The 72089-nt window shown below is 41.6% G+C and overlaps 3 protein-coding genes and 1 non-coding gene across 4 annotated transcripts in view; 3 read left to right on the forward strand and 1 right to left on the reverse strand.

Moving 5' to 3' along the window:
- Window positions 1-590: 590 nt before the first annotated feature.
- On the reverse strand, window positions 591-4478 carry LOC146614452 (uncharacterized). Its single transcript, XM_085376601.1, has 3 exons — window positions 4461-4478; window positions 1621-2217; window positions 591-1274 (listed from the first exon to the last, which is right to left on the reverse strand). Exons 1-3 carry the CDS (start codon window positions 4476-4478, stop codon window positions 591-593), a joined length of 1299 nt encoding a protein of 432 aa, XP_085232727.1.
- An 18043-nt stretch (window positions 4479-22521) lies between these two features.
- Window positions 22522-22610, forward strand: trnat-agu (transfer RNA threonine (anticodon AGU)). Its single transcript is given in 2 exon segments — window positions 22522-22559; window positions 22575-22610. It is a non-coding gene; the product is annotated as a tRNA-Thr (tRNA).
- A 6447-nt stretch (window positions 22611-29057) lies between these two features.
- ttll12 (tubulin tyrosine ligase-like family, member 12) lies at window positions 29058-48501 on the forward strand. The gene is made up of 14 exons (XM_085375455.1): window positions 29058-29210; window positions 29389-29564; window positions 30980-31178; window positions 31452-31611; window positions 31774-31907; window positions 33473-33549; window positions 36099-36215; window positions 37313-37501; window positions 38537-38648; window positions 45167-45318; window positions 45795-45876; window positions 45968-46036; window positions 46338-46476; window positions 48047-48501. Exons 1-14 carry the CDS (start codon window positions 29070-29072, stop codon window positions 48196-48198), a joined length of 1899 nt encoding a protein of 632 aa, XP_085231581.1. The 5' UTR covers window positions 29058-29069; the 3' UTR covers window positions 48199-48501.
- Window positions 48502-59756: 11255 nt separating this feature from the next.
- LOC146614455 (uncharacterized) overlaps window positions 59757-72089 on the forward strand; it is a 13337-nt gene continuing 1004 nt past the window's right edge. Inside the window, exons 1-4 of the mRNA XM_085375975.1 lie at window positions 59757-59806; window positions 67016-68060; window positions 68535-71600; window positions 71721-71781. Of these exons, the coding sequence (XP_085232101.1) occupies window positions 67529-68060; window positions 68535-71600; window positions 71721-71781 (3659 nt within the window). The 5' untranslated portion in view covers window positions 59757-59806; window positions 67016-67528. The remainder of the gene's footprint in view (window positions 59807-67015; window positions 68061-68534; window positions 71601-71720; window positions 71782-72089) is intronic.

The raw sequence follows: 72089 nt of genomic DNA on the forward strand, positions 1-72089 counted from the left end.
TGTAGGAGAGCAGAGTGGAAGTGGGAGAAAGACAATTTGCAGGTTTCTTTTGAAATATTAAAAGAATGTTGGAAATTAGATCAGAATACAGTGAAAATGAGAGAAACAGATGTTTTTCTCAGATCATTGTGTTAAATTGTCATAATCCCCGTGTTCTTTAAGACTATCAGCTCTACTCTAAACAACCCTGAAAGCCTCTGCTGACACATGTCATCAGTTCCTTTCTTTCTTTGTGAACAAGGTCGAGTCTGTCAGGTCAGCAATAGTTCTTCCTACAAATGACCCATCAGTGTTTATTCCATGACTGTAAACATGTTTCCATTTGTCACTTCAGTCTTTACTCTGAAATACAGGAAATGACATCATGGCTCAAAATCTTTGTCGTTCAAACAATTCTTTATTTAACAGTTTTTTAACTTTATTTAAGAACTTTATTTAATAAAATACATTCAATAAAAACAGAAAGAACAGGAAACTGATTTTTCATCCAACCACTGAAAAAAAAGGTAACCACTGAACACAAACACTGCAGAAGAACAATTTATAAAGATTAACATGGAACTACAGGAACATTTTGATTCATTGCCTCATTAGAACGTTAAGGAGAGCCCATCTCTGTGGAGCCTGATCTCCAGGGTTTTAAGTTGGACTCTGACGCCAGAAGAGGATGTTTCTCTCTCTTCAGATTCGCTGTCGTCCTGTGATGGGAACGATTTCAGCGCTGCGTGATCGCGCTGATGTTTGCACAGAGCAGATAATGAAGTGAATGTTTTGGCACATTGGTAACAGTGAAACAGTTTATTAGTAACGTGGAATCGTTTGTGTGCAGAGTATGAACTGAGATTACTGAAGCTCTTGTCACACTGCTCACAGCTGTAGTTTCCTTCCATGTGTGCACGTTCATGCTTGCTACGACTACCTGAACATGAGAAGCTTTTCTCACAGTGTCTGCACTTGTATGGTTTCTCTCCTGTGTGGACTCGTTTGTGTGTTTTAAGGTTACTTGCCGTGTTGAAGGATGACCCACACTGATCACAGAGGTGCTTTTTGACCCCACTGTGAATCAGTTCATGTCGTTTTAAGTCACCTGATGTGGGGAAGCTTCTCCCACATTCTTTGCAGTATTTCAGTTTGTCTCCAGTGTGTCTACGTTGATGTATTTTTAGGCCAGCTTGCTCACTGAAAGTTTTTCCACAGATGTCACAACGAAAGTCTTTCCCACCACCACAGTGATGACAGGGTTGAGAAGTGGATCCATCTGTGTCGCTCTGCTTCTAAACAAAGACACAAAGACAGTGTAAGTTAGTCCTTCAACATTTGTATCCTGAACGTCGCCTGAAATAAAGAGCATCTCTGCAGACGTCCAATTTTACTGCTTCGATTAACACACTCAGTGTACTGGGCTACAATAACTACAATACTACCACCATAATACTACAGTAATACTTCTTTAATATTACAGTAACATCTGACTTACACTTAAATGAAATGAAAATCTGAATAATGGCTCAGAGCTACTCTTGGGTGCAGTAGAAGTGCTAACATGCTAACACAATTTAATGAGCAGACTTGTTCCAAACCGTCAGACTAAACTTACAAGATAAAAACAAAAATACATACCTCACAGTAACTGCACTTGTAGAGTCTCTTTCTGGTGTGGATCTGCTGGTGTCGTCTCAGGTGCTGTGGAGTTTTAAAAGTCTTCTCACACAGGTCACATTGATAAGGTCTCTCCTCAGTGTGGGTAAACATGTGGCGTTGTAACTGTGCGTCTATTGTAAAGTATTTGCCACACTGATCACACCAGTACACATCTTCTCCGGAGTGAATGCGTAGGTGTGTATTTCGGCTCCATAGCCGGCTGAAGGTTTTTCCACAGATGTCACAGCTGTATGCCTTATTTCCAGAATGGGTAACTAGATGCCTCTGTAAGCTGCTACTTCGAGTAAAAGCTCTGCCGCACTGATCACAGCTGTAAGCTTTAACTCCACTGTGGACGACTTGGTGTGTTTTTAGGGCAGTCTTCCAGGAAAACGACTTTCCACACAAGTCACAGCTGAACGGTCTCTCTCCAGTGTGGATTAACTGATGTTGTTTTAGTTTAGACTTCCCAGTAAAACCCTTCCCACACTCGTCACAGGTGTTTTTTTTCTCTCTCTTTCTTCTGTGAGGTTTGTCGGCCTCCTGAGAGCGCTGACTTCTCAGTCCATGTTGGTCCTGCAGTGACAGAGATACAAACAGAGGCAGTGAGTGAAATGCAGTCATTAAACAAACTGAGGCTTCAAACTCCCTCCATTAACACTAGTTTTAAACCTGAAGGGGGAGTGTGGCACCAAACACCTTAAAGGTCTCTTATCCCCACCTACTGGTAGTAGTAACACATTACATCCAACCTGGTGTTAAAGATAATTAATCATTGTTCAAACAAGCTAAAATCATGCCCATCTCTCCTACTTGTGCACAAATATTAATGCTAACACTCAGAATAGTAATAAATGTTTACCAGGTCTGCACTTTTTTATATTTCCTGTTGCTGTTTCCTATTATATATTTCTATAATTGTCTAATTTATTCAGTAATAATAAATCAAATGTAACAGTTACTAGCTTGACTCAGTGAAGGATGATGTCAGAGTCTGAGTTTTTTTTTTTTACTTTTACTCGCTACATATAAAAAAAATCAGTATTTTCTACTCCTTATATTTTCAAAACAGGCTGTTACTTTTGGTTTAATTCTTTTGAGGGGAGTTATTTCATCACTGCGGGCATCAAAGATCTAATCGATTTGAGCCTAAACAATAACATATGAAATCCAATCCCGATCATGTACTAACGATAAAAGATTAAAGAGGCAAAACTGTGTGCCATAGTCAGGGGTTAAAATGGGCCAGCGTTTGTGTTTTTTGGCACAGAATCTGAACGACTGCAGGTAGGGCTGTGCGATATGACCAAAATCTCATCTCCCGATATAAGACATCTATCGTCCGATAACGATATAAATCACAAAAATGTAACCTTTTCTGTAAATTCTGTGAATCTCGGGCAGCTTGACTTGCGTGAAGTGTTTCCAGCTGCGCGTCGTGTAGCTGGAGTCGAGTGTTTTAACCGATACATGAAACGATACATTTTTAGACATAAGTTGTAACGGACGCCGTTTTCTTTGTGAGTATTTATTACACGGCGTGCTGCGGGGAAAAGCCTGTTCTAACGTTTGAGTCTAAGGTTTATTTTTTAGCACCTGGCGTCTTTTTTACTTCTCATCCGTAAACATTCTGCATCTTTCACGTGATTCAGTTTATTTTGAAAAGTCTCAACAAGATCTTGAGCTTTATTGTGAAAGGTTTATGTGGAACATAAACAAGCGGACACGCGATGGTTTTACCGTCGTTGTTGCTAACGACAATGCATAAAAACAGGCGCTTGTCCGTCCGTAGTGTGGTTATATTAAATATAAGAGAAAGAGAGAACTTTAAGAACTTAATATAGCCACTACAGTGACCATCAAAACCATGAACAAATATTGCCGTAAACAGTTTATTTTGTGACACCACGAAACAAACGATAGTGTAAAATGAAACGATAGACGTTTTTATATCATCATCCGATATATATCGTTATATCGAACAGCCCTACCTGCAGGTGCTAATAAGTCGCGGTCGCGTTATTTCAACATCTAGCTAGCAATACAGAAGACAAGCGAGAATAAATGGAGTAATATTTTTTATGTGGCAGGTAATTTCAAATGCAGCGATTCTATCAGCCCAACAAACATCAGCAAACACACAAACTGTTTGTGTGCAGTTTGTCTCACAATGTGATTTAAAGACTGCAGTAAAATCCTCTGCAGGTTAGTGCAGGATAAGCAGGTAAGTTTACTGTACTGTGATGGATTTAAAGTAATGAACAGTGTGTGACTGGTGCACAGAGACTGTGGTGCTCATGTCAGAGTTAGGTTACATCAAGTGTAGCAGAGATTAACTTGAACTTAAGCTCATGATGCTGACATTCATTCACTGAGCTCCACCCACATACCAACAGTTTAGTGTCTAATATAAAGACAGTGTACTGTCAGTGCAGAGAATGGAAATCAGCCAGGACAACTCATGAAACATCTGCTGACATCTGGATGAATTCACAGAGACCAACAGGTCAGCTGATCACAGCCTGTACATTAAAAAAATCTACTGGAGCTTTCAATAGAAATTATTGTGAGCTGTGATTCTTTTCCCCACACTGAGCCACTACAGCTGATTTTAGGGTTGAATCCTGCTGAATCCCACTTTAACCTCTTCCCTGCTCGTTTTGATGTTTAGAGGCACACGTCACCGTCTAAGATGTATGCATTGTATACATCTTTTTTACATTACATTAATACAGCACAGGGTTCAGTTAGTTTAGCATAAAACATATATCAGTACTTTAGCTTTTAATGGAGTATTTCTTAACACTAGTATCTGTCACCTTCTTTGTCGAACTCATTGTTTTCTCTGCAGTGGCTGAGCTGAGTCCAAGTAGCTGAAATGTTCCTCTGCTGCTCTGTCAGACTCTTCTCCTCCTGCTGATCAGCTGGGACACAAAACAGAACTTTGTTAGGCTCCACACTGCACTGAAGACTCAAAGTGTCTCATATGTTCATCTGAGAGTACAAACAACAAATTTTAGCTTCCCTGGGTGGGCAACTTGTTTTAAACAAAGACAAAAGGTTTGAGCACTGATACCAAATTCAGCAGTATGGCACACCAGTACCAGGAGAGCAATTCCTCTTTAAAAAAAGGCCCTGGCCAAGAACGAAAACAGAACAATCGATGGAGCTGCATAAACGAGTACACATACGTGTGCCGTGAGAACTGATCAGGTGTGCCGTGGAAGATTATCCTATCTGAGTGGGTGTAGAAATCTGAGCCATGATCTGAGTAACCCTCATCACTCAGTCACACTCCGATTCTCTACTTGTATCAAGTCCATTGCACTACTTTCAAGAATTCTGCAACCTGTTCTCTAATGTGTGCCTTCCTCCTCTTTGTATATACTCCTCTTATATGTTATTTATTCTTACTGTCTTACTATTTATATTGTTTTCCATGCACAGTTGGTGTGGAGCCCCCACAATTTAGCTGGAAATGTACAAAGACAATAAAAGACTATTCTATTCTATATATCTTTGTTCCTCCATTTCAGTTTTGTTTGGAGCTTTAAAAGATCTGCAGTACATTTAAATGTGATAAAATTAGAACACAGATCCCCTCTTAGGGTTCGAGGTTGTATTTGTTTTAAAAATGCATCTCTGGTATCTCTGGCCTATCATTATTATTTTGCTAACAGTTAATCAGGCTCATTTACTGAATACTGATCAGAATTTATCAAATCATCTTTGAAATGATTTTAATAACAGGCCTCTCAGAGTGAGGCCAGTTTTTACAGTCACATGCCCTGTGGGCCAAACAACTTTGCTCTGATAAGACAAAGGCAGCTGTGTTTTAGCCTGGAATACATTTATTTTTACATTTCTCATAAATGGATTTCATTATAGCACTTTTACCGCCATCATGTTGGGTCTTTTGGAGCCTGAAGTGATGGATGAAGGGTGGCGCTAGCTAGCTAGCTTGGATAGCACGTTCATAAACTGTGCAGGTGCCACAGAGATGCTAAGTAGCGCTTAGTAACAGACTAATAAAATAACATAAACTCTGATTACAGTGAGCTCATTTAAAAGCTTTCTTCTAATAAAATTATTTTCTTCTCTGTGTTTCATAACCTTTTTCTGATATCTTTCTGTGAATTAGTTTAAAGCAGCTTGAGTCAATTTAGTCAGATTTTTTTTCAACTGGTTTACAAAACCTGAGAACAGAGAACAGAAAGACTCATTCAGGAGCTAATCTCTACATTAACTAGACTCGGTGCTTACCTTTAAATCAGTCTTGACAATAAACTGAGAGAAAAACGCCATAAAGCGGGAACTCGGCTTCTTCTTCGGCTTTTGGATTTGTTTGGCGGTTAAAGCTTTAAGGCGCATTACCGCCACCTGCTGGACTGGACTTTTCCTAAACATCAACAGTTGGCCACAAATTTGTTGGAGTTTCTGTTAATGAAAAAGATGGAATTCAAGGATCTTGTGATTCGGTTTCTTTGTTTTCACCATTTACTCTACAATTTTCTGCCAGTGTATAGCAAACCCCACAGCTCAAATCAATGAAGAATTTAGTATTTTTAAAATATTGCTTAAGCTGGAACCAGCAGCTATGTAGGCCCAAGTTTTAATCCAAACATGTGATAGAAGTTTACCACCAGGAGAAGCAGACTGTAAATAAAAGACTGTGCTACTGAAAACCGCTACTTTGGATTGTAAATATGTTTCCATTTGTCACTTCTGTATTTGTATATGGCTCAAACTATTTGTTATGAAAGCAAAACAAACAAACTGATGTTGTATAAATTCATTCAGGATTATTTACTTCGAGTCCAGAAATCATAGCTGTCTCATCAGATCCAATTGTGACATTAGCTATAATTTCCGCGGAGGGTACTTGGTTCTATATCAGCGGTCTCCAACCTTTTTTGCGCCACAGGCCGGTTTATGCCCGACAATATTTTCATGGACCGGCCTTTAAGGTGTCGTGGATAAATACAACAAAATAAAACTAGTACCGGTACCGAAAAAAAGAAGATTTATTCATAACACACGTGAAAAGACCCAGGACCCAGTTAACGATAAAAACAATAACAAAATAACGCTGAAAACCGATAAAAACCCAGAAAACCATACATTTCACACCTGAGCCTCAACTTTTGCGGCCCGGTACCAAATGACAGGACTGGTACCGGTCCAAGGCCCAGGGGTTGGGGAGCGCTGTTCTATATGACAGCACAGCTTTTAGGTTGAATTCAAGCGCTTAGGTACAGCCTGATAATTACAGGCCTGCAAACTGTTTGCTGATGAACTTTGGAGGTAAAAGTACAGACAGCTTCAGAAGACACAGGACACGAGATGGGTTCAACATTTCTTTTGAGTTCCACGTAACAATCCCTAACTCTGTAATTAAAGAATGTGTCATTTAATCTTGGATGGCTAAAATGGGCTGGCTGCCGTTCAGGATTTAGCACAAGTCAGCTTTTGATCAGAAAGTTTTCTGGTTTGATCCCTGGCTGCTCCAGTCTGCAAGCCAAATATCCTTGGACAAGATCGTAATCCCAAATTGCTTTCTGATGCATCCATTGGAGTGTGAATGCTTTATAGAGTTTGTGAAACAGTTGTACGTCTGGTCAGATTGTTTTGTATTTGTTTGTGGATTGAAGCACATGCCTGAGAGCACATCAATCACTGCACATATTTGTTAAATCTTAGTTTATATTTGTGGATCATACTGTATTCATTTGTAACACTTTTGAGACAGATTTCTCTCCATATAAATGACCGATGTTCCCTGAATGCCTCACATACAGCTCCAGGACACAGCTCCAGGACACTGAGCACTTGGTCAGTTGGGGCCATCTTCCCAATGTATTCTTGGATGTTCGTTGTCTCATCCTGGACTGTGGTGCTGACACTCACCAGTCCCCGGCCCCCTTCCTTCCGCTTAGCGTACAGCCTCAGGGTGCTGGACTTGGGGTGAAACCCTCCATGCATGGTAAGGAGCTTTCTTGTCTTTATGTCAGTGGCTTCTATCTCCTCCTTTGCCCAGCCTATTACCCCAGCAGGGTACCTGATCACGGGCAAGGCGTAGGTGTTGATGGCCCGGATCTTGTTCTTACCATTCAGCTGATTCCTCAGGACTTGCCTGACCCTCTGCAGGTACTTGGTGGTTGCAGCTTTTCTAGCGGCCTCTTCATGGTTCCCATTCGCCTGTGGGATCCCCAGGTACTTGTAACTGTCCTCTATGTCTGCAATGTTGCCTTCTGGTAGTTTAATCCCCTCAGTTCTGACTACCTTCCCTCTCTTTGTTACCATTCGACTACACTTCTCCAGTCCGAACGACATTCCAATGTCATTGCTGTATAGCCTGGTAGTGTGGATCAGTGAATCGATGTCTCGTTCACTCTTGGCATACAGCTTGATGTCGTCCATGTACAGGAGGTGGCTGACAACTGCTCCGTTCCGTAGTCGGTATCCGTAGCCAGTCTTGTTAATGATCTCACTGAGGGGGTTCAGGCCTATGCAGAACAGCAGTGGGGACAGAGCATCTCCTTGGTAGATCCGCACTTGATGGTGACTTGTGCTATGGGCTTGGAGTTGGCCTCTAGTGTTGTCCGCCACATCCCCATTGAGTTCCTGATGAAGGCTCTTAGGGTCCTGTTGATCTTGTACAATTCAAAGCATTCCAGTATCCAGCTGTGGGGCATTGAGTCATAGGCCTTCTTGTAATCAATCCAGGCAGTGCACAGGTTGGTCAGTCTGGTCTTGCAGTCTCGGCTGACTGTTCTGTCTACCAGTAGCTGGTGTTTTGCGCCTCTGGTATTCTTGCCCATCCCTTTCTGTGCCCCGCTCATGTATTGACCCATGTGCCTGTTCATCTTAGCCGATATGATGCCTGACAGGAGCTTCCATGTAGTACTGAGGCAGCTTATTGGTCGGTAGTTGGAGGGGACCGGTCCCTTCTTGGGGTCCTTGGGGATCAGGACCGTCCGGCCTTCAGTTAGCCATTCCGGGTGTCTCTCGTTAACTAGCAGCTGGTTCATTTGTGCTGCCAGACGCTCGTGGAGTGCAGTCAGCTTCTTTAGCCAGTAGGCGTGAACCATGTCGGGCCCTGGTGCTGTCCAACTCTTCATACTGGAGACCCTTTCTTGGATATCTGCCACTGTGATGGTTACTGGACCCTGTTCAGGGAGGTCGCTGTGGTCTGCCCTCAGATCCACTAGCCACTGAGCATTGCCGTTATGGGTTGTGTCCTTCACCCGTATGCTCTTCCAGTATTGCTCCGTCTCCAGCTTTGGTGGTGCTGTTCTCTTATTGTTCCCTTGCCACTGAGAGTACACCTTTGCTGGTTCTGTGGAGAACAGCTGGTTTATTCTCCTGCCTTCTATCTCTCTGGTGTACCTCCTCAAACAGCTGGCCAAGGCTGTGAGTCTTTGCTTGGCAGTTTCCAAGGCCTCAGGTATGGACAGCTTGCTGTATTTCTTATGCACCTTCTTTGCCGCACCTTTCTGCAACTCCGATAGTTGGCTAACCTCCCTCCGTGCTACTTTGATCTTGCCCTCTAGCCTCCTTCTCCATGGAGGGTACTGCCCCTTGTGGCTGTTCAACTTGTAGCCAAGCATCTCACTGATCACTGCTGCCGTATTGTAGATCAGCTTGTTAGTGTCGGTAATCGTGGTTGTAGGTATTGTCTGTAGTGCTGCATTAACATCATCTAGCAGACCTTCTGAGGGTACTTCACTTAATCTTGGTAACCGGCTACGGGGGGTCCAGGTTTCAAGCTTGGCCATGATCCTATTTTTCAGGTCAGTTCCTCTTGCACTCAACGATCCTTCTCCTATCGCACTTGGGGCTATGTACCTAATCTCGGGTGGGGGTGATGATATCTCCCCCCTGACCTGGTGTCCTGACTCCTCCTTGCCGTAGCATTTATGTTGTACCTCGTCAATCTCTAGCTGTGAGAGCAGTCCCTTCTTCCGAATGTTGGAACACTGAGCTACTAGTTGTTTCGCCGTCATTGTGGATGTTGGGTATCGAAGAATCCATAGGTCCCTCATCCTATTCATGTAGCCCCTTCCGCCAGGGTTACTTGCATAGTAGCATTCCAACAACGCCCTGTTTTCATCTCTTGCCCACCGATGCCTTCTTGTTCCAGTAGCCCACTTGTCGTCAGGGTGCCCTGGTTCCTCAACACCTGACGCGGACCTTGTTGGGAGGGACAGCCTGATATGTCATGTTTTTTCTTCTTCAGTTCTTATTTAATCACATGCTTTTTGATTTATTTGAATCAGATAATAAATGAGGTTACTGTGGGTGTTGGAGAGGAGAAGGCCCCACTGAAAAAGTAAGATCTTTGCTCTGTGTCACATTTTTACTATGATGAAAATTATTTTTATGTGTACATTTATAAATACACACATAAACATGCATGCACAGTTGTTAGAGTGAATTGTTAAATGTTGTCATTTTTATGCTTACCATCTCTACATTGTTTTAACACTGTGATGAAAGGAATGTCCCCCTCCCCAGCCTCTCGAGGTTCTTGGGGGGGGGGGGGGCTGTAGTCTTTTATTGCAGATACATCCTATCTGGAAGATCTGTTTCTTGTGATGTTGCTTCCTGCGTTTACGACCCTTTGGTCAGCAGGAGGTCACACACACACACACATTCTTAATTACCTACTTACTTGGGGCGACCGTGGCGCTGGGGGTTGGGAAGCGCATCTGTAACTGGAAGGTCGCCGGTTTGATTCCTGGGCTCTCTGTCCTGGTCGTTGTGTCCTTGGGCAAGACACTTTACCCTACCGCCTGCTGGTGTTGGCCAGATGGCGCAATATGGCAGCCTCGCTTCTGTCAGTCTGCCCCAGGGCAGCTGTGGCTACAACTGTAGCTGCCTCCACCAGTGTGTGAATGTGAGAGTGAATGAATAGTGGCATTGTAAAGCGCTTTGGGTGCCTTGAAAAGCGCTATATAAATCCAATCCATTATTATTATACAGAAGTTCACACATATACATACAATGCCTTGTCTTAGAACCATGTGGGCGTTGCTTTGCTGTGATGTGTTTTGTGTGAACTGTTTCTCAATAAAAGGCAGCAGGAGGAGGCCATCGTCGGGGTCATTGTTAGACACAAACGAGGCCTCTCTTGCAAGTAAACGATCGATCGCTGTTGTCTTGTTTTTCTTTCACGGGAATAAATCCTGGATACAGCGGGGTCTGAGTTTAGACCCAACAACAGTTTTCTCATTTGAAAGTAAATATTTGTCTGAATATTTGAGCTGAATCAGTTTTTACTGTTATCAAATCCGCTTCTTTTAAATTCTTTCACCGACTCAGTGTGGTCAAAGCTCACAAAATCATCTTTATTCTACATTCCCAGAAAAGGAGAGCTGCAGACGCTAGCAAGCATCCACAGGTCTGAAGCATCACAAGCCAAAACGAGCATAACATAATCAGTCATACGTCACACATAGTTTCAATCAAAACAACTCTGCAGTGCACTCTGCCTAGTTTCACTTTTCTGTCTGCACCGCTTCCTGTTCTCTGCACAAAGTGTGCAGAGTTTCCTGTCAGTACTCTGTGACCTTTTACACACTTTATAACTCAAAGTGGCGTTTTCCTACACTGGCCCCTATAAAACAATATAAATAGAAAATAAGCACTAAGAATATATATTTATTTCGTAACAGTCCCCCCCCCCTTTTCATCTTTCCTAAGAAAGACGGCATAATTCCTGATTTATCCCATTAAGTTTATTTGCATGTGAGAATAATAGCTAAAGTATAACAAAAGAAATCCTGCTAAACAAAATGAAACCTTTCAGTTGCCCAACCATATATGTCATCCATCCCCTCAATGGGTTGTGTATTTTCAATGTTCCCTTATTATTGTGGCGTAATTACTTGTATCCACAACAAATAAATCTAACAAATAAGTCAAGCTCTAACACAGCACCTCGCGTCTACGCCGGGCTGTGAGCTGTCCTACCTTACTTCCTACACCCCCTTTTTACCCAGAATCACAGTTTAAACCCACTTCTGACTTTCCTCACTGCTCAAATCCAAACAGATATAATTAGCTTTTCCTAGTAAAAGGTCCTAGATTACTTTGGTCAATCTGTGGAAACAGTCTCTATAGAGTTAACCCGTTTCCTCTTTAAAAATTACTCCTGGTTTCTAAGCACACAACTTACAGTGCTCTTCATTGTCCCTTTGCCCCCTTTAACGGGTAGACCATATCCGGCCTTACCACTGTGTTTGGGCAATTGACACAACATACAAATCATACAAACCATTACTAAAGCTACTCTTCCCATTACTCTTCATTACTTTGTGTTCACACTATAACCTCTGTCTAACAAGCTTTTGACCTTCTTTACAATTGAAACAGCTAATTTTCTGGAACGGGCGATTCTCTGCGCTCTATGCTTCTTTTGGGGGCCCCTTTCTTGGCCAGATCCGTTCGGTCTGGTGCTTCCTGGATTCTCGACAACCCCTTCATGGTTTTGCTGTGGTTCTGGAATTTGCTCCTTCTTCTGTAAAGGACAGAAAATGAAAACACCTCTCTGCGACACCTCAATCTAATATGTTCATCTATTGTTCTTTTAGTTATTCAAAGTTAGTTCAGACTATCATGTTCAGAGCTCTATTATTTATATATGATTAGTCTCAATATTATTTATGTGTGTAAGCGACACTGTTGACAGCCTTTAACACACTTAAAGAGCCGTTCTCACCGTCTTCACTCCAGGCGTTTCCTGTTGCTCATTCTCTTCACCCTTATCTCTGGAACATCATGAGCACGTCCTGTACCAAGACTGTTGCTATGCAGGTACAAAATGCACTTTCAAGCAAAACGTGTCTTACCTCTGACCTAGAAATGAATCTACGTGTTATCTGTGTCTGTAAGCGTGTTTGCATCGACCTTTGCTGCGCTCTAAGTCGTTTTCCTTGTGACCTTTTATACACTTTATAACTCAAAGTGGCGTTTTCCTACACTGGCCCCTATAAAACAATATAAATAGAAAATAAGCACTAAGAATATATATTTATTTCATAACACTGTGTGAGTTGTAGATTTCTTCCCTTTGTGGAGTCCACAGCTTCATGTAGTCGGTTCAGATGACTTTCTTTTTTTTTTTGCCTGTCCCATTTGATTCTTTAGCCGTCAGAATTGTTGTCTGAAGACCAACAAGGAGACCCAATGGATTTACTTTGCCAAATGAATCATCACGGCCTTGCCGTATTGACAGACATCCAGAGGCCCCAGAGTGCGAGAGCCCAAGGAGGACCACAGGAGGGGCATCCATGCCACCCTCCTGGGAAGAGCTGAGGAGAGCCCCAGATGAGGGGTCACCCAGTAGCCACGGAGCAGAAGCCAGAAGGGGCTGCAGTGATGTGCCCGCCGGCTCTGCCGGCAGCCAGCTGTACCAGAGTGAACTGAGCCACAGGCCCAGAGGCCGGAGGCCCGAGGGCCCCCCGCACCCCGGAAGAGGCCTGACCGAGCAACAGGCACCAGGCCCCGCAAAGTAGTCACCGGGAGTGAGCTGGTACATACCTGAGCGCCCAGCCCCGGACACCAAGAACAACCAACGCACCGACCCCTGAGGGCATCAGTTACCGACAGGGAGTGTGGTGAGGGGAGATAGGCCTTGGAAGTCCTGGGAGTCCCCAGAGAGGTGGAGTCTAAGACCCGACCTGACATATAGACACAGACAAACAGGCACACACAGACACAAACATGCATTCCCACCCTCATGCACACATATACAAATACTCAGCACTCACCCAACGTAGGGATAGACCTACATGGACACTGTACACACAATCACACTCCCCAAACACACTCTATACCCCAGGTCCAGGTACCCTCACCCCTGGAGGGGGAAACGGCACCTAGACCCAGGAGATGTTACCCTTTCCCCCGGGGTGGAGGCAAGCAGACCGCCCCAGGCTCCGCAGCAGCAGGGAGGCCCCGCATCCCAGATCCCAATCGGATGGCCAACACCTCCTTCCAGCCCCCCCGCCCCGATGGCCAGCAGAGAACAGGGATCTGTGAAGACCCCAAACCTCCCTCCTCTCGCTCATGTGTAGTGTTGCTGCGTGTTGTTCTAAGGTGCATTTAAAACACGGGAGAGCATGGTGCTGCTGCTAGAGAGCAGCATGTGTTAGCGCGGCCCCTCTCGAGAACCCTCAATGTCTACATGGATTTAAAATTGAGAGGTGGGCACCGGCGCCAGAGGTTCAGATGACTTTCTTAAGGCACTGAGTGCAGTTTGAGTGCATTACAGCAGACTGATCTTCTCTGTTATCGTTGTGTTTCCAGTGCGAGTCCACGAAAGGATCTCATGGATCAACATGTGGTCCTCGGGACTCCAGCCACCTCTGCTGCACCAGTCTCACCTCCAGCTGAGACTCAGAGGAACAAAGCAAAGAAAGCTTCCTGGTGGCACAGATGGCTTTTTTGTAAGGTGAGTTTAACACTGCAGAAATAAATAAATAACAGTTTTATTATTACTATTATCATTATTATTGTTATAAATATATTTGTTTATCTTTATTATTAGTAGAAGTAATGTTGTTGTTTATGTTGATATGGTTATATTTTTATTATTATTATTATTACTGGTATTTTTGACCTTATTATTATTATAAGTTTGTTGTTATTGTCATTATTATTAGTAGTAGTACTAGTTATATTATATTATTATTTAAAATGTTATTGTTATTACTATTATTGTTGTTATTAAATTTTTTACATAGGTCACTCCATCGTATGGAAAGGTCAAAGTCTTGATGCTTTTCTGATTGTTTTAGAGGTTCAGGTGAATAAACATTACAAACATGTTTTTGTTCTTTTAATCTTCCCGGTGACAGAGTTAGGATTTAGTTTAAGGAACGTCTGATTGCAGATTCCTGTTAGAAAGTAAGTGTATTGCATTTCTGCAGTGGTTACAGTGGTGACACTTATTAGACTCTGTAGGCTGTGCACCAGTTTTTCAGGGTCCTTTTAGGTGCAATTGTTGCAACCACTGTAAATGTGACACCATCACAGAAAAAGTTGATTAAATCAGTTGAAGAAAGTGAACTCTAATATGATGGCTGCACACCAGCTGGACCATTATAATCACATCACATCACATGAGTAACTTTTTCAGCTCCACATTTTTGCCATTTCTAAAAAAAACTATGCAAACTCATTACCTCCAAAAAATTGAGTAACGTTTACTGAAGACGACTGTTAGGACAACTTATTCATTGCAAGTATGCAGTACTAAGAATAACTTGATGTTTCTGACTGTGCATTACGAATTATTGACCGACTGACACTGACACTACTAAATTCAAAAACAATTTGTGGTAACCTGATTATGATTTAAAAAGAATGATTAAACTAAACTGCTGCCATCTGCTGGCAACTATGACACGTTTACAATCTCACGACCACTTTGTGCTTTGATCCTTTGATCTTAAAAAACCCTTAAATAGGGGTGAGACGCAATGACTTTTAGTCCGTTATTTGCAGCATTTATGTTCGCAGCATTCAAACGTTTGCCAGAGAAATCTTTTAAAACATTTGGATCCTTTTCAGAGTGACAGTTTACAGATTCAAACATGTCTCAGAGAAAACCCACAAAAAGAGAAAAAGTAAAGCCCAGCTCTCCTCTTTGTGACCAGGGCCCTATTTCAGGAAGCCGGTTTAGAAAACTCAGAGTGAAAAACGATACTCAGGGTTGAGTAACCCCGAACTGTCCAACTCGGAATATTCGGTTTCAGAAAGGCTGATAACAATTAGTTCAATCAACGCGGAGTTGCTTTAACCCCAAATTAAGCGCGCGCACGAGGATACATAAAGCCCTGATTAGTGGAGCACAGATTAAGCGAGTCACCATGGAGACGGAGGGAAAGAAGGCGCGGTCAATGTATTTTACAGCGCTTGAGGCCGAAATTCTGATGGCAGCATATGCCGATAACATGCAAATCTTGCGGAAAAAAAGTAACACAGCCTCAGCTGCAAAAGAAAGGGAGCATGCATGGCAAAACATAGCCGACAGAGTCAATGCGTGAGTGTTAATTTAAACATTGATCTAGGGATTTCCACCCATTTAACACGTTATTTTATCATATGTTATTTTATTTGTTATTTTATACATTTTATTTTGTGATGTGACGTGAGCGCAGGTGCAACCCAACAGGCCCCAAACGTTCCTGGCAGCAAGTAAAAATGAAATATAAAAATATAGTCCAAACAGGTAAGGTGTAATTGTATTATGAGCCATAGTGCTTGGTCTGTTTGTCCGATGTAAATCAATTGCAGTTAGAGGCTACATTAATTTCCCCTCTGTAAGCACTTATTGAAATTATCTGAGCACATTACAAGTACATATTTGCTCTGTATGCTCAAATGTGACCTGTTATAGCCAACAGAAAAAAAGCGGAGGCCCGAAAAACAGGTGGGGGTCCTCCACCACCACCACTCACAGAGGCTGAGCACTTGGCTTCCACATTTGTGATAATGTTGGCAGCATCACATATGATCTTCACAGTGCAGAGAACACAAATTAGCATCCATTACTATAATGAAATAATCTGTTAGTTTGAAATGCTACAGGGAACTATGTACCTGCACATTAATGCTGTGGAAAGACTTCCTGTTCACATAGTCTCCTTCATTTACTGAAGGAGCAATGATTGGAATGTGAGTGCCATCTTCAAATCAAATCAAATCAAATCACTTTTTATTGTCACATCACATGTGCAGGCACACTGGCACAGCACATGCGAGTGAAATTCTTGTGTGCGAGCCCCAATCACGCCTGGGAACCGTGAGAATAAATGTAAAATTTAAGTAGTAGTTCAAATATCACCACATCATGAATTACGTTTTGGTCACCCTGCTACCTGCAATTTTGTGGAATCCCTCTTTGATAAATCTTGTGGGTCTATGACCGGGGAACACCACAAACGAGTACAGGAGACGTTTCAGTGCAACTGTAACATTCCTGACTGCCCGACAGACGGTAGCCTTGGAAACGTGCTCAGCGTCACCAATATTATACAGAAAGCTCCCGTTTGCAAAAAACCGAAGTGCAATACAAATAATATGTACAGAACTGAGAGGATGTCCGCGATGTGTCGCATGAGCAATATTAGGCCTGAGGATGTTATTCAAATAAATTATAGATTGTGCTGAAAAACGGTAACGTTCACACAGGAAATCATCAGGAAATGATAAAATGTCCAAACGCGCTCTAATCACTCTCTCTCGGCGGAGAGCTCTGCGGAGAATTTGGGCTTCAACATCTACTGGCTCTTCAAGGAAGGAGCACGCCATGTCTGACACTTCCTGCAGTCAGGTTTCCGACAAAGAGGCGGAGAACGTCAGGGTTAGTTGAAGTAAACCTGCTAGGGGGCAGGTTAGCTTCACGGAGTGTGTCGTCATAGTAACTCACTCAGAATGAATCTAAACTCGCTTTGTGAAACCGAAAACCCAGAGTTTTCGTTAACTCAGGGTATACTTACTCAGAGTTTGCACTAAACCGGCTTCCTGAAATAGGGCCCAGGAAGACAAAATTCAACTTCCTGATCAAAACAAATCATTCAGCCAGCTTCTAGAAAAGGAAGGTATTCTGAAGGTGAAAGAAATGGAACTCCTAGACATGCAGGGAAGAAACTTTGAGCTCCAAGCAAAGCTTGATAAAGCACTCGAAAAACCAGTGCTGAAGGACAAAAAGAATCAGGAGCTGCAAGTAAAGCTTGATGAAGCTCTGCAACAAAATGAAGAAATCCTTGAAGAGAAAGAACACCTGAAAATAAACCAGAGAGACACGCAGTGCCAACTCCAAGACATGGAGGAGAAATACAGAGCGCTGCAGGTAAAGCTCGATGAAAGACCGCACACAAAGGAAGAGTTTCTTCAAGAAAAAAGGCTACAGGAGATAAAAAAGAACGAAATGGATTTCAAGCTTCAGGACATGGAGAAACACAACAAAGGCTTGCAAATCAAGCTTAATGAAGCTCTGCAAAAAAATAAAGAACTCCTCCAAGAAAAACATCAACAGGACATAAAGCAGCGCAACAAGGCATGGAGGAAAAATGCAAAGCGCTTCAGGTAAAGCTTGATAAAACACTGAACAAAAGTAAGGAGTTGCTTCAAGAACAAAAGCAACAAGAAATTAAACAGAAACAAATGGACTCCAAGCTTGAAGACGTGGAGGAAAAATACACAGCGCTGAAAATAAAGCTTGATAAAGCACTGCAAAGAAATAAAGACTTCCTTCAAGAGAAAGAACGGCAAGACATGAAACAGAAAGATCTGGATTGCAAGCTTCAGAACATCGAGAAACACAACGAAGGCTTGCAGGTAAAGCTTGATGAAGCTCTGCAACAAAATAAAGAAATCCTTGAAGAGAAGGAAAAACTGGACATTAACCAGAGAGACATGCAGTGCCAACTCCAAGGTGTGCAGGAAAAATACGGAGCGCTGCAGGTAAAGCTTGATGAAACACTGCACAAATATCAAGAGCTGCTTCAAGACCAAGAACAACAGGAAATAAAGCAGAAAGAAGACAAACAAATTCTCCAGGACTTTGAGAGGAAAAACCAAAACCTGCAAGAACTTTATAACAAATTGAACTACAAAACAACTCAACTGGAAGAGGAAAAGGAAAAACTGCAAAACCAATGCTCAGAGATGCAGAGTGAGCTCAATGACATGCTGAGAAAAAACACAGAACTTGAGGAACTTTCAGTCAACTTGAAGTGCAAAAACACTAAGATGCAGGTGCTAAAGCAACAACTAGAGAAAACAAACGAAGACCTGCAGTGTACACTTCAGGAAATCGAGAGCAGAAGTCAGCAGTTAGAAGACACGCATGACAAATTACAACAGAGTTATACAGAGCTGCACGAGGCAAAGCTAATGCAGGAGGCAACATCTAAAGAAATGAAAGAAAGGCTCGAAGACAAACAAGCCAAATTAGAAGAAGTGGAGAAAACATGCAAGAAACTTGAGAAGGAGAACTCAGAAACAATCGATCAGTTGAGAACCCTCATCCTAGAGAAAAAAGTGCTCGTGGAAAAGCTCATGGGAAAGAGGAAAAAACGCTTACACTTCTTCTGGAGGAAGGACACTCCTGCTTTTTCTACTTTTTCCACTTTTTCTACTGCTAATGTCACCTCGTCTTCCTCCACCTCTGTTCCATCTTAATTTTCACCTCTCCTTTCCCTTTCTCTCCTGACACCTCTCCCTCCCCTGTCTCCCTTTAACTCCTAATACCTGCCCCATCTCCCTCCCCCCCCCTCTCTCTCTTTTCACCCTCACCCCCCAACCAGTCCTGACAGTTGACTGCCCCCTCTAGAGCCTGGTTCTGTCATAGGTTTCTTCCTTTAAAGGGAGTTTTTCCTATCCACTGCCGCACCTAGTGCTTGCACATGAGGAGTTTCCTCCCATGTAAACAGATGTGTGCCATGATAAAACCTTTCTCCACACACTAGAAATAAGAAACTAATTTCAACCCTCTGTTACATCTTATTCACTTATTTTATAATCCAGTCATTTTTCCAAATCTAGTATCAACTAATTTGCCTATCAGCTCATAATGCGCTAAGTTGACAGGTCAACAGAAATGCACGTTCAAAATATTATCACAAAAGAGAATTTCCTTCATACAGTAAATGACTTGTGTTGCATCAATCAAACAGAAAACATGTCACAATGTATTGTATTACCAACTAAATCTATTGTCTGATTATTGCTTGGTCATACCAGACTCTCTGTGTCTTTATTTTATCCTTCTCTGTTTTCACAAACGTTTCACCTGTTGTCCTGCAAGCTGGAGATTCAGCATTTGATAACAAAACTCTGTTAAGTTTTTTCCTGCTTTAGAAGAAAGAAAGAAAGTGTACTTTATTGGTCCCCGTGGGGAAAATCCCTCTCTGCATTTAACCCATTCACTCAGTGAAGCAGTGGGCAGCCACTGGGCGCCCGGGGAGCAGTGTGTAGGGACGGTACCTTGCTCAGGGGTACCGAACCCCCAACCTTCCGATCATGGGGCCACCACTCTACCTACTGAGCTATCCCTGCCCTAACACCAATGAGAGATATAGGTGCATGTATAGTGTGTGCTATAGTGTAAGCTGTTCTTCAGTGCATGTATGTGTGTTAGTACGCTTGCATGCAGGGCCTGTGGGCCTCTCTCACCCAAAAGGGCATTTTCTTAACAGCTGCCTTTCTCTTGCATAATATTATGTTAAGAAAGGCAAATGTGCTTGTAGCAGTTGTGAGATTATTGTGCTGTTATATATTACATTATACCTGTAATCAAAATGAGTGAATCATGATACTGCTGTAGGCCACATCATACTTCTTGTGTAATCAGTATGTAGTTTTAGTTTGCATCATACTTCTGAGTTAAAAGAGTGTGAAAATCATGAGATTTATTGGATAGGTTTGTATTATCCTATACTGCTGACTTACTGTGAGTGAGTTACACTGTTTCATGACATTTCATACTGCCGAGTTATGAAGAGAATATTGTGTTCAGAGAGTCAGGGCCTTTTTTATTTATTTATTTTTCCTGATAGTAGAGACAACAGAGCACATTGCACGGGAGCTTCACTCCCACCTTTGTTAGAAGCAGAAAAAACAGCGAGCCAAGGTCATAACTCAGGCTCTTCTCTAATGGTCAGAGTGTGACCCCATAAAGACTTCCCTAAACCTGCTGGCCTGGAAGTCCAGCAGTTCATCTAAACAAAAGGCACTTAGCCTAAAACTGACATAGCTACGTTTATCCTACCATAAAACAATAAAACAAGGTACGACCTCTCCCATGCTCCCAGGGTGTGGGTGTGAATGCCAGAGCACTCTGGAATGCACACAAAGCCTTTGCAGACTGCTAAAGATCACACATCCTATCACTACACACTCGATTATATACCTCTAAGCATATATGGTTAAATATTTCCCAATACAAATAATAAAATCTAAACCCATCAGAGTCCTCATACCAAGCAGAAACTGCTCGAAGTGGGATTCAAACCTACACCTCTAGGGGAGACTGCGACCTGAACACAGCACCTTAGACCACTCAGCCATCCTGAAACAGATCTAACAGAACTGATTTTCTGATAAATCCAGTTTAAACTCCTTCCCTTCACATAAAAAGTCTTGAATGAACCTTTGGTCCAACTGTTCCTCACACCTGACTGGTAACAAGATGGCGCTGGTGTGTGTGGTTGCTCATCTGTCACGCCCAAGTTTGTTTCTGTTTCTATTATTTCTGACCTGTGTCATTCACCAAACAAAGTCTCTGCTCAGGTGTAATCGCCAGACATGATGATCACCTTTTATTGAAAAGGTCGGCACCGCCAGGCCTCTTATCACAGCTCCCGACCCCTCTGTCTCTGTCCCTTGCACTGCTGATTTTACTCAGTCTGAGCTTGTGATTCTCTCCATTTCAGAGGATGCGGGGTGTCATATTAACCCCGCAGGTTCCCCCAGGATCCTTTCCCTCCACAATTTTTAAAAGAAGGTTTTCCTAGTATAGGGCAGTCTGTCCTTGACATTATTAACAGCAGTCTGTCCTGTGGTGCGGTTCCTGCAATTTTCAAACATGCAGTAGTGCAGCCACTGCTTAAGAAACCTGGCCTTGATCACACAGTTTTAGCTAATTATAGACCGATTTCCAAGCTGCATTTTCTTTCCAAGTGTTAGAGAAAATTGTTTTGTGTCAACTGAAATATTTTATAGATGTAATGGCATCCTTGAGGTTTTTCAATCAGGATTTAAAACCCTTTATAGCACAGAATCTGCATTCTTAAAGGTTTTTATTCTGGTAACCACGTTGTTCTGGTCTTGCTTGACCTGACTGCTGCCTTTGACACAGTAGACGACAAAATTCTAATATCTCGATTACGGTAGATGATCTAGTGGGTATTGGTGGCACTGCACTTAATTGGTTTAGTCTTATTTGGTAAATAGAACTTTCTCTGTCAGCTTCTCGGTTCCAAATCATCGTCTGCTTCTCTGTCATGTGGCGTCCCACAGGTGTCAAGTTTACGGCCACTGCTCTTTTTACTGTATATATTGCCTTAGGGTTTCATCCTTAAAAGGCATGGGATCTCTTTTCATTGTTCCACTGATGACTGTTAAAGCAGAAGGATGGCATCTCCATAAAACCTCGCTTGGTATCTCTAGATGACATTAAAGCTTGGTTGGCTTTAAACTTCTTAAATTCTAATGATAAGAAAACAGAGGTGTTGGTGTTTTGAACTAGTGGTCCTTGCTGATTTGGGACTCCTGGATGTTCTTACTGACCTTGGTTTTCAGTTGGACAGTGATTTTAAACTGGACAGCCAAGTTAGAGCCTGTGGTGAAGTCCAGTTTTTATCATTTAAGGAGACTGACAAGAGTGAAATCTTTTCTTTCTCTGCAGCACTTTGAAGGGTTTTACTTTTATTTCCTCGGTTAGTTATTATTACTCTCTTGCTCTCTAAACTAAACTGAAATACATAAACTCACAATAGAACATAAGTGAAACTAAACTAAATTAAAAACAAATGAAGAAAATGAAAATGCAAAACTAGAGTAACTCTGCAGGATTCCCACCCAGAAGCTGACTAGTGTGAGTGGGCATCAAGGGGCAATGGAGGAGGCTGACTGTAGATGAGCCTGGAGTTTAGAGTGTCGTGGAGAGTTAGCAAAACAAAAACACCGTCGCACTTTTAACCCCTGACTTTGACAGACATCGTCTCTTTTGATGCGACAACCTCTGGTGATTAATATAAAAAAAACAAGATTACCTTTCATGTGTTTCTGTGTAAGCTCAAATTGGTTTGATGTGTGGAGGTTTTCTCAGTGTTCATCAGTCACTCATCTGTGTGGCGTGTATGTGGTGCTGTGGCTTAGTTGGTTAAAGTGCCTGTCTAGTAAGTGTTAAACTAGAAAACAGGAGATCCTGGGTTCAACTCCCAGCAGTGCCTAAAAGATATAAGCTTTGTCTGTTCTCAGTCATCCACAGCCTGTTAGTCTACAGAGATCGGAAAGATGAGTGCCTGGATTCCTTTAAGTGCAATGTTAAAATAAGATCTTTAAAAAGCACAAAATGATTTAATATGAAGGCAATATGAGCAGCGAGGGACTGGCTGTTAGTTCAGCGAGAGAGTTATTTGTAAAGAAAACTATTTTCATTACCAGTCAAAACTAATGTGCACACTTATGTCTGCATTTTTGTTTTGTTAAATATGAACAAAAGAACAGAAAGTATAGACCCACGTTCGGCGCGAGCACATCACGATAAGCACTGGGTAACAGACGTCGCCGAAAACGTCACAGCACTTTTTCAAATATGCGATGTCTTGATAAACCAAATAGATATTTGAAGTTCATACGGCTACTTTCTGAAAATATGTTAAAAGTTTATTTTGTGACGCAGAAAGATAAATTAGAGTAATATGAAAACTTAGTAGCGGCTGCCATTGTTGGAAACTGTTGCACTGAAATGTGAGATTTTAAAAAGGAGCTGTTTCCTGTGACTTGGTTTTTGGGGATGATCCTCAGTTTGAGTTTCTTATGTTCAAATCCCAGATGAGCCCATTTGTTGTTTAAGACTTTGCCGCCTCCCTGTTGATTTCTGTAATTTGTTACTATCAGGATGTCCTAAAAACTCCACGGAAAGCGTTTAGCTTCAGAGCAAAACTGGCAGGAAACAGAAAGACAGCATTTTTCTCCTATATTGACTTTTCTCCACTGGATTCCTGTTAAATCTAGAATTTAATATAAAATACTATTTTTACTTTTAGCTTCTACTTTTTTACATCACACTGTGCACAATCTCTGTGGAATTAATCCTAGAATAAAAACTAGAATCAAACACAGAAACCGATGACTTTCTGAGCTTTCAAAACAATCTTTCATACACTCTTCTTCATTTTTTTACTCTGATGTGTGACTTTGGGAAAATGACACAATTAACTGTTTGGCTTGTTGGTCTAGTTTCAATGGGAGAAATGTCCCTGTCTCCCTTGAAGGGAGTCTTCCCTTGGAAGAACTCGCCTCACGGGTGGAGAGTGCTCTTTAAAAGGAGCTGAGCAACAAAACCAGTGATACTTCTGAGGCTGTTTCCAGCTCTGTGTCAGAGCAGAAACAGGTTTTTGCTGTCCCATCACTGCCACTCTGCACGATCCCAGCACTGCTCCAGAGAAACCTAAAGGTGGTGTTCACAGAGAGACAGTTAAATATTCTTGTCCACCCGTTTCATTTGAAGCATTACCATGAGCCAAGAGAGATTAAATATTTGGAAGAGATGACAGGACTGACCTACAAACGGGTGAGTGTTTTTCAGCTTACTGAACATAAGAAATTGAATTTGTGTTCAATCTTGTCTCCAGTGAACTGATTAGATGTTTTCTATTTTCTTCCATCTTTGGGTAAAAACCTGGTTTCAAAACAGAAGGAGAAAGTTTAGGAGGAGGTCACATCCTCAGCATCTCAATCAGGGTGTCCCATTTCATGTAAGTATCTCCTATTATTAAACTTTGATTCAGACATCTGGGTAATTCATTCATTAATTTCATTTGAAATGTGTTGAATTTGAAACAAGAACTTTGTATTGTACTTTTACTGACTGTGCTGTCTGTGATTCAGTTTCAGGGAGAGGGACAGCCCCCACTCAAGCAGCAGTACACCCAGCACCTGGAGATCAATTTAATCAGAAGTGGTGCAAATTATCAGGCTGTGGGCAATTTTGCGGTTGGACCTCAATGGATCTTCCCCACCTCACCCCAGTTGTTTGGCTGGTCGATGCTACCAGGCAACGGCAATTATGAATTCAACCCTGTTGCCGATATGAACAACAACAACTCAGGTTTTCACAACACAACTTTTGAAGGAGCAAGTGGAGAGCCTTGCCAGCAGCTACTGATCCTTTAATTACAAATATTGTAATGTATATCAGATTTTTTGTATTAAGTTTGAATCTTCTTGTCTTCATGTAGCTCAACACAACAGAGTCTCAGATTTGATCTCTTCCAGTAAATAAAAGGAACGGGGTGAATTTTCGGCCCTTTATTTTTAACTGTTGGATTTAAAATAAATAGATGAACTAAAAAAATTAAAATAAATAAAATTCTTCGAGCTGACACTTCCTGTACTGTGGCATAAAGAGGAAGTGTGATGGCTCACCTGGTAGTGGTGTGCCACACTGCAAAACCTGAAATATAAATGAGTTTGTCTGAACAGCACTTTGTGCAGGGGTCTGGGTTTGTCTGAGAGGTTTCCCTCCTCCTCACTAAGTTTGTTTTGCTGCTCTTTCCGGGAAAAAACTTCTCTTTGTCATCTCTTGTTCTTTATAAACTGGTGGTGTTGCCACAGTAGAGTGTCTCTCAGTTTGTGCGCTCATCTAAAGGTAAGCACCGAGCTAACGTTACTGTGAGTTCAGTTCATGTTGAGTTTAGCTCCTGAATGAGGTCTTCTGCTGCTCTGCTCGGTGTCTGTTCACAGTTTATTGTGAACACGTTGAGAGAAGAGTGAGAGAGTGTTTGGAGAAAAACACCAACTAATCATTAGCTCAGCATGCTGGGAGAAGTTGAGCGTTTGCTGGCTGAAAGTTGGTGCAGAAAAGTATTTTCAGCAGCCCTGCAGCTGCTTTTCTGCAGCCTCATTTCTATTTGAAGTGATAACAGGAAATGGATCAGAAGGATCTGCTGCAGTATCAGGGTCACAATAAACTTTATTGTCCAGCTGCTGTGGATGAACACAAGCGTGGAATTCAATTGTTAATTAATGAATTGATTATATTCAAATCTCTGATTTGCAATGAGGATAAGGACATAACAGAATGTGGGGAGTGTAGACCAATGTGAAATTGAAGACTGAAAACTATTGTGCTGATGAAAAGAAGCATTACAGTTGGTTAGTTTGGGGTGTGAAACTGGAGCTTTGTGGTTTCAGTTGGTATCTAAACAAATGAAAGAAAAAATCAAAGTTATACAATCTAAAAAAAAGGAGAATTAATCTAATGTCTTCCTAGAGTTGTTATAGCACCACACAGACTCATCTGGGATTCGGACCAGGGACCGCTCACACATGAAGCAAGAAACATTCCCTAGGAACAACAAGTAAGCCTGCAGTGTGAGAGCGAAGTGCTCTAATAGGGTGATATGGTACTACAAGGTCATTAAGATAAGATGGGGCCTGATTATTTAAGACCTTGTATGTGAGGAGCAGGATTTTGAATTCTGGATTTAACAGGAAGCCAAACAGGAGAAATCTGCTCTCTCTTTCTAGTCCCTGTCAGGACTCTTGCTGCAGCATTTTGGATCAGCTGAAGGCTTTTCAGGGAGTTTTTAGGACATCCTGATAATAATGAATTACAGTCGTCCAGCCTGGAAGTAATAAATGCATGAACTAGTTTTTCAGCGTCACTCTGAGACAGGATGTTTCTAACTTTAGAGATGTTGCACAAATGGAAGAAAGCAGTCTTACATATTTGTTTAATATGTGCATGGAAGTCAAAAATGACTCCAAGGTTCCTCACAGTGTTACTGGAGGCCAAGGTAATGCCATCCAGACTAAGAATCTGGTTAGATACCATGTTTCTAAGATTTTCAGGGCCGAGTATAAATAACCTCAGTTTTATCTGAATTAAGAAGCAGAAAGTTAGCGGCCATCCAGGTCTTTATGTCTTTAAGACATTCCTGTAGTTTAACTAATTGGTGTGTGCTTGATGTTTGTTGTGTATTTGCTGCTATGACAACTAATCTTTCCTCTGGGAATAATAAAGTCTCTGTGATGCGCTCTTATATATATATTTATATGGCTATTTATTCCATGTCAAAAAAATGGACTTCAACATACCTGCCTGGCAATGTATTTTCATTCAACTGTGCACTGTTGGATCATAAACAGAATAACGGTAAGTGCCTCAATAAATATCTCGACGTGGGACTGACATCAGTAAATCGAGTCTAACCTGCAGATGTTCGGTGTAACAGAGACAGACACAGAGCAGGTTTGAAGCTGAAGACTTTATTCAGAAAAAACAGGGCAGAACATTTTTTATATTTTGTTTTAAGTAGAATTTAAATGCTGTTTGGGAAAAAAAATCATTTAAAAGTGTGAAGGAAGTTTGTCTCCAGGGATGATGGTTTGTTTTTAACTCCTCTAACCTTTACTGCTACTGCTCCTCCTGCAGCCTCCACCTCTGTTTTTACTGCTGCTCCTCCCCCTGCTTCCTCATGTACTTCCTCCTCTGCTCCTTCTCTTGCTACTATGTTTGCTTCTCTTCCTGCTGCTCCTGCCTCCACCTTTGTGTTTTTTACTGTTTCTGCTGCTGCTCTCACTCTGACTCCTGTACATGTTCCGCTTGCTGCTGCTGCCTCCACCCATGTTTTTTCTGTTGGGCCTGCTCCCACTGCTGCTCCTGTTTCCCCATCTTCTTTCTACTCTGCTGCTCTCACTCTGTCTCCTTTCCCGTCTATGGTTTCCTGCCTGTTATTATTATTAATACAAAACTCAGAATAGCTGCCATCTGTATAGCAGCTGTGACACTAACTCAGAATTACTCGTTTTATCACAGCGAGGCTGAGGCTGCCCATTGACCACGCGAGCTCGAGAAGTGACTCTGTCAACTCCCTCTGTCTATGGTTGTGTGTGTGCTGACATCAACTTCAGACTGAGTTTCAGAATTTGATTTGTCATAAACTTTTGTAAACACAAAGGCACTGTCTGCCCATTTGTGAATGTACATGTCAGTCTGTTTAAGGATGTTATTGCTATCATATATGTCTGTACACGTGCTACACGGGGAGAGATAAGAGTAGAGGAGCAGGAAGTTTCCAGCGCTGTTTTGGCTCAATTGTTCTAGTTTTTGAAGAACTTGATATTCTGCGTGTTTAGGTTTTAAAACCCTGGCTATAACCAGGTTGTTGCCTACATAAACTTTACTGTTCTCAGAGTTTCTTTCCTCAATGACTGTCCTCACTTTTTCTTCATAGCTTCTTTCTCTGAGGATTTCATGAAGTGTGTTGGTGTCGCGCTGCAGCGGGATGTTTGCAGCTAGACAAAAGTGTCCATCTATCCTGTACCTGACAACAAAGAGAGAAGAACACAGAAGTTTTAATGTGACACAGAAATTCTGTATTTGCCAAATGAGAAACAAACATCTCAGATCATTTCAGACACGCTACAGGTACTCTGATACCTCTGTGTCTGTCACATATATGTGTCCACAACTTCAGTGATTAGGTCTGCTGTCGAGGTCCCCTCATGACAGCCAGCCAGCAGATACTAGTTGTGTTTGTCTAGGTTAGTTAGGGTTAGCTATCCAAAAGTTTGATTAAACTTAAACTGAACCAAATTCGATATAAAGCATCTGTACCAGCCTGAGCTTCTGCCACTTAGCGCTGCTGATAAAAACAGAAGCTACAGACAGATGTATAACAGCCGGGCCTTAGGGCAAAACAAACAGTCAGTGTGTTTGTGTTAATGGGCACGAACTGTGATTTTTGTCCGTGTCAGTAAGCATTTAAGATAAGATAAGATAAGATAGAACTTTATTAATCCCTCGGGTGGGTTCCTCTGGGAAATTCGACTTCCAAAAAAAGCACAGCACCGACCGAAGTTACAGTTACAGAACTGTTATATATATATACACACACACACACACACACACACACACACACACATATATAAATACAGAGACAAATATAAATAAAATATACAAAGGGGATAAATAGAATAAATAGGAATAAAAAATAAAAATACAAGTGAATTGCACATTTCAAGTATTGAGTCTATTGCACTGTTGACTATTTACAAAAAGTATTGCACAAGGTATTGTACAGTGAGGTGCAGAGGCACTACAGCTTAGTTGTTCCCCCCTCCTTTGTCCTCCTGTACCATTTACAGTCATGGTACTAAGGACATATAACACCTCCCTAAGGTTTTACATATCGGGATGTAAATGAAGTCATCTGGTCCTCAGCAGGTCTTATTCAAATATAGCCTCAGATAATCATGACATTTTACACAGTCACTATCATAGAACAGCAGCTAAGCCAACATGCAGAGACAGTCTGAAAAGCGAAATGACAGAAACAACCAGGGGCTGGACTCCGTCTTTCACACTCTGCTTCTGCATTTTGTTAAATAAATAATGACTAACATGACACACCAACATGTATTATGTTGTTGTCCATCTCAGGTTGTATTTACTTAATTTAAAGACCATATTTATTTTTGTTCTGACATGTGAGACTTTGCGTTTTAACCCAGTTACTTTTTTCTAAAAGTGACCTAATGGGTTTTTAATTTGTGAAGTATGTTTTAGTTCAGATAGTCGAAAAACTCTCCCACAATGCATAGCTGTGTAGCTGTTAAACTCCTCCTTCTTCCGGGTTTACTAACGCCGTCTCCACGTGAGATACACTTCCAGTGCAGTAATGTCAACAAACCCCACGGTTCCGAATGGCGCGGAGGACGAGGAGTTCCGAGTGTTCGTGGCTCTCCACAGCACAGCGCTCCAGGCTTCAGCTATCCCTCCGGTCTACTGGAGGAGCCTGCACCACAAGATCACCAGCGAGGTGTGCTCTGACATCACGAAGCACTGAAACACATGTTCAGTCCTAATAACTGTTTGTTTACTGTTGCAGAAAAAGCTGCTGCTGACATTTCATACACGCTGAGATGCAGCACCTTGGCGTGCACACATTAAAAGACATTCTCCCAGCAGGCCCCTTCATGCCATGTCTGTTTCCGTAGATTTATGATGCCGGGGAAGTTTTCGGAATAATGCCGTTCCAACAAGAAGATGAAGATGAGGGGGAGGGAGATGAAGAAAACGGAGAGGAGAAGAAGAAGGACAATCCTGGAGATGAGATCAGATGTAAAGTGGTTGTAACCCGGGAGAGTGGTCTGCAAGCCTCGGAGCCGACCAGGTGAGGGCGCCAAACGATAACTCTTCTTCCACTGATTGCATGTTTGTCTTTGTGCTCCTTGGAGAGGAAAGGAATGCTACGACCTTAACATTTAAGTGTTTAAATGTCTTATTTATGTCACTATATACGACTGCAGACTGCACGTCAAAGGTGCGGGCTGCACTTTAGTTGTATTTATATAATGTGTTTAAATACAGGCCTTTTATATTAAAAGTTAAAGACCCTCCAATAGTACAGAGAAAACCTGAGAAACCCTTTGGGAATAGCGGGAAGGAAAAACTCCTTTTTAACCGGAAGAAGCCTCCAGCAGGACCCGGCTCAAGGAGGGGCGGGGCCATCTGCTGCGACCAATTGGTCTGATGGGAGGGGACAATTGAGCAAGAGGACCAGACAATAATAACGAATGATTAACTAATGATGTGGTGTATAAACAAAAACAGTATTTTTTTTTTTATTTGATTTCAAACTAAAACTTTTTTACATTTTGTTTCACTTTTTAGCTCAGTTTTTGTTAACTATAATAGCCGTGCCCGTGATAAGGACATAGCTATGATGATCTCCAGCCTCCAACTAACAAATCAACAAAGTAAAAGATAAATTATTTAACAGAAAATTGCTTTTCCTCTCCTCTTGGATGTTACATCATACTTTTTCATATTTGATATTTTGAGATGCTTTGATTCTGCTCCTCCAAAGCTGTGCCAAAGTCCAGGTATCTGGTATATTTATATGAGCTGAGTACTGTTTTGCTTCATATTTCCAAACTGTTAATCCTTGAACAGGCAGTTAGAGGAAGTGGATGGGGTGATGTTCAGAATAGCTGAAATTAATCAGTTGTCTTACCTCATGGTGAACAAGAATAACTGGATAGTTGTTTGTTGTGTTATTGCTGTGAACATTGAAATCCTGACCCTGTCCTTTACTGTTTTGTATTTATATAAACAAAATGACACAGAAAACCTTAAATTCATTAACATTATAACAAAATAGTGAGAAGAGAACATCGTTAACAACTGGAATTCTTAAGAAAACCATGGAAATCCCTTTAACCCTTGGTTGTAACTACATTTCATTTTCCGAGCTAAAATGAACTATTGCTTTAGTGACAAGGTTAAAGGTTCATCCAGTAATATTTCATAGACTACAAATGATTAATAAAAGTGCCCTGCAGGTCAGGGTGTCAGCTTGAAGGAATCCAGGGGGAGAGCAGCTGCAGCTTAGTCATATTACACCGCCACAGAAATATTTAACTGCATCGTTTCTGGGCAAATTTCCTGCTGCTACTTTCCATCAGCACTTTCTTTATGTGAATAAAGAGATTTTTAAGATTTTATTAATCGTCAGCATTTTAAAGATCTTTAAAGGTAATTTTCCAAACGAACATCTAGCGTGAGATTGTCTCCATATTCCTGCAGCGTTTTCCTGGTGGATCACGCGTGGACGTACCGCGTGGATCATGCCCGGCAGCAGCTGGAACAGATCCCAGGCCTGTTGCCCAGAATGGCGGCCCTTATGGGGCTGGACTTCCATGGTGAGGTCCCCGACCCTGACACGGTGGAGCTGGTGATGGAGCGCATGTGGAAGTACAACCAGACTTATCAGCTCTCTCAGGGGGTGTGTGAGAAAACACTGCTCTTATCACTTAGATATGTACTACACATGATTCTCCTAATACTGTATATTAGATGATTGTGGAGCTACTATAGGAACCATGATGTGAAACTTATTTCAGTATAAAGCAGCTAATGTGTAACACAAACCTGCTGAACGCTTGTCCTTACGAGGGCTGCGCACACTTTGAACAAAAGGGAGTTTGTGATAATAATGACCTGAAAGCCAGAACCTGACCCTCCTCTGCCTCACTTCCTCCCGTGTTTTCCTGTGCAGTCCCCAGAGGACAAGGTTCCCGTGTGGTACGTCATGGATGAGTTTGGCTCTCAGGTGCGGCACTCTGATCAACCGACCTGCAGCATGGCTCCTTTCTTCTACGTGCAGGGCCAGTTAGCCTACACCGTGCTCTGGCCTCTGCAGGACCTGCACGAAGGAGGTGAAAGCGCACACAGCATACACGGAGCGATCACCATGTCACAATTCAGAAAATGAATACATCTGGTTGTCTTTGGATACAAGATACCTGAAATAGAGTTTCCCTGTTAAAACATGCAACATGATTGGATGACATAATGTTTTATTACATTATTATCCACAGATGAAGTTACCCGTGACTATACATATGGAGAGCCAGACCCTCTGGTGCGGCAGTGCCGCCTGTTACCATGGATACCTAGTGATCTAGAAGAGGTCAGCAGCGTCACAGCTGAGCCCCCGGACTCATTCTTTGAGGTGAGGAGTACCACATAAATTTATCAGCCTCAAGAATTCTATTAAACTTTATTCTCATCTCAAACTCAGATTCAGTCTTTTGGATTCTTGATAAAAAAAAAAAAGTCAAACAGTTCACAAAGTAGTAAATAATGTTAAATAAGTTTCACTAATAGGAGATTTAAATACGACAAAGTATTTTCATTCGGTACCTAAGGCACAGTCCAGTCACCCCTTCCTCATTTCCTAAATTATGATCCAACTGTGATTAACCACGTGTTTTTGAAAGGTGAGTTCAGTTTGATTAAATACACCCAGGCCTGATTACTGGCAGACCTGTTGAATTAAGAAGACACTTAAGTTGAACCAGAACATCTTCCTAACAGTAAAATATGGTGGTGGTAGTGTGATGGTCTGTGTGGCTGCCTGAGAACCTGCAGCACTTGCTGTGGTAAATGGAACCATGAATTCTGCCGTCTACCAAAACACCCTGAGGGAGAATATCCGGCCAGCTCTTTGTGACCTCGATGCACACTTGAGTTCTACAACAGGACAACAACCCAAAATACACCAGCAAGTCCACCTCTGAGTGGCTGAAGAAAAACAACATATAGACTTTAGAGGCGCGGTCAAAGTCCTGACCTGAATCCGACGGGCGAACAGCATAGTGAAGGACACTCTCCACCCCTCACATGCACCGTTCTCCCTCCTCCCATCTGGCAGAAGTTTTCGCAGCATCAAAACTGTAACGACCAGACACTGCAAGAGCTTTTCCCCCAAGCAGTCAGAGCCCTCAACTCACTACCACCAGACTGAAAAACACAAACACCTTACAGTACTCACCAAAAGACTCAAACACAACACAAACTTCCACAAATGCACTACAAACCGGACCTGGGAACAATCTGCTTATTTGCACACTCAGTCACATAGTTACTGAACACATCTCAAATATATTTGCACATTTTGTCTCTTGCACGTCTTCGTCCGTTCTCGTCTAAAATATCCTGACTCATAACTTCAACCTTGTATTCAGTACCTGCTGCACAATCCACTCCATATTGTCTCTGTCCTGTCTGTGTTTATTACATAGATAAAGTTAGTAATAGTACCTTTTTATCACTTAATTTGACCCAAATTTAGCAAGTTATTATTTATGTGTAAATCCTAGTTTTATATCTCTTGGAGATATATTATTTATACTCATATAAATGCACCAGGGGGACTCGGGGTGAAACGCTGTATACTGTGTATATTGTTGTGTTGACAATAAAGTTCTTGAATCGTGAATCTTGAGATGCTGTGGCATGACCTGAAAAACCCTCCAGTGTGGCTGAATTACAACAATCCTGCAAAGATGAGTGGGCCCAGCTGGTTTCCCCTTAATAAGAAACATTTAAAACTGCATTTTTAAAGGAGGTGAAATCTTTGTCCTGGATTTAAATTTGTTTGATGATCTGAAACGTTTAAGTTTGACAAACATATGAAGTCAGGAACACTTTTTCCCACCACTGTATGTGATGTATCCACAGTCATTATCTGAGCTGAACTGAAGCCTAATTGTTGGGTCGTCTCTGTGTCTGCAGAACATTGCTCGGGAAAACAAGGAGCAGCTTCCCGTGGAAATACAGCCTTACACTGTTCCGAAGGACAAAGTCTACAAGTAAGTTTGTCACTGTTACAGAAATCTTTTTTATTATATTTACCTGTAGGGCCTTTCTGAGTTGGGCACTGACTTGCTGCAGACTTCTGTATTTGGATAATATAATAATGATAATGTGACACAGAGAAAGTGGATATCTGAATATGAAGGAGAAATACTGAGCTGGTCCACAGCTTCAGACGTTGCTTGTTCACGCCTGTTCATGTGTGTCAGGAAGGTCGCTGCCTGCCTCCACTCTCTCCCTCACTAAAGATAACACATTTACTTTGTTGGGAATTTGCAGGTCGAGATGATCTCCGTGTAGTGTTTGTCTGACTATAGATAATATTTTAATCTCTACCAACATAGAGGCCAGATTTCAGTGTGTGGTGGAATGTATCTGAATACATAGTTGGTGCTCAACTGAAATCTAAGGTGCATGTACAGGATTCATTGTTTCATGCTACGTCTACAGCTAGAAAAACTTTTCTGAATTTAAAGAAACTCAAAATAACTTCTGCTCAGGGTTTTATACAGCAAATCGCTTCATATATGCTGTCGCTCTTCATCATGTCTCATTCAGTTTATATGCTGCTTTACATCAACATGAGTTCTCATTAGCTCAGTCTCATGTGAACTGAACCTGCTTTTTCCCTTTATGACGCTGTGTTTGTCAGTCACAGCATCACTTCTGTTATTCAAAATCACAGTCACATTGGACTCTGGTGCCTTTCTCACACACACACACACACACACACACACACACACACACACACACACACACACACACACACACAGAGTCTGCTGTGCTCTCATTCACAGAGGGAGCCGAGGACACACTGTAGTCAAAAGAATGCTTCGGGAATCTGGGTGAAAAAGTCAGGCGTTCATTACTCAAACATGATTTTCTTACTCATCCTGGTGATTAGATCTGGTCTTGATTATACTTTGAATTAGAATTAAATATGTTGAACTATTAGCAAAGTCACTGCTAAGTAAACTCTACTTTAGCGCTCTGTGTCACCGTCCCCATAAAAAGGCTGGATGTTTAATCCTTTTCCTCCACTTGTGGGTAAAGATAAGCTGGAAGAGATCAATCTCTTTGAGATCGTATATATCAGATGAAGCCGATTAAACATATACAAGAGTATACAATGAGACTGACTGGATGTTATATTTTAAACCAGACTGTTAACCAAAAACAGCTTCTTGGTTTTTCGTCTCTCCATCGAACACATCAGTCTATTTTTGCTGCGGACATAGTGACAGGATTCGTGCTTCGGTAAGAAGAACAGTTTGTGTTTGTGTTGTGATGCACATGTAATAACCCAGTGGTTCCCAAACCATGAATGGAGATTTTTTAAAACTCCTTTTTTGCATTTAGTGTGGACGATAAAATATTTGCCTTTTTCCACATCACGCTGTGGCCACGTTATTGTTTACATGAGATGAACTGCAGAATGGCAGATAGAGACAAAATCCTGTTAATCTGACTGTCTGCAGGCTTTACACGCTTACATACACAAACAGTTACTGTCCATTTACAAAGGCAGAGGCATCACGGTGCCATTATTTTACGTGTAGTTGTTTTTTCCTGTGTAATAATATTCAACATTGCTGTCAATACTTTTTTCAAAATCGCCTCTCTGTGCAAAATGGGTTCAAAAACATAAACAGCTGTAGGATCCTGTTCGTCCGTGATTTAGACAGGGGAACAAATCGTGGCAGGATCAGCCTGATGTTATTTGTATCCAGCTGTAACTTTACTGTATAAAGAGCTAACATCTCCAAAATGTCAGGAGCAGTTAGTCATTACAACAAGTGTTTGTGAACTAAAAATCAAGAATGTGGGATCCTGTTCGTCCGTGATTTGAACAGCCCAGTGCGTGCTAGCAGTGTCCAAGCGTTTTTTTTTCCCTTTTCATACGGCGCCCGCCCCCTGCAATGGCCCTGCGCCCCCCCTAGGCGGCGGCCCCACACTTTGGGAAGCTCTGTATTAAGCTGTTAGGTTGTAAACTGTCTGGATGAGAACAGACATTCCTTTATTGCATAAAATACATATAATCGTGTTAGCTGATTGTGCCACTCGCTACATACAAGGAAAAATCTGTTTTTGACTCCGCAGACATCTGACTCAAACAGGCTTTCCTTCATACAGTCTTCATTTACAAAGTGCTTTACAAATCCAAACATTACAGCTAGCAGGTGTATTTTCCCGTTTCAGTATAGCTAACCAAACAACGAAGAGCCACCAGAGACTGATTTTTAGTTTACGTCCCTTCGCTTTCCCTGAGTTATTGGGTTTGTTACCAATTACCTAACATAAACTAATGCAAGTCTACTGATCGCAACCAACCAACCCATGATGTCACATAATATACTGACACAAGATGGCGCTAAACATGTTTTCAAACTTTAAGCCCTAATTTCTTAAATCCAGCGTCACAGACAGTCTGTTTTTGAGAGCAGCGCTCAGTTTATAGATAAAGAGTTTCATGTCCACTTTAAGTGCTAATTAAAAAGCTCAACAAAAAGAGTTTTTTGTTATTGTTTTGTTCATTTGTTTCCAGGGTTTACTCTGAAATGTCACAAGTAACAAACAACCTTAGCCACCCTCGGTTCCAGCTGATAGAGGATGAGGACGAGGCAGATATCATTTGGCGCTATAATCACATCAAAGACTACAGGTGAGCAAGCGAAGCTGCATTCATAACTCGGTGACATTATGGAGCTAGACAGACATGATTTCTTCATAAGTGACTGTTTCATACATGGTAGCTGTTGGATTAAAAAAACATGTGCTCAAGGAAACCAGGAAACACCTATTTCTGCAGAGTCACAGCACACAGGTCCTTGGGGCCTTATACACTAGGCTACAGAATTCAGTGAATTGTGCATAATTCTTATGCACTAAGTATAGTGCTTTTCTGATCATTGTGTCAGTAGGTTGTATTCAGTGAACACAAAACCATCACAGTTGGTACTGGTTGGCGAGTAACCTTCTTTAATAGTAATAAATCACACAGCAATAGTACATTCATGTAGCATGACAATATATTAAGTAATCCAAAGTATTCAGAATACGTTACTCTCATTGAGTAACGTAATGGAATACCTTACAAAATAAATGTTGGGCCATGTAATCTGTAATGTTTGTGGTGAACAGATTTATTTATATAGCGCCCTAAGGTGCTTAATATTGTAATGTAAAGATCCAACAATAATAGAGATCAGTTGTCCAAAAGGTATGATCCTGGCTGTGTTATAATATTATTATATGTTAACTCACAGTTTGTGTATTCTGTTGGTGTGTGTGTGTGTTGAGTGACTAATAGAAAGACTTTATTAGACTTTATTTCAAAGCTAACACTGATCTTGACCAACTGTCAGGCAGGAATTATGAAAACAGGCTTTATTGTGTGTGAATGCCAAGAACATGTTTTTTTGTGTGACTTAATAAGTAAATAATTAATAATAAACTCTGTATGTTTGTTGCTAGGCTGCGCTACATTGTTGCATAAACATCCTAATCTCAGCTTTAATTGATTCCAACACAATTTTAAAAAGTGACCTGTTTTCATGCTGGGGAGGTATTTAAGTTCATAAATACCAGAAAGTTAAAAGAAGTCAGAGTTCATGAGTTAATCTCAAACTCAAACATGGGATTATTCTAAGTCTATCAGCAAAGTTATGTTGACACTTGATAAAGCAGCTATGAACCAGCGTTAGGTGAGGTTGCTGTTGGACTGTCTGAAAGGTTAAGTATCATGTTTTGATTTGGCAGCAAACTCAGTGTGGAGCGGCCTCATGTGTTGCTGAACCAGTTTCCCTGTGAGAGCATCATCACGGTGAAGGACTGCCTGGCTGCTGTGGCTCGCAGGGTGAAAGGCAGCCCAGGACCCGACTGGTTACCGCAGACCTTCAACCTACAGACAGAGCTGCCACAGTTCATCAAGCATTACCAGCAACAAAGGTTGGGATTCTGATTTTGTTTGTTTCTAGTCATCTCTAGTTTTTATGACGAATAATAAAAGGAAGGAAGAACTTAACCGCAGTGTTTCACACAGACACCCTGAATAGTATACAGAAACATCTGTGCTGAGTATGGCCTGGAAGTCCTGAGGTCAAAAAGGGACACGCTCCCCTAGGGTGCTTGAGAATGACCGAGCTAAGATCCTGTGGGACTTCCAGATACAGACAAAGTGGTGATGGCTAACATAGTGATGCTGGACAAGCAGAGGAAGACGGTCGTAGTTGTTATCAAATGGCAGCAATATCAGGAAAAAGGAGCACGAGAAGCTTGAGAAGTGCTGAAAGAAGGGAACTGGAAGCTGTACATGTGGGTCACCAGCAACCAAGTATAATCCAGGCTATACTGTAACAGCTTCTGGTAGAGGCAGTGTGATGGTGAGATATCGACCTACTGCCACAGTCTGGGACTGAACTTAAACCCCACCCTGTGTTGTCATCTTTATCAGAGATTAGAGGATGGAAGGGCCTGCCTGCAGTCCCGACCTCCGTCCCATTAAACACTTACAGGGTCTGCTTGGGCATGTTGTGACAAATGCAGATTGAAGGGTGGGATCCCACAACAGTGTGTGACCGTCCTGGTAAACAGGAGAGATCCAGTCTGTGGCTTGGTATGGTTCTTCCACATGTTTATTAATGTTTTAAGGTCTTTACAATGTAAAGCGCCTTGAGGCGACTGCTGTTGTGATTTGGTGCTATATAAATAAAATGGAATTGAATTGTAAAATAATAAACTTTATATTTCTTCTTTCTTCAGACTTCAATCATTAATTTAATAAACAGCAGCAAGCAAAAGTCAATAGCAGCTTAAGCTGTTTGGCATCAGCAGAGATTTTAAAGGGAACAACCCACGAATGCAAGTGTGGACCATAAACAGGCAGTGTTACAATGAAGAAATAATTGAAGTTTCCTTTTATGTATTTATTATTGTTATTATCATTATTAACTGGATAATTAAAAGTTGCCTTATATTTTTCAGGGGAGAAGATAACCACTGGATCTGTAAGCCTTGGAATTTAGCTCGTGGACTAGACACACACATAACCAACAACCTGGATTACATAATCAGGCAGCGAGAGAGTACACCAAAGGTGATGGCACACATACACAGAAACCAAGAATGACACTTATATAAACTTATACAGTGGGGCAAAAAAGTATTTAGTCAGCCACCGATTGTGCAAGTTCCCCCACCTAAAATGATGACAGAGGTCAGTAATTTGCACCAGAGGTACACTTCAACTGTGAGAGACAGAATGTGAAAAAGAAATCCATGAATCCACATGGTAGGATTTGTAAAGAATTTATTCGTAAATCAGGGTGGAAAATAAGTATTTGGTCAATAACAAAAATACAACTCAATACTTTGTAACATAACCTTTGTTGGCAATAACAGAGGTCAAACGTTTACTATAGGTCTTTACCAGGTTTGCACACACAGTAGCTGGTATTTTGGCCCATTCCTCCATGCAGATCTTCTCGAGAGCAGTGATGTTTTGGGGCTGTCGCCGAGCAACACGGACTTTCAACTCCCGCCACAGATTTTCTATGGGGTTGAGGTCTGGAGACTGGCTAGGCCACTCCAGGACTTTCAAATGCTTCTTACGGAGCCACTCCTTTGTTGCCCGGGCGGTGTGTTTTGGATCATTGTCATGTTGGAAGACCCAGCCTCGTTTCATCTTCAAAGTTCTCACTGATGGAAGGAGGTTTTGGCTCAAAATCTCACGATACATGGCCCCATTCATTCTGTCCTTAACACGGATCAGTCGTCCTGTCCCCTTGGCAGAAAAACAGCCCCATAGCATGATGTTTCCACCCCCATGCTTCACAGTAGGTATGGTGTTCTTGGGATGCAACTCAGTATTCTTCTTCCTCCAAACACGACGAGTTGAGTTTATACCAAAAAGTTCTACTTTGGTTTCATCTGACCACATGACATTCTCCCAATCCTCTGCTGTATCATCCATGTGCTCTCTGGCAAACTTCAGACGGGCCTGGACATGCACTGGCTTCAGCAGCGGAACACGTCTGGCACTGCGGGATTTGATTCCCTGCCGTTGTAGTGTGTTACTGATGGTGACCTTTGTTACTTTGGTCCCAGCTCTCTGCAGGTCATTCACCAGGTCCCCCCGTGTGGTTCTGGGATCTTTGCTCACCGTTCTCATGATCATTTTGACCCCACGGGATGAGATCTTGCGTGGAGCCCCAGATCGAGGGAGATTATCAGTGGTCTTGTATGTCTTCCATTTTCTGATGATTGCTCCCACAGTTGATTTTTTCACACCAAGCTGCTTGCCTATTGTAGATTCACTCTTCCCAGTCTGGTGCAGGTCTACAATACTTTTCCTGGTGTCCTTCGAAAGCTCTTTGGTCTTGGCCATGGCGGAGTTTGGAGTCTGACTGTTTGAGGCTGTGGACAGGTGTCTTTTATACAGATGATGAGTTCAAACAGGTGCCATTCATACAGGTAACGAGTGGGGGACAGAAAAGCTTCTTACAGAAGACGTTACAGGTCTGTGAGAGCCAGAGATTTTCCTTGTTTGAGGTGACCAAATACTTATTTTCCACCCTGATTTACGAATAAATTCTTTACAAATCCTACCATGTGGATTCATGGATTTTTTTTTCACATTCTGTCTCTCACAGTTGAAGTGTACCTCTGGTGCAAATTACTGACCTCTGTCATCATTTTAAGTGGGGGAACTTGCACAATCGGTGGCTGACTAAATACTTTTTTGCCCCACTGTATATGTATGTGTATGTGTTCAGAAAGGGCCTTCTGTATCACTTTCCAAACCGCTTCCACTTGACCTCAGTGGTGGATGAGGTCAAAGAAAGATGGGTAGAAGACTTGATAATTAATTAGGAAACGAGAAGAGCAGTGTGATGAGAGTGACCATAAACTAGTCTTACACCCTGGACAGGTCGCTGGCCTGTCGCAGGGCTAACACAGAGTTACAGACAACCAGTCACAATGACATTCACACATCAGAATTATGCATGATTAGCTGTTATTAACTACTATTGTTAACTTCATTAACTAATAGATATTCTCATTTTATAACACTGCATTACTTTACAAAAATAATACAGTCATTCTAGAACAGTTCATCTGCTAATAAGGTTTGATTTGATCCCATCTGCTCCCGTGGTGCATGCCAAATATCTCTGGGCAAGATTAACCCCCAAGCTGCTCTCTGACGCGTCCATCGGGTATGAGTGCGAGAGTGTGAATGTTAGATTAGCACAGAAAACAGTGATCAGGTAGAAAGGTGCTGTATAGGGACCACTCCATTTAACCACATAAGACATATATGATGCTATCCTTTCTATCTGTAACTCATATATTTATATTTACTGTTATCAGAACACAGGATCGATACGCTAAGGTAAAACAAATTTCCATCACAGAAATCTTCAAAGGGATACAGAGTTGCAGACTCCGTGCTGCATGACTTTAAGATTCACACGGTGTCAGGACTGTAAAGCTCACAGTTGTCAAAGGAGCTTGCAAAGAAAAGCGTCTGGACTTCTTTAGCCCTTGTGTTGTCCACGGGTCATTTTTGTCCTCTAAAGAAATCTTTTGCTATCAAAAATGTATTTGTTATTCATCAAATGGGCTGAAAATAACAGAAGTTATTCATTACTATACTATGAATGATTGGAATAAGTTTCAAGTAATTTGATTTATTTATGTGGTTTTTATTGAATTTTATAACGTTGTTGGCCCTCGTGGACAAAAATGACCCCAAAGTACAAAGTGTTGCAAAGAGCCGTATTTTCACACCATACTGTTTTCAAACATCTTTGATCTTGGATCACTGATGTGTGGGGTCAAGCACTGGTCATAACAACCACAACAGGCAGCACAATGAGGAGGCAGGTGCTCTATATTCAATGAAATTTTATTTATACAGCGCCAAATCACAACAACAGCCGCATCAAAGTGTTTCGTATTGTAAGGTAGACTCTACAATAATACATACACAGAAAGTATCCTCAAAAGCCTCCATTGCACTGGAGATTTGCATACTTTGATGAGCATACTTTTTTTTACCATGTTGTGCAAAGCAATGACCAGTAGGACAAAGCACATATTGTCCTCTAGTATAATGAGGAGGGAGAATCAATGTTCAGGAAGATCCAGGGTTAGAAGATATAGAAAATATTGTCAATATTTAGAGCACATGCTACCCTTTCTCTGAAAAAGCACATCAGCCACCTGCAGAAGTGGAAGAAGGCTATGAAGTGAAGAAAAGTGATGAAGAATCTGAACTATGTTCAAGTAGGTTCTCAGGCATCCAGGACATGGTAGTCTGAGGAGCTTGGAGAGAAAGTGACTGGGCTTCTTGAAGTTTCTTGAATTTTCAGAATGTGAAACTGAAATAGAAGATGTGTCAGAGGACTACACATCATCCATTTCAATTATGATGAAGACAAAGAATCAAGCAGGAAAGAGGAATCAGCTGAGACAGAGGAATATTTGCAGTAACGTGAGGAAACACTGATCTGGTCTTCTAACCTTCCCAGTGACAGACGATGCATGACTCTCTCATGTGCCTCAGAGAAAGATGATCTACCACAGTCCAAGCACATGTGCCAGGTCCCATACTCCTTCAGTGGCTTTTCTACTCGAGTACTGAAAGCATTATACACAGTGTATTCTGCTTGTATTCTGCTTTTTAACGTTCACATGCCAATGGATGCATCAGAGACCAAGTTGGGGTTCAGTAACTTGCCCAAGGACACCTTGGTAAGAACTCCAGACTAGAGCACACAGAGATTGAACCAACAACCATCCAATTAGCAGATGACCTGCTCTACAGCCAACTCAATGATGAACAAGGAGGGACAACAAGAGAGGAAGAAAAATGGACCGAATGCAGCTGTAGGCATATGTGGGTGTGTTGATTCTTACTGCCGTGCATCCAGTAGAGTCGCTACGGCCAGTTTATGACATCCTGAGTCTGGTAGAGAAGTTTTCATGCTGACACAAGATTAATCATAGAAGCACAAAAAGGACATAATTTCTTGATAAAGACACAATAGATGATCGTCGTTCATGACACAAACGTGCTCCCATTTGAGGTGTATGATGTGTGTTGGTGTTGACTTGACTTGAAACACAAGTGGGTGTTCCTCCTGCTGTGATGTAAGATCCTGGTACTGATGTGACTGTATGAGCACCAAGTCCCCTTCAGAGGACTCTGTCCCCTCCAACAGAACATCCAAGTGTTGATACTAGTAGTTAAACATATGCCGTTTTATGACCAGTAGTCAATGTAGTAAATTAGCTTAACAGCTGTAGGCCATATATTATCCTTTAGTTCTAATGGTGTGCTATGTATGTAGTTTAGTCTCTATTATACTCTTGAATAAAAGAAACATAATCATTTGTAGTTCATTAGACAAAGTGTGCATTACTCTGTATCCTTGATCAGCTGTGAATGTCTGACACTGTTTTCTTGAGATGTTTTATTGCTGAATCATGTGAAGAAGGCTGTAAGAGGGAGACTAGGTGTCTGGGCAGAAGAGATAAAACCACATTCCTTACCCCCCTTCCTGCTTTACACAGAAAGACAGGGAGGCAAGGTCAGGAGCCAGGCTCGCTAAGAATTAGAAAAACATGTGAAGATGCAGCTTTTATGACAAAGAGGGGGGCTGTGACTAGCTATAAAAGTCTGTGAAAGTTGCTACCATTTTGAGACATGCTGTCGAACCTCTGCAGGCATCTCTCCCGTCCGGACGTTGTAATGCTCTGACTGTTGAATTGTATGGAAATAAATGATTGTTGATTGAGCATTTATACACCGAGTATTGTCCTTCCTTCAGCCCAAAGATTCAAAGAATTGGGAGATTTCAACACAAGTAAACCAGGGAACTTTGAGACAAAAACATGGGCAGCATGTGATACAGGTCCAGCTGTACATGGAACATGCTCGTGTGCGATGGCAAACCGTCTGTCCTGCAGTCAGGACACGAGTTGTCCCTAACATTGCAGGTTTCCAAAAGAAAACAATCACCTGTAACAGCTTGTTTACTGTATATGCCCCTTGGCCTGCAACTGCAGAAAGAATGCTGTCCATGATGGGACCAGTGCAGAGGAATAAACCTGAGCTTCCTCCTGCACTTGGGTCCAATATGGACACGCCTTTGTCCTCATGAAAGTTTGCCTTCACTCAGACTCATGCCCTCCTACCATGCCAAAATATAGAAAACTGTCAGGCAATGAGTTGGAATAAAGTTGAATAAAACCTTGAAACACAGAGATGGATGATATTTTATACTTGTTGCTTCAAAGCAAACGGGGTCATTTTTGAGCCCTGAGGACCACAGGTGTGATTATGTGCTGCCATTTAAAATTTATAGATGGTTCAAAAAAAGAATTCTCACTAAAGTTCAACATACAGCACTCTGTATGTTGAACTTTAGTGAGAATTCTTTTTTTAATTTTTAATTTTAATTTTTTTTAAATATTTAATTTAATTAAATATTTAATTTTCTTGTTTTATTTTCACTAAAAAACAGGGTGTATTTTTTGTAAACAAGGTCTGGTGGCCCTAAAATGTAAAATGTTGGGTAAATTATGTGTTAATGTGTTGGTCTTAAGTAAAACTAAGGTGTAACACTGAATTGATTGACAATTTATACTTTTTACTTTAAAAAAACAGTCAAATGAAGTGGGGACATTTTTGACCCCTGAGGACCACCAGTGTGATTATTTGCTGCCATTAAAAAAATTTAAATGGTTCAAAAAAAAAAACTTTCTCACTAAAGTTCAACATACAGCACTCTCTAGTTATTCAGATAGTCAAAATTATCTAAACAATTAAATATTTAATTTTCTCAATTTGTTTTCGCTAAAAAACAGGGTTTATTTTTTGTAAAGAAGGTCTGGTGGCCCTAAAATGTAAAATGTTGAGTAAATTTTGTGTTAATGTGTTGGTCTTAAGTAAAACTAAGGTGTAACACTGAATTGATTGACAATTTATACTTTATACTTTAAAAAACAGTCAAATGAAGTGGAGACACTTTTGACCCCTGATGGCTCGCATTGTATGCAAATCGGGAGGACATCACAAGGGTTAAGTTGCTTGAAGACGTTTCACCTCTCATCCGAGAAGCTTCTTCAGTTCTAAGGTCAAATGGTGGAGAGTCCCAGATATAAACCTAGTGGGAGTGACCCCCCACAGAGGGACAAAAGGACCCCCTGATGATCCTCTAATCGCCTGAGCCAAGGTGTGAAACTGGGCGTGGGTCCCAATCAGCCAGAGTTTCGGGTGTGTTCATTGTGAAACCTGGCCCCACCTTATCATGCGAATTCCTGAGGTCAGATGGCCCAGGATGTGAGTGGGCGTTAAGGCGTCTGGGAAGGATCTCAAAACTGGATTATAGATGGCAGAGAGTTGGTGTCGTAAACCCCCGCCTCTGTTCAAAGATGGTCGCTCACAGTGGACATAGATGCTTCTTTCACCCTCTTTCAAACCATCTGTCCTCTCTGTCCAAAATGTGAACATTGGCATCCTCGAAAGAGTGACCTTTATCCTGTCATGACCTGGATGACTGAGAACCTTCACAGTCAAAGCTCACAGTTGTTTTCATGTTCCAGGTGGTGTGCAAGTATCTCGAAGATCCAGTCCTGTTCAACAGGGAGGAAGTGGGAATGGTGAAGTTTGACATTCGCTACATGTTGATGTTGCGTTCTGTGCAGCCTCTGCGTCTCTATGCCTATAATGTCTTCTGGCTGCGCTTTGCCAACAGGTAAGAAATGCATACATACAGAAAGAGTTCTTTCCTGTAGGGTACCTTTCTCTGCACAGTCTGATTCCTCAGACTTTGCTTAGTGTCCACAGATTATTAAGTATGGATTACATCCATACTTAATAATCTGTGGACACTAAGCAAAGCGAAGTCAGACAGGAAAAGGCAGATGATGGCTCACACTGCTTTTGTGGCACTCATTAGTTTGTTTGTTCTTGTTCCATTTGATGTAAAAAATAACAGCACAATTTAATTAAATATATCAAAAGTTAACATGGAAGTTACAAACCAACCAAAACTAGCAAAATAATGTTTCTGTCTATTCTTTCATATTCAAAGATTGTCTTGTTTCTTATCCATCGATTGGCTCTTCACGAAGTTAAACCTGTTTGTTGTTAAACCTGGCAGTTTGTTGTTGCTCCTCCATCTTTGACCCTTTGCCGTGCTGGTGCTGATCTTTCGGTGTTTCTGCCTAGACCGTTCTCCTTGGACCATTTTGATGATTACCAAAAGCACTTCACTGTCATGAACTATGCCGAGGGGGTGGAGCTTAAGCAGGTATCTTCTCTATTTTAATTTGTATGTCTTGCCATAGCTGTTGTCGTCATCAAAGTCTAGTGATAACAGTTTGGATGGGTCCCTTTCGTAGGTGCACTATGATGAGTTCATCCCAGTGTTTGAGAAGCAGTACCCACAGCATCCATGGAAAGAAGTGGAAGTGAGTGAAAATGTTAAGTGCTTTTCAGTTTAGGATGCTCTTTCTGAGAGTTTAGGGAAATGGTTTGTTTATAAGAAGTGATACCAAGCTGGTCACTGATGTTTTCAGTCATCAGTGGCATGTCAGCACAAATTATGATTCTTCCAGGAGTATCTAAAGCCCTCACACCACCTGTTGAATCTGCAGATTAGGTAGCAGCATCTGCACAGATTGTGAAGCACGTGTGACAGTATCTCTAAGGCCTTAATCCTAGTATGGTTATCGTACTCAAATCTGGGTTTCTGTCCATTTTTCTTTACAGGGAGAGTTATTTAAAGCTTTCAAGGAGCTCTTTGAGGCAGCCACTTCTAGACCGGCACCATATGGTATTTGTCCCTATCCTTCATCCCGGGCCATCTATGCTGTAGACCTCATGCTAAAGTGGAGTAGAGGACAAAATGGTGAGCATTTATCCTACTGATCATCAAAGCCAGTAACATTTGTTTGAGCCTCAGAGGAATGGCACCTTAACCACATTTGTTTCAAAGGCAAGCTCTCTTCATTTGACCTGGCTCATGTTTTTTCTTCTGTGACCTTTGGGAGCATCTCTCTACATTTATTTTGTCTCCCCAAATTCATTAACACAAGATTCTGTAACTTTGAGATTCTGCTTCAATCAAGGTTGAGAGGGCGGAGGAGAAGTTGCAAATTTGTCCCGTTATGCATTCCCAGGCAGAAAAGAATCACACAGACTCATTTAAAAGCTGTGCAAAGCATGTTTTACCATCATTCAACTTTCTGGAAAGCTCGGAGGAAATCCACACTGTACAAGTACAGATTGCAAGATAAAAAGGATCATCATGTACAGCAGCCCTGACAGTAGAAAAGAGGTTAAAGTGGGTTATAAGTTTAAATACTTAACAAGCAAGTTGCATTTTAGCAGCATCTCTTGCAGCAAACTGGCTCTCAGAACCACCGTCACAAGTTCAGATCAGGCTGGTGTCAGGCTGCATGAGAGGCATTTCCATCCTTCGCTCCACGTGTGAAGAAATCAGGATGTCAGTGACACAGGACGTTAGCTGTCCAATTCTGATACAAGGTTTTTTCTCTCTTAAATGATTTAGCTGCTTGGTAGACTCTTCCATGTGATTAACACTCTCCCTGATGCACAGCTAGAATTGAGTGAATGTCTGTATTTGTGTAGTAAATATGTAAAAGAGGTCGCTTTCACGACTAAATCAAAATGAGCCCTTGTAGTATCTATTAACATTTCAGAGGCCTTATTGAGCTCGAGGTCTTTTGAAGACAAAGGCTCAGAGTAAAACAGGGATTCATGAAAGTGACAGGAGAAGGGTACAGATTAAAGAAAAGAAACTCAAAACCCCTTTTTTACAACAAAACATGCAGACCCTACCCCAGAGTCTGAATCCTTGTAATCGTGCCTTGGTGCATCTGAACCAGAATAAAGTGTCTGTATCTAGACTTCAATTCAATTCAGTTTTATTTACACAGCGCCAAATCACAGCAGCAGTCGCCTCAAGGCGCTTTGTATTGTAAGGTAGACCCTATAATGATACATACAGAGAAAAACCCAACAATCACATGACCCCCTATGAGCAAGCACTTTGGTGACAGTGGGAAGGAAAAACTCCCTTTTAACAGGAAGAAACCTCCAGCAGAACCAGGCTCAGGGAGGGGCGGGGCCATCTGCTGCGACCGGTTGGGGTGAGAGAAGGACGACAGGATAAAGACATGCCATATTTTGCAGTTATTTTCTGCTTATCCAGTCTTCTTAAAATATGGCATCAAGAAATGTGTTTACTGTGAGCTTCAGAGAGCTTAATGAGACAGTGTCTTTGGAAAGTGTTTGGCTATTTCGGCCCATTTACAGTCTTTTTACAAAACTACACCTGTTGGCGGCACAACAGGTGTAGTTTTGTAACAAGACATTGCACATATCAGCTTATCAGACTAAAACTTTATTTACTGTGTGATCAGCCTGTGAATCGTTTATGTGTTCTCATCCTTCAGGTGAACGTATAATACAACCTCAGATCCTAGAGTTGAACTTCAGCCCAGACTGTGCCCGGGCCTGCCTCTACCACCCTGACTTCTACAACCACATGTTTCAGACGCTGTTCCTGGATCAGCCTGAGGAGTGCCCTGTCACGCAAATCATGTGATTAACCGAACATGATGGAGGAGTGTCTTTAGTTTATGTTTTCATGCTTCAAGTTGCTGAAATCTTCCCCTTATCCATCTGCGCTGCATAGGTTTGGTGGAACTCCCTGTATGCGAGATAACAACTGTGCATACTCTGCTGGTTGTGTGCTCGTAGAGTCGTATAGAGGAACACCTTGTCAACTCTGTGTTGCACAGTGAGATTAAAAATGGATAAACTTCAGTTTCTGTTAATGATTTCTCTTGATGTTCTCTCTCAGGCTTCTCAGAGAGTATAAATGTAATCTCTTTAGTTTCACTGTTCATTAAAGCCATATTGTACTCTTTCATCTGTGTCATTATAATTACTTTTTCTTTCTTTTGCTGTATGTTTCCTCATGCACACACGGCTGACATTGTTCTGCAGTTCCTGCAGACAGTAGCTCAGAAGACGTCACACATATACTGCATACAAAAAATGAAAGATATAGTTCGAAACTCCATCAAAGAAAAAATCCTACTGGACATGTGATATGTGTTGATGCAGGCCCTATTAGGATCCCAGAAAGTTGATTCTGTTTATCTGGATGCAGCGTGTTCAGTGGGAGAAATGTTTCGTCCCAAGTGACTTTTTTTAGTCTCAGGCTGAGACTGTGAAATTGCCATCAGTAATGGGAGCACCAACTGGGTGAATCAGGTCATAAAACCTGTTTTCATTCTATGCTGTAGTGTTGTAAATAGACAAATTAGAAAAGTGTAACATCATAATTCTAGAAAATAACCAAAAATATGCTGTTATTACAACTATGGTTATTTTAGGGGTGCTCTGATGATACTCAAGCACCCCCAAATGGGTCTAAATTGGCTATGTGTCAGTATAATACAACACCGACTGAACACCATCCCCACGGATACAGCAGCCAGTGGATTGCTGTGTTTTATTCATTGGGGGAACCAAACAGCCTCTGGCTAAGAGGATGACACACCACAGAAGAGCTAACTCATCAGGCCAGGACTCTGCAGTGTTTACACCTACACTCAGTGGCCAGTCTTTCAGTGATGAGGATGTACACATTCTGAACAGGCCTGGTTTGAGTCCAGGCTATCCTGAAATGTGAGGGGTAGAGTTGGTTGTAGCTCAGGAGGCAGAGCAGCATCTACTAATGCATGTTAGCTAAAAGTACTTCAGCCTAGAAAAAAAGCGCTTGTATGAAAGGGTAAGTCGGGTTGCATAATGCCTTGAGTGCTCAGGTAGAGTAGAAAGCAGCAGTGAGTCTAATGTGTTAGGAATGATGGAAACAAAGTGGAAAGATGCTGCAGCAGAGGGTCCACTTTGTAGAAAAATGATAGTCAGTACTTTGTATGACCCCCCCCCCCCCCCCCCCCCCCCACACACACACACACACACACACACACACACACAGTCTTGATGTTTGCTCAGTCATCCAGGTAAGGAAATCCAAAAAAGCTGATTCTGTCGTTGTCAGTGGGAGAAAACACTACGTCCAAACGCTGTATGACTGACTTCTCCTACTGACGTCTGATATTCAATGTCCCAGAAGTTTTCTATAGGCCAGCTGAGTGTGAGGGGCAGTAACTGGTATCAGTTCCTTCATCCTCCATTACAGTTCACAACATATTACCACACACACTCACAGGCCCTTGAGGGGCCCCCCCAGAGGCTTGTGGGTGGGACTGCTGCAGTGGCCCCGTTCACCCCTTAACTGTTATCTGCCCTTCATTTTTATCTGCATCTTAGACAATGACAGGGGATGTGCGCTACTGTTCAACAGTTAGGCTAAACAGTCTGCTTGCTGGGGGGGCAAGTGGTCATTGTGTCTGCATGTGTGGCTTCGTGTGTCTGTGTGTCATTGGTGGGTATGTATGAGTGAGTGAATGGTATGTGTGGCTGGGCCTGGGTCCCTGTGGGACATGGTCACAGAGGAAAAGCAAAATGTGTTTGGCACAACAGTGCAAGCAGATCTTAATCGCAAAAGCTGCCAGACAGGACAGGGTTAATTAAATCATGTGTTAAAATTCAAAAAAGCAGAGGTTTTGGTTTCTTTGTTTTTCCCCCTTTTCCCTTCCCGCCTTTATTCTCAAATATTCACAGGAGGAATTGCCGGGCTGTCTCCACCTAAAGGCAGACCTCAGTGTTAGACTACAAGCACAGGTTCTGTTGACAGAGGAGGCCGTGCCTTTGCCGTTGCTGCACCCAGGCTATGGAATACTCTCCCTCTTCATATTCGCGCGTCAGATTCCATTCAGTCTTTTAAATCACGTTTAAAAACGTATTTGTTTGATCTGGCATTTAAGGCGAATTAGGGTAATTTACATCTGGCTCTGTATTTAGATTATGTAATTATCTTATTTTATATATTTGTAATTTATATTTTATTGTGATTTTATTTGTACTGCGATTTTAATGGAAAGCACTTTGGTGTACTTCGGTCTTAAAAATGTGCTATATAAATAAATTTTGATTGATTGATTGATTGATTGATATGGTGAATCTTAAGCTGCCTCATTAACTATAAGATGACATAAACTACACAAACAAGTTGTTTTTGTAAAGTTTTAATTTGCCCTTGGAAGGGGATCAATTCTGTTCTTAGCTATAAGAATAGAATAACAGAGAAGAGCTGCCTCGACGGGGCAAGACTCGGCTGTCCATCTGCATCTGAAGGACAAAGGTCAATGTTCACATTCTGGACAGAGAAGACAGATGGTTAGAAAGAGGAGCGAAAGAAGCATCTATGTCCACTGGGTCCGTGAGTCGTTTGGTACCGGGCCGCGAGAGTTGAGGCTCAGGTGTGAAATGTTTGGTTTTCAGGGTTTTTATCGGTTTCCAGCGTTATTTTGTTATCGTTTTTATCGTTAACTCGGTTTTCCTGGGTCTTTTCACGTGTGTTATGAATAAATCTTCTTTTTTTCGGTACCGGTACTAGTTTTATTTTGTTGTATTTAAGGCCGGTCTGTGAGAATATTGTCGGGCATAAACCGGTCTGTGGCGCAAAAGAGGTTGGAGACCACTGAGGTAGAGGATCAATAAGGGGTCCATGACCCTCTTGGGGGGACACTCCCACAGGATTTAAATCTGGGACTCTCCACCATTCAACCCTAGAACTGAAGAAGCTTCTCAGATGAAACATCTTCAAGCAACTTAAAGAAGTCCAGACGCTTTTCTTTCCAAGCTCCTTAGACTACAGAGAAGGCCGAAATCCTAAAAAGAAAAACATCTATTCAAGTATGTACAAATATAGCACAACCATCACACCTACAACTCCCAGCAGGTTCAAACAAGGTCACATTGTGTCATACAGAAAGCATAGAGATGTTTTTGTGGGTCTCAGACACCCCTGGTGGTATAGCAGAATAGAAGGAGAACTAAAATAAAAATAGGAATTTTACACTGAAGTTTAAGATTCTTCAAAATCAGAAAAGGTGGAATCCAATCAGGGATTGAGGACAGGTCAGTCAGAGACTGTAGTTCAAAGTCAGGTGTACTCGGAACCAGCTGGGCTGAAAGAGATCTCTAGGAATGGACTAGGTGGTCTGTTCCCAGAGAGCCAAATAGAGATGACTTGGGGTCCAAACGGTCAGTCCTCTTCAGGTAATTTAATGGTTTTACAGGTGGAGGCCACTGACCTTTCCCTCCTCCTTTGTGTATACTCATGCACTATATATAATGTTCTGTCTCTCTCTTTGTCTTTGCACAGTCAAGGAGCGTATCAGGTCACATTTCACTGCGTGTTATACCTGTATAACTATGCACATGACAAATAAAGAATCTTAAATCTTGAATCATTTTTTCTGACGATTTTGTTTTCACTAGTTTTGCATTTGGCTTCTAGTTCAATTCAATTCAATTCAATTTTATTTATATAGCGCCAAATCACAACAAAAGTCGCCTCAAGGCACTTCATAGATACAGAGAAAAACCCAACAATCATATGACCCCCTTATGAGCAGCACTTTGGCGACAGTGGGAAGGAAAAACTCCCTTTTAACAGGAAGAAACCTCCGGCAGAACCAGGCTCAGGGAGGGGCGGGGCCATCTGCTGTGATTGGTTGGGGTTAGAGAAGGAAGACAGGATAAAGACATGCTTTTCCAGTTTAAGATACTCCATAACTTCTGTGATCCATTGTGAACATGAAGGGGGTGAGGAGTCTTTCAGTGCAACAGCACAAGTCTCCTGGCTAACAGAGGACAAAAGCATCTTCAGCTTGTGTTTTTTCAGATGCCTCCCCTGTGGTACCAAATAGAGCAACAAAGCAACATGGATCAAATTTTAAAAAGAGTAGAGAACTGCCAAAACTGATGTAGCATTGAATGTGTCCAGGACATATGTAGGAGGATCGCTGGAGCCTGCCTACATTTATCACAGGTAGAATCCAGATCTGGTCTAAATCAGGACAAATCTTTGACGAGTATGACATTGGCAAATTGATGATGAACAAATCTTACTTATAATTTTTAGGCAGTCTTCCCTGGAGATTTCAACATTTAAATCCACTTCAAACTTTACTTTTACGTGATTAAGAGTGGTTGAGCTGTGGATTCGTTTTTTATAAATGTTACCAATAATTCTGATCAAATGCTACTTTAAAAGTATCATCTAGCAGAGAAACAGCTGGACGAGAGGGGAAATGTCAATATAAAATTGTACTTATTAGTCAGTATAAGCTTTTAAATGATATAAGTTTGCATATGATAGAATACTGCATGATGACCTTTTTATGACTTAGACTGTTGTCCACTACAAGACTGTTTCTCACAGCGATAATAGCTGAACAAGCTGTTATTATTTCACTCCTGCTAGGAAGAGGAGAGCTGGACACTTTTATCTGCGCTCCCTAACAAGAAGAGGGGCCACGTCCTTCACAATCACACACACACACACACACACACACACACACACACACACACACACACACACACACACACACACACACACACACACCTACATACACACTAACATTCCTCTTCCTATGAATAGACGTATTCACTGTTGTATTATTTTTGTATTTAAATAAAGACAAGTGCAGGAACGGAGCGCACATCACAGGGCCCCCACTCTGGTGTGAGCGTTCTGTGATCGCCCTTGCAAGTAAAAGCTGCAGCGTCTGTGTGTTTCTTTTTTTTCTTTTTCTTTTTTTGTTTTTTTGGCCTGTCCCGTTTGGCTCTTTTGCATCAGAATTGTTGTCTAAAGGCAAAGAAAGATGCCCAACGGATTTACTTTACCAAATTGACCATCCCAGCCTTGCCGTAATGGTCCATTTGATTCACCTTTTATTGTTTATTTTATTTTCACTTACTGAATACGGGACAGACTTGACTGGGGGAAAGAAGGGGAGAAAGAAAGAGGGAAAGAGAAACAGCTGAGAAGAGGGACGGGGGAGAAGGGCAAAAAACAAAAACCAACAGAATGAGCAGAAAAAGAAAATGCATATATCGATCACCTGGATCACCTGCTGAGAAAGAAAAAAGAAAACAAGCAGAAGAGAACAAGAGTAATAGAATAAACAGCATCACAATGATCTATGGGAATATGACAGTAAATACTAAATGTTAAACATTATTGTGCAGCACGTAAGATCAACAGAACACAGTGTGCTTTGAGGTAGGAGCCAAAAAGGGTGTAGTTTGTGGGTGTGATCACCCGTGTGTACACCTGTGAGCATGGACGCGCTTGGTTTTTTTTTAAAAGGTTCCTTCATGTAATGATCTGCTAGAGGGTGTGGGGGGGCCACAGCCCGTCCTCCAGGGCATGAAGCAGGTATGGAGGAGATCAAGACTCCAGACATCCAGAGGCCCCCAGAACACAAGAGACCAAGGACGACCAACAGAGGGGCAGCCGTGCCACTGTCCCAGTAAGAGCTGAGGAGAGTCCCAGATGAGGGCTCACTCAGCAGCCGTGGAGCAGAAGCCAGGGGGAGTTGCAGTGACGCGCCCGTGAGCTCCGCCGGCAGCCAGCCGTGCCTGAGTGACCGAGCCCCAGGCCGAGAGGCCGGGGGCACCCCACCTCCGAAGTGGCCCGAGCGAGCCCCAGGCTCCAGGCCCCGATAAGCGGCCGCCAAGGAGTGAGCCGGTGTGTACCTGGACGCCCCTTCCCCGGACACAAAGAACCACCAACGCACCGATGTCTGAGGGAGTCCGCCACTGGCAGGGGAAGTGGTGGTGGGGGGAGATAGGCCTCCAAACCTTGGAGGGCCTGAGGTGTCCCCAGAGAGGTGGCGTCTGATACCCAACCTGACATATAGACACAGACATACAGGCACACACAGACACAAACATCCATTCCCACCCTCATGCTCTCATATGCACTTACTCCACACTCAACCAACGTGGAGACAGACATAAAGAGACGCTGTACACACGATCACACTCCCCAAGCGTACTCTACAAACCGGGTCTAGGTACCCTTGCCCCTGGAGGGGGGAACTGCACCCAGACCCAGGTGGTGTTACCCTTTTCCCTGCGGTGGGGGGAGGCAGACCGCCCCGACTCCGCAGCAGCAGGGAGGCCCCACACTCCAGACCGCAGTCGGACGGCCAACTCCTCCTCCTAGCCCCCCCGCTCCAGCAGGTCGCAGAGAATGTCTGTGTGTTTCTACCTTTAGATTCTCAGCTGAAGAAGTGTCTTTAGAATAAATCTCTTGACAGGAAGCAATCTGTATGTAAGGATACAAAGTTTTGTAATTGTAAGCATAAAAAAATAGATTTGGGTATGGAAAACCTGTTTACCAGCTGATGGAAAGAGGGAAAACTGTTTCTTATATAAATGTCCTGTATTGACAGAATACTATTTTTACACAAAACCTGAAAGCCTCCACCTGACAGGGAGGGGATGAACATGTGGTTTCCAGTAGCTGGTCCAAAGAGAGAAAGACTGTGTAGCATGAAAGCCTTCTGTTATGGATTTTGTTGACAAAGTATGCAAACACAGCCAGCTGAAGTCAATACCTTTATTACCACACGTGTGAGAGCAAGCCGACAGTCAATGATGGTTACAGAGTCATGAGTGCTCCGCTTTCTGGACCCAATTTAGACACATTTTTGGTTTGCAGGGGCCCTCTATTGAAGCACCATTAATAGGGAACCATCTGTTTCCCCATCTCTACAAGACAGTGTATTCACTGGATGGGCCAGGTTGGGCATTGGGACTTTTGCAGATCTATATTTAGATTCATCTTTTGCATCTTTTCAACAATTGATCGCAAAATTTGCATTACTTAGGAGCCATTTTTTTCAGATACTTCCAGGTCCAAAACTTTGTTCACCGTTCATGTAAAGATTGTCCTGTTCTCCTTAGTCATCTATTTATGCTAAACATTATTTTGCTCGGTTTAGGATGATACACCGTACTCATTATACTAAGGACTGGCTCACTAAAATATATAATCCAATGTCTCCGTCATTCTTCTGCAAATTATGCTCATATATTCTGGCACTCTCCATCTTTGAGGGTGTCCTGATCTGGAGTCTTTGATGCCCTGTCCAAGGTAACTGGGAGAAATATTGTTCTAAATGCTGTGACTGCATAATTTGTGTATCATGAGCTTCACTCAATCTACATAAAGACTTGATAGCATCCTTAACTTTGTTGGCCAGCAGGCTGATCTTTTTGAGGTGGTACTCTTCAGTTCCACCTTCTCATATGGCCTGGGTTAAGGAAGTGCTCTATCATCTGAAGCTGGAGAAGATCAGACTGACCCTATCTGGTACTGGGCACAAATTTGAAAAGACTGGGAAACATTTTTTTTCTTATGTGAACAGCACATCTTGTCCTGTTACCCGAGCTTGTCTTGTGGGTGTATAACAAACCTTAATAATAATACTTGTTCTGTTTATTATTATTGCTATTTTTTACTTCTTTATATTATTACTTTATATTACTAAAAAAAGATTCCAGATCACCTTTTGTCTCCTTTTTGAGAGTGTTTACATGTACCCTTAGTGCAAATGAATTCCGAAAATCATTAACAATCCATTCTTTTAAAATGAATCAAAGTTTGGAAATGGGCCTGCACTTGTCTTAAAAAATCTGGAAACTTTTTGATAAATGCATATGAGTTTTAATTTGTTTCACGTTTGCTATTTCATGCATTTTTTGCAACTTATTCCTTAAAATGCAATTTATTTAGGTTTAGTTAGAAAAAAAAGACGTTTCAAAAACTCATAGATCAAATATGATAAAGTTGGAGTGAACAGGTTAAACTATGAGTAAATGGTAAATTGTGGGTATTGGACTTCCTCATTTGGTTGGACAGTACACATATAGCTGACAATGCCATTTCACAAGGGAGTGTGTGCAGCTCTTTATGGCTTAACAAAAGGACGATGGTGATATATTTTAAAATATACTTATAAAGTACTTTCTACATATTGAGAATACACACCACACTTGCAAGAATCATAGTGTCTAACTTAAGGCTTTCTGTCAAATTTAGACCAATAAATTTATTACAGTGATCTCACTCTACAACATAGGTGTCAAACTCTGGCCCGCGGGCCAAATTTGGCCAGCAGCCTAATTACATTTGGCCCGCAAAGCCACACCAAATTATTATTAGAGCTGGCCTACTGGTATTATACAGCTAATATATATATTGTTTAGTATTAAGCTTTGCTTGTTCCATATTCAGTTTTTCAGCAAAACGTGTTTGAGTCCATAAGAAAAGATTCATTCTGGAGGAATAAATATATTTCAATAAATATTAGCGTTAGCCTGCGACTTTGTTCCAGTTTTGAATTTTGGCCCACTGTGTATTTGAGTTTGACACCCCTGCTCTACAACATAACAACGTTTCACAATTTTTTCAAAGCTTTAGTTATTGTGTTTACAAACAGAATGACGTACATGCACACACACGCTAGCAAAAACATTGTGACCTTGGCAAAGGTGGTTAAGTCTGATTGTGTCATTGTCACCTATTCCTCCCTGAAAATTTGTTAAACCATTAAACCACTTTCTCTTGTTCCTGAAAAAAAATCAAAAAGAATATCAGAAGGTGCAATAATACAAGTGTCATGAAATCAATATCCTTATTTTCCTATTAGATTGTGTTATGTACTTTAATAATGAAGGCTTGTAAAGCAAGGCCACTTTTGACTCACAAACTAAGTGCTCAGCCAGACTGAAAAACAGGAAGTTTTAGTGCACAGCCATATTAATAGCTAAGACACAGAAAAGAGGAACTTTCCATATAAGCAATGTTTGAAACTGTGTGACGTCTGAAGTACAGAAATAACACCATATGAGACACATGTTGAGCTAAAAATGTTAGAGCTCTTGCAACTGGCGTTTGAGCTGTGCAGGGGTCTCTCTCTTCCAGAAGATGATTGAATAAAAAGAAATATAAATGTTTTAACACACTATGAGTCGGTTTTCTCTGTTCTGTCATGGGGACAAAAGAATCGGGGTTTCCGCCCGGTTCTTCGTGTAACAGAGAGAACAAATGTGGCCGAAGGTTGGATCTGATATGAGGCGAACAGAAGACCGGTCTAAAGAGATTTAAAGGTAGGCACAAACCTGTTCAAAAAGCAAATTTGTGCATATTGGCTGAATTCTAAATTATCTGTTCGCTGAGTGGATGATCTTAACTATTAAATTGGCTCAGTAGTGGTAAAACTAAATTCTTGAGAATAAAGTGAAGCTTTGAAGTAAGGATAATGACACTGTGAGAAAAAGACAGTACTGAGATAAAAGTAACATGAGATGTTGTGGTAAGAGAGAAAAGAGACCAATGTGTGTTTAGGAAAACACAGGATCATAGGTTATTGGTCATTTTATGGGTTAATAAGTGTCAAGTTCAGGATATGTGCTACCCGTTAAAGGGGACGAAGAAACCAGGACTAAGTTTTAAAGATGAAACGGGTTAACTTTATAGAGGTTGTTTCCAAACCAGTGACAAGAGTAAAGTAGGACCTTTTACCAGGAAAAGCTAATTGTATCTTTTGGAGTTTACAGTGTACACTGAGGGAAGTCAGGAATAGTTTTAAACTGGGATTCTAGTTGAAAAGGGGGTGAAGGACGTAGATTTAGGGCAGCTCACAGCCTGGCGTAAATGCAAGGTGCTGTCTCGCAACTTGATTTATTTGTTTGATTTATTTTTATGACAAAAATAATAAGGAAACATTGAAAACATACAACCCGTTGAGGGGACAGATAGGGTTGGGCAATTGAAAGGTTTTGTTTTGTTTAGCATGATTTTTTTTGTTATATTTTAGCTTTTAACATGGAACACGCCTCTCTGCAGCTTCTCTCCTAATGCTACCCCAAATAAAACCCATCTCCATAGAGACTGTGTCAGCTCCCAAACAGACAAAAACAAACTAAAAGCCAGCAGTAAACAACGTAAACATAAACAATCACAACGAAAGAACAATACAGAATCCACATCTGAACCAAAGAGTAAAACAGTGAAATGTGGATTATTAAATATTAGGTCTCTCTCTTCAAAGTCTCTGTTATCTCACCCCAACCAATCACAGCAGATGGCCCCGCCCCTCCCTGAGCCTGGTTCTGCTGGAGGTTTCTTCCTGTTAAAAGGGAGTTTTTCCTTCCCACTGTCACCAAAGTGCTGCTCATAGGGGGTCATATGATTGTTGGGTTTTTCTCTGTATCTATGAAGCGCCTTGAGGCGACTTTTGTTGTGATTTGGCGCTATATAAATAAAATTGAATTGGATTGAATTGAAGTAAACTTAATGGGATAAATTAGGAATTATGTTGTGTTTCTTCTGTCATGGGGACAAAAGAATCGGGGTTTAATACAAGAGTATAAAGATCAACAGCAATTCAAAGAAAATATATATTTACTGATGAGTACTGCAAGTACTGTTTTTTATATCCCTCAATATGTAGCAGTGAAGAATAGAACAGATCTTTTTTCAGGATACAGCATAAAAGTAATGGGAATAATGTTTGCACTGCAGTAGGTCAAAGAAAGTAACCAAAATCAAAGTTCCATCATACATATAGCTTTTCAGCACATTTCAATCAGTCTGGAAAATTATCATGTAGACTGAATATTATTATTATCACATCTTTCACATGCTTTTGGAATTCCACAGCAGGGTTTCAGAAATGTAATTTACCCAAATTATTGCTCATGTACTGTTAAAGGGAACGGAAAGGTAGAGATGCAAATGCACATTTCATTAAAATAATAGGAAGTTAACAAGCAGAGCTGAGGATAAAATATCATTTAGAATCATATATGGAAAATTACTGGTGTATATAACTAACAATATCCAAAAGGAGTTGAATATAATAAGGCAGGAACTCAAAGAACACGATGCTTATTACTCCCTTGAAAAGAGAACATATAGGATTAAACCATGTACTCCATAAAAAAGCAAAACACCCAACAGGTCTCTGTCTTTAACGTAATACACCAGAAAGCGTTAAACATGTATGGACCAATTGCACAAAGCATGTGGAAGAGAGACGAGAATTAGTTATATTCCCCACCGCACGCTGTACTCCATCCACACGCCCTTCCCGTAGGTGGCGCTAATGCGCATGCCAGTCGGTTCTCCACTCGCCATTAACGTCCGAAGAAAACGAAAAGAAACGGAAGAAGACAGTTCAGCGGGACCAAGATATAAAAACGTATTTACTGTGGTACGTAAGTTTGCTGGTAGCAAGCATCATCATTGAATTTGATCTTTCAGCCGTTGCATTGTTTTGTGTGCACGCTTCAAAGACGATGAGAATTGCATTGTGAAAAACGCGGTAAGGATGAGTGACATGAGCACCTCGACGTGTTTGTTTTTTATAACCTTTTAATTACCGTTCAAAAGACATAACACGCCTCTGTTTGCATGTGACGCAGCGTGACTGGCGCGTTTTCTTTAAAAAGAAGAAGAAGTTAAAAATATAACGGGACGTTAACGAATCACACAGCCCCGTTAGCGTAGGTAGGTTGAGCCAAAGTCTTTGTTCTTGAGCATGTGACATATTCTTAATCTGAAATGCGAAAGTCAAGAGCTGCGTTCCTGGTAACCAGTTTAACTCAAATGGTTCCCCAACGTACTCATGGTTCCCCTTCAGTCGACCCACTCCATATGGGATCACGCTTCCGGGTGCCCTGGCTGAAACCCCACAGCTACGATGACGTATGTGGCTCCCGCTCATGGCATCATCCCTCAGTTCTTGCACTCTTCACCTTAATAAAGAACACCTATGCTGAACTGGGCTAGATGGCTACTGCTAGTTAGCTCCGTTGCCTGCCGCCCCTGTTGTTTTACTGGTGTTTTGATGGCAGAGCTGCGGGGGCGCGTTCGCTGTATTGTTCCTCTGCTGTCAGATGGAGGCAGTGTAGGAAGTCTGTGCTGGTCAGTGGACGGCTCTTGCTCCAGCTGCGGAGGAGAGGGAAGTTATAACGTATAGAAGGCCTAAGAGAAACAGTGTTTGACTACAATGACCTGGATGACTGAGAACCTTCACAGACATAGTGTTAAACATTGAAAATTGTAACTACGGCCACTGGCTGTGCTACTTTTTTAAAATCTTTCAGGCTGTAATCAAATCTACTGTCTTTGGCTTTACTTTTGCAAGTAGATGGAAAGCATTCCTCTGTTTCAGAGACTTGGAGAGCGATCCATGCTTTCATTGTATCTCGACTTTTGTCGTCTGTTAGCTGACTGCAGCTACATTGGTTAGCACCCTCATACCTTTCTGATCTTTTGAACTGGTAGATCTTTCAATATCATCTGCAGACTACCAAAGCACAGAGGAGGTCGGCCTTTGCTGTGACTGCTCCTAAACTGTGAAACAAACTGCCTCTTCACATCAGGACCTCCCCAACATTAGGCACTTTCAAAACATGTTTGAAAACCCACATTTATTCCTTGGCTTTTAAAGCAGAATGAGTTCTGACTACTTGTTCTTGTACTGCTTTACTGCTTGTTCTGACTGCTTGCTGCAGCACTTGAGTCAGCAGCAATGTGCTATATAAATAAATGTGACTGACTTTTGTTGTTGTACGCTTGTTCATAATATCAGTCTGTACATGCTCCAGAGAGCTTTTCTTCAAATTCTTTAATTCTCACTCGCTTTTGCAACTTTGTACTTTTGTGTTACTCGCAGCAACAACTCCACCTCATTGTTAGTCCATTTAAAAAGCTCGCTGCTTTTCCTCAACATTTTGCTGCCACATTTCAACAAGTAAATAAACGGCAGACGGAAATGAGGCAGGTCGAATCTTCTTGCGTTTCACGCATGCGCAGGACTGGAACGTAAGCGTTTTCAGCCGTTTCAACTCCGTGAAAACGACTGAAAATGCTAGTGTGGACGCGGAGGCGAAAACGCCGTTTTCACATTTATCCAGGCTAGTGTGGTTGTAGCGTCAGTCTCTACCACTCAAAGCGGTTGGTGCCTGCAGAGTGCTAATTCAGAATCATCTTGTGCAGCATTTTTGCTTTGATCCTTTTGGTACTCATTCCACATCTCTACCAACTGCCTTTGGGTTGTATGCCTCTCCCTTCTTAAACATGAGCACTGTCTCCATGTCCAAAGAGCTCTAGTTTCATCTCATGTGAGAAAGGAAGTGCTACCAGTGTGTAGAATCTTTCTCCCAAGTTATCCTTAGCATACTTTAGTCTGGCTTGAAGGTGTTTCTTCTACAGAAGTGTAGTTTTTCTTGCTCTGCATTCTCAGTCTCTTCCTGTACAGTGTCCTGGTGATTGTCTTCGATCCATCTTAGTTTAATAAATACCACACATTATCTGAAGTTAATTTTGAACTTTTCCATAACTTTGTTGTTCTACTGTAGTTAAATTACTTAGATGGGTTAGCTGTTGTTTGTTGCATCCTTTGCAGATTCATGAATTTGAATATATATTTAATATTAGTCTGTAATGAAATAACAGGGCTCGCAAAATCTCTATTTTCCAGTCGGGCCCTGCCCTGCCCATCGGGCTATCATAGGAAGGAAAAATATATGTCAATGCTTTTGTGTTCTTTCGGAAATGTAGCTGGGTAATTATGTCATTGACATCGGTGAGCCACTGTCAATATGTGACATATTGAAATCGTGTTTGAATTTGCGCTTGTTTTTTGCTTTCACTTTGCAATCGCGCGAACTGTGTATAGAGAGCGACAGCACTGATCTGTGAGTGATGATAATTTGTGCACCAATCCCTCTGACGTCGTCTTATCAATCGTTAGCTTACTATGCAAACATGACAAGTGAAATCTCCCGCAGCAAGCTTAAACATGTGAGAGGTAGGGCTGGGCAAAACGATTATTTTCCTAATCGATTAATCTAACGATTCATTTTTCAATCTGATTCGATTTCGATTCGATTAACGATTTTTTTTCCCCATTATTTGACTTGTATAGCAATTTCACATTTACTAATTTATGTATATAAATGAAAAACACAAATTTATTCATTTGAAGACCTTTTAATAAAAAAAAATTGCAAAATAAAGTTGTAGAGGTCGTACAATCAATACAATAGAGATAGCATTTAACAAGAAATGAAATGTGCAAACATATATAAAATTAAGGAAAAGTTAACAAAACATTTCAAATAAATAGCAACAATGGTGTCTTTAAACAAACAAAATGTAACATTCACTTTGCTTTCTGCCAAAAAGTGCTCTTCATTCACAAAACAAAATCCACAATAACATTGTACTACAATCTTCTGTTTTTAACAAAAAATTAAATGTTTTGCAAAACAAATATAACAAAGGAAATCATAGCAAAAAATTAATAATATACAAACAGCAGAAATGGCGTCTTTGAACAAATAATGAAATGACAAGTTACCCCTAAGTAGGACTCTGTGACCAGACTTGTCCAAGCATCAGTGGTAAGGGAGATTTTGGATGTGGCTTTTTTTAGTTCATTCCTTAGTTTCTCCACTGAAGTTTCATACTTTCTCTCCATCATGCTTGTAAAATGACGCTTAGACGGCAGAGTGTAACCTGGTTGGAAAGTGGTCAGCATTTCTTTGAATCCCTCACCCACAGCAAGTGGTCTCTTGTCTTTTAAAATCATAGATAAGACGCTCTCAGTAAGTACAGCCACCTCCTGGGGGGTGCATGGTGTACTTCTTCTCTGACAGTAGTCCTCCAGACTTCTCTGTTTATTCCTGAAATCATAAATCTCTCTGTGTTTATCTCTGTGTCTATGAGTGAGTGTACGTCTACGTGGGGGGGGGGTCTGGATGAATTAACGGGTAAAAACTAGCGTTAGTAAAAAAGTTGAAAACTTACGGTGGTTTGTCCTTTGCAGAAGCGGCTCCTGGATGCAGTCGTTTGAGGTGCTGGTGTATAGCCGTCGTGCTTTTATGATAGGCCATTTCCACCTCACAAAGCCGGCAAACGACTGAATCACTTCCTTTTCTGTTAAAATATCCCCATACTGTAGAACTGCGTGTTCGGGTGGAGTGATTTAAGTTGACTGCAACTGCCTCACTCATGATTCCGCTACTCGCTGCCGCCATGTCTTTTTTTGAAAGTGACGACGCATCGACGCAGATTTTTTTACGTCGATGTATTTTTTGCGTCGACGTAATCGATTACGTCGACGCGTTGTCCCAGCCCTAATGTGGACCACTTATGTGCACCCGTGTAAATAACATAATGTTCTGCCGGGTGTGTTGTTGGTTTTCTCTCGATTTCTGAGTCGACAAGCGCCTTTGTTACTGGGACCAGTCATTTTAAGAAAGGCCCCCATTAGAACCCATGAGAAATGCAAGAAATGCATTATTGCTCAGTCTGCAATATCTTTCCCAGAACAAACACCAATTGCAAATAACATACTAAAAATAAACCTGAAAAATCAGTTTAAAACAGCTACTATGTTGCAAAGAGTGAACTACCACTGGCACAATTTAGCAGTCTTTGCAAACTTTAAAAAGCAAATGGCCTCGATCTTGGTTCCACTTGCCTCTTACCCGTGACTTCAGTGGAAATTTCAAATTCAGGATCTGACACAGACTGATTCATGTCCTACTCAGTTCTTACAAGTTCATAGAAATGTCTGTTCAATCAGAACCAAGTATTTGAGTTGATGATTGTAATTTTTATACAATGTTGTAATTTGTGTTTCAACAATTTTTTGATTAATATTTTGTTTCCGTTACAATATTATACATTAATGTATAATATTGTACATTAATGTATAATATTGTAACGGAAACAAAACAGGAAACAAAACATCAATCAAAAAATTGCTCTTTTTTTTATTCGGGCTACTTAAATTTATTTTGGGCTACCAAAAACTGAAGAGTCCCTGCCCGAAGGGCTACCAGGGATTTTGAAATTTTGCGAGCCCTGAATAATCAACATTTTTAAGCTAACAAAACCTTAAAACTGAACCTTAAATACCTTTTTGTGAAATTTTGGTTATCGTTATTTTATAAAATTGAAAGTACATCAGAATTAACAACTTTGTCCAAAATTAGTTTCTCTTGCCATTACTGCTGTTGTTGCAGGAAATTCGTCAGTATGACCACCACAGATAGTTCCAGAGAGTTTCTGGGAGGTTTAGCGTTAGTAAAGTATCTCAGTGTCTTTATAATATTTTTTAATAAAGTTTTAGTTTCTATCCTTAGGCAGGGAGGAATTATAGCATCATCTGAGAATTCTGAAGGCCCTTTCACATAAGACACAGCATGCTCTGCGCTGGCTGCTGCCCTCTGCTTGTACGTCGTTTTTTTGTGCCCGGTCTATAGCTACTTTTTTCATTAGTACTTATTAAGATCAGCTCGCCATGACTAAACTCAGATCGACTGGTTTTCCATTACAATGCATGTTTGTTGTTATAGCAATGCGGCCAAGTGTCCAATGACGTAATTAGTATGTGACATGAACCCTACAACAAAGGTGGACGTCGAGGCAACGATATACCCGGTGCTCGATCTATGGCTGTTTGTCAGACTCGGGGGACCATGTCCTTGTTTTGTGTTTTGTTTTTTTGCTTTTTTTGTAGCCATTTTCCCTCATTGCCAGGTTTCAAAACTGGCAGTTTTGATTTGCATAAGTAAGACTTTCTCATGACTCATTGAATGACGCCACTGATCAGCCAATCGGGGGCACGCAGTCTGACTCTAAATATTGTGGCAAATTGTGGCGAGATGATCCAAGTAGGTACTAATGAAAAAGAGGTTATGTACCAGATTGCTTTGTTTCCACAACACTGCTTTCCTTCCAAGGTCCCCAGAGCTGTTGAATGGAATGACTTACTCAACGGCTTGGAGGGAAACTTCTGTCATAACGTTCATTGAACTGCACAGAATGTTTTCGTTGCATGCTTGAACTTAGGGTGACTGTAGTTTTAGTTTCAAAACTTGTGTGAAGGTATGTCAGCAGGCATGAGGACTCCTCGCTGGCGTGCTTGTGCTGTGCTTTGCTCGCTGCCGCTGGAAAACGTCCCAGGATTCCAAGTTTATCCGCTCTGCACAAAGCGCTCTGCCTCCTGTATCGTAGATGTACACACTGAACACGATGAATGCAGGGTTAAAGGGTTTGTCTGTGCTAGGGGTGGGTGATAGAGATTTTGACTATACCGCTCTATCGCGATAGCGCATGTTGATGATGTCATCAAGCTGCGCCTGTTTTGGTCGAAAGCATCGCAACGGCTACAACCATTATCATCTGCAAATTGTGGCGGGCGACAGTCACAGCAAAGAGATGAAGCACTTCTGGAATATGGGGAAAGCTGAAAACTGCATTTCCTCCACTTCCATAACGTTGATTCATTAGTGTTGAATTCTCTCGCAGCTGCTCTGTTCCCATGTTGTTGCAGTATATTAATAACTAACCTCGTATTGTGGATGAATGATCTCAGTTGTTCTCTTGACTGAAGTTTGGCCCGTGTACAGCATCCTGCTATGCGACTGCATTTGTCCTTGACCACCAGAATCCGTCACGTTAACTTTTATCGAGTGGAAAAAAAGTTGGCGTTCATCCTCCAGCTTCACTGTGCTAATGTTATGCTAACATCGCTGTGTCGCTAGCAATCATGTAGCACAACATTATATACCAGGTAGTCCAACTTCAGTAACCCTGCAAACGCCACTGCTGTTTAGTTTTCCGTCTTCATTTATGTTGGAAGTGGTAGCAGAGCTGTACGTTTGAATTAGTTTCAAAAATCTCTGTCAGAACATGGTATGAAATGTTTAGGTGGAAACTAGCGAGCCAACTTCCTGTTAACTTCTAACTCCGTTAAATTTAATAAATTCTGTTTTCATGGATGCCTGGATGTTAAACTTCATTGTTACACCAGATGATTTAATTAAAGATGAAAGAATTTAGACCGTTTTTAACTCTTAGTTTTCGTTTGACTTTGGGACCTGAAGAAGACGCAGTTTTGGACCCAGATTACTCCGCGAAGCTCCTCACTACGGCAGCCGTAATGCTCTGACAATCCATCAAAACATTTTTAACAGATTTCTGCACGCCAAAATCGGTTCGAGGTCAGTAAGCACAACCAGAATTCATACATAAGGCACACTCGATTTTTGAGAAAATTAAAGGATTTTGTGTGGAAAATACGTTATACAGAAGAAAAGAATATATCGTGATATATAATCGTTACCGCACGTGCTTCAAATTATATCGCGATATGGATTTTAGGCCATATTGCCCAGCACTAGTCTGTGCTACACACAGCTGGATCATGTTTGTTCCTTCTCAGAACGTTGTGGACCTTCTGCTCAGTCATTTCTGATTTAATTTTGTACAGTTTAGACATGTATCATGATTGCTGTAAAATTTCAGCTTCATAGATCAAAAATGTTTTTTAAAAATGGTCTATTGTTAAATATATGCAGATTTTTAATTTTCACTTTCATTTATTTGTCTTGTTTCCTAGACAAGGGGACTACTTAACTGAAGTCATCGTTTGAAAGACTGCTCTTCAGGCAATACTTTCTGAATGTTCCAACAGTCAAGGAAGTCTCAGGACAGCCTGGTTCTCCTGACAATTTGAACTCAAATCAGGGTAGCCTTTCTGCATCTTGAAAAATCAGAAGTGACTTGCTGTCAAGAAAGCAGTGCACAATCCCACCAAAATTCCATGGAATCCACTGTCTACAAAAATCACAATTGTGCACTGAATTACAGCACCCCAAACCCAAGGATTTTGCATTTAGTGTGTATAGCAGTGACAATCAAACAAAAAGAAATACTGGCTTGAGTTCATCAGCACATGTCCTTGTTTAACACAAAGGAATATCCTCTCTTGAGAACTTCATAAGACAGCCTTCTAACAAAAGTGGACAGCTTGTGGAATTTTTAACTGAGACTTTAACTTTTCCTAAAAGTTTCTAATATACAATGCTGGGCTGAAGCAAGGGCTGCTCCACTTCATAGAGAGAGAGCCCAAATGTTTTCTTTACAAGATCAGTCTTCTTCTGTACCTGAGAACAACGCCTCCACATCATCCCCATTATTTTGCATCTCTCCAAAAAAGGAATCTGCTCATTTCAAATCTTCCAAGATTGAACCTAATGTTGATGATTTTTCAGAGGAAAAATGTTTTGAGAATCAGGAAGTGGGAAGTTTCCTCCCACGAGTTTGTGAGCAGAAGGAACAAATCCTAGATCATTCAGAAGGAAATGTTTCCACCCCTTCTCAGAAGCTCTCCCCTTCTTCTCTCAGGGATCAGCCAGCCGAAGGTGAAGTCTTGGAAGCTAAAAAAACCAAACGGATCACAGATGATGAAATATTAGACTTTATCGAGAAAGAGGTTGCGTTACTATATTCTACCAAGCGGCAAAGTTTCAGCCCTGTTCTTACTGAGCAGTGCACTACTGCAACTGGACAAGAAGATGAAGTGAAGGAAAGCAAAGGAGCTGAGTTCTCTCCCACGTCTCAAGAGAAATGTGATATATCTGCATCAGAGAAACATGTAGCAGGTACACCAAACTCTGCTGTTGACAGCTCAAGACATGTTCATAAAAATGTTGAGAAGTATTCCAGTGTAAATTTTACCAGTATGAAAACATGACCTTGTTTCATGGCAAACCCCCAAAAGTGGATTCTGTCCATCTGGACGTAGCGTTTTCAGTGGGAGAAACGTTTCATCCAACTGACTTCTTCAGTCTGAGCTGACTGCAGGTTTCCCCAATCTTAATGATCAAGGAACTGACCCCCTAGCCCATTGTTCCTTCGGTGCTGCTAGTGTCAGTCATTATGCAAATGTACTGTTTATAAGATTGGGGAAACCTGCAGTCAGCTCAGACTGAAGAAGTCAGTTGGATGAAACGTTTCTTCCACTGAAAACGCTACGTCCCGATGGACAGAATCAACTTTTAGGGATTTACTTATCTGGGTGATTGAGCATGCATCAAGACATTTCATGGGTAACTTTCATCTCTTTACATCCACAGATTATCAACGTGTCGTCTTGGACGTTGCTCCCACTTGCATAAATAATGAAGCAGAGCATCCAGTGACTGTGACAGCAGTTTCTGGAGTCACCGTGCCAGAAGAGACTGAGAAGTACCCAGGATTAACGGTCAGCTGCAGTTCCTCACAAGGAGAGCGTGAGAGAGTCAAAGAAACCGAAGGCACTGGAGATCAAGATCAAAATGTAAACGAACAGACACCTCCATCTAGACCTGAAGGTGCAGATACATTCTCTGCTGCAGTTAGAAATGATCCAGAATATGAACAGGGTTCATCAAAGCCAGACATGCATCTTTTAAACACAAACCAAGAGGAAGTAAGGTTTGAGGACCCTTCATATGAAGATATAAGTGAAGATGAGAATCCAGAAGTTGATAATAATGACGAGGAGATGCCTTCACCTTCATGTGACGTGTCTGAAGCCAGTAATACGCAGTTTGGACATGTGCAGAGTCAGGCCGAGCTTCCAAAGAACCAAACACTTGGCATAGCACAAGATTGCTCTTGTCCATGTTTTGTTGAAACTGAGGATGGGTTTGAACGTTTCTTATGTCCTAAATGTGACGGTGAGAAACATTTAGATTGGCAAGCAAGCTGCTCTTTGAGCCCCCTTTCTGACGCGCAAGATCAAGAGGAGACTGATGAGGACGATGATTGGCTTGTTATGCCTATTAGCGTATTAGATGTTAAATGGGAACCAGCAGATGAAGGCCAGGCTGACCCAGAAACTGTTTCACAGCATGATGGTGAGCATGAAGACCAGGTAAAACAAAGTGACACAAATCCAGCTGTCTGTGAGGTACCCGGATCTGTTCCAAACCATGTGCCAGCTTCTGCTTTTTCCATGATGGAGGTTTTTGAAACACCTTCTCATCTAGCAAAAGTCATACAATCTAGAGAGACAATGCAACAGTCCTTCATGGTGCCTTCTTCCTGGGGCACAACTGAGACTAAAGCTCAGAGACCACAAAATAGGGAGTCACATAGTGCTCCTGATGACAGTTGTGAAACTGACGATAGTTCCGATTACTCTCCTGATTCAGGACGTAACTATCTGACTGTGTCCAAACAGTGGTTAAGTAACCTGTCAGCGCCTGCGTCAGCAGAGAAAAATGACTCTGGTTCTGTAAAAGAAAATGAAGACCATGAGATGGCAAACTTACAACCAAGTCAAACGGGGAACAGAAGCAAGTCTTCAGAAAAGGATGACATCATCAACCTTGATTCTGACACCGAGGATGAAGGTGTCCAAAGCTGTCCAGAGACAAAAACAAAGAGATTATTCTCTACGCGCACAGAGAACAGTGGAGCTGCCAGCCTTAATCAACTGAAGAAACCTTCTCCTGAAACTGTGGAAGGAAACTGTCAAACCAATGGACGTACATCTATAGATTTATCCAGATGTTGTAATGAAGTGATCCAGAGTGGGAACCCTGACCTTTCACAAAGGACAGAAAAGTGTAATAATACTGGATCTCACCATGGTAGAAAAGCACGAAGCATTTCAGATGATCCTGCTGTTATAGTAATATTTGACAGTGATGATGAAGAAAAACAAAGCAGCAGACGGGTAAAGAGGAAAGGTGCATTCTCTGAGTCAATGAGTGGAGGCAGTACTTCATGTGGAGAACAAGTGAGGGATATTGAAAAGAAGGGAAGTCCTAAAGCAAACAGCAGAAAGCCGAGTATGCCTTGTGCAGATTCACCAAAGTCACAGCATCAGTCCAAACCTCAGCAAACACAGATAAAAGAAAAGAAACAGGATGTAACCTTTAGCCAATCAGATAGTATAAAGAAGAGAAAACTGATTAAAGTTAAAGTGCGTCCTGAGCGTGTTCAACAAAACGACAACAGACAGACTACTTCAAAAATCATGGAACAACATCGTGATGATGCACAAAATAGTCTTCATGTCAGCCAAAACACCCAAATCAATTTATCATCAAAGAACCGCTGTGAGAAGCAGTCTGTGGACACGGAGGTAGACATCACTAAAGCTCACTATCACCACGTTCAACAAAAGGCACAAAGGCAAACCTCAGAAATGGTGCAAAGAGAAGTAGAAAAACACCTTAACAACAAGGAAAGAGAGACTAGAGTTCTCTCGTCAGAAACGGAGGACAGCGATGATACCTTGATTTATATACAAACCAGTCCACCGTTCATGAACTACCAACACAAGAACCCCCAGTCTGCGGACAAGGGAATGGGCTCCATTTGCCATCAGCATGTTGAACAAAAGGCCAGTGAACATATGACATCAAAAACAATGGACAGGAAGGTTAAACAAGCCTTGAAGAAGCAGAAGAGAAAGACTAGAGTTCTCTCATCTCAAACTGAGGACAGCGATGATACCTTAATTTATGCACAAACTAGTCCATCCTGTTCTGATAGCGAGGATGACTCCACTATGACTCCCGTGATTCCTCGCTTTGTTGTTCAGAAGTCTTCTTCATCTAGTGATTCCCTTAAACTTCTAAAACAGTCTACAGTCCAAAGGCGAGGCAAAAATGAATCCCAGCCAACTCCAGAGACCCCCACAGAAACCAGCAAGACTGACTCTAAAAAGAAGAAACAACAAGGGGCTAAAGGAAAGCTTGTATCCAACCCAAAGCCTATAAGTGATGCACACCATACAGAACCGTTGTCTAGGTCTGCGGATAGCTCATCTAGTTCCAGGCACTGCTCGTCCTCATCCAAACTACAGCGATCTCACTCTGACAGAAACTCTTCAACATTACATCAGTCTCGCACCCCTACATCTTCCACATCCATGCAGTCATCAGCAAAGGAACAAGTGTTCAGTGACTGGCGAAAGAGCTTTGTCCCAACCAGGAGAGACCGAAAGAGTAGTCTGGAGAGTAACCTGAGACCAAGGCACAATTACGAGTCGCTAAGAGAAGCCAGAGCTGGACCAAGTCAATGTGACAAGCCACACAAACGGAGACACAGCTCCTATGAGTCTGTACCTCCTCTGATGAAGAGGCCCAAGGATGAAGCCATACAGATAACGAAGGCCAGACATCAGGACGCTCCATTAGTGCGAAGTGTGTACTTTTGAAGTCTCTAAAATGTTTTAATTGATTTGATTCATATATTAATAATAGTCAAGTTCCAAATTGTTATTTTAAATGTGTTTGATCTTGACTGCATGTTTCTAAATGTAGGATTTCCTCTGAGCCAAGGCTACAAGTGGAAGAATGAAACGAGCGTCATGGCCGACAAAAGGTGATGCTCAACATTTAATATCGACTGCATATAAAAGATTGGTCAAGCCTCCGGGTATGAGCAGTAAAACCAATACGGAGATCCCTCTAACTTTCCTTTGGCCAGCAGAGAGAAGTAACTTGTGTAGGGCTGTGCGATATGACCAAAATCTCATATATATAGATGTCTTAATATCCCGATATTAAGACATCTATCGTCCAATAACGATATAAATCACAAAAATGTAACATATTCTGTGAATCTCGGGCAGCTCGACTTGCGTGAAGTGTTTCCAGCTGCGCGTCGTGTACCTGGAGTCCAGTGTTTTA

The sequence above is a fragment of the Diplotaxodon limnothrissa genome, linkage group LG17 (genome assembly GCF_057381915.1).
Source record: "Diplotaxodon limnothrissa isolate DT_005_m linkage group LG17, D_limnothrissa_male_GT1.1, whole genome shotgun sequence".
In the NCBI taxonomy this organism is placed as follows: domain Eukaryota; kingdom Metazoa; phylum Chordata; class Actinopteri; order Cichliformes; family Cichlidae; genus Diplotaxodon; species Diplotaxodon limnothrissa.

Coding starts and splice junctions, on each gene's coding strand:
- LOC146614452 (XM_085376601.1), bottom strand. Junction 1,275..1,620: donor ACAAGTGCAGTTACTGTGAG/GTATGTATTTTT, acceptor GTCTTTGTTTAG/AAGCAGAGCGACACAGATGG.
- ttll12 (XM_085375455.1), top strand. CDS start 29,070: ATGTCAACAAACCCCACGGTTCCGAATGGCGCGGAGGACGAGGAGTTC. Junction 33,550..36,098: donor CCGAAGGACAAAGTCTACAA/GTAAGTTTGTCA, acceptor ATTTGTTTCCAG/GGTTTACTCTGAAATGTCAC. Junction 46,037..46,337: donor ATCCATGGAAAGAAGTGGAA/GTGAGTGAAAAT, acceptor TTTTCTTTACAG/GGAGAGTTATTTAAAGCTTT.